This window comes from Neoarius graeffei, chromosome 19, assembly GCF_027579695.1.
Source record: "Neoarius graeffei isolate fNeoGra1 chromosome 19, fNeoGra1.pri, whole genome shotgun sequence".
Taxonomy (NCBI): Eukaryota; Metazoa; Chordata; class Actinopteri; order Siluriformes; family Ariidae; genus Neoarius; species Neoarius graeffei.
Genome location: NC_083587.1, coordinates 51,571,826 through 51,643,914, shown reverse-complemented (window position 1 = coordinate 51,643,914; position 72,089 = coordinate 51,571,826). Strand labels below are relative to the sequence as shown.

Here is a 72,089-nt window from a genome sequence, read left to right as displayed (position 1 = left end):
CTTGAACAGGTCATGCCATTTTATAATCAACCAAACTGGAAATGCATTTTCACCTTCTTTCACTTTCCCGAAGACTAACTTGGGCAGACCAACCCCAAACCACACCCTTTCATAACTCGGATGAGTCAGCCATCATATGGAGAGGATTTTGTGCCGGAGAGAAAAGAGTGACGCACAATACACAGACGGTATTGCTTTTCACGTTTGACATGAGAACTTGTCAAACTGAAAAGCACAGTCTTCTTTGTGTGACACCACTTTGTCTTCGGTGAAAGACAGTTAGCAGGGAATGTTTTCTTTTTTTTAAGAATTAAATACTGACTTTATTACATTATTATAATACATTTACTTCGAATGCAAGTCAGCATTTAATTCACTTTCATCACTGTATTGCAGTAGTGCCACACTGAAATGCAACCATTTATCCAATCATAGCCATAAGCTTTAGTCAGCAGCATGTTTGTTATCAAAGAAGGGGAGAAGGGCTTTTCATCTTTATATCTCTAAAACTATTGTTTTATTCAGTATTTTTGATGGGGAGGAACACATCAACCACTTGTGAAGCAAAAGAAGTAATCCACTGGTTTTAAATATACGTTATGTCCTTATTTCTCTTTGCTCTTGTCATATATATGTTATTTACCAGCTGGGAGGTCCGTATGGTGAAATACCGTGACTGAGGTCTTGAAAGTACTGAGTGAGGCCCTCTGGGCCGAGGTCAGTAGTCAAGGCCGAGGTCACGGTATTTCACCATACGGACCGACCTTAAGCTGGTAAATAATATATTTATTTTTTTCTTTACCAAATTCTAACAGAAAACGAGGGCGCCCGAATGGGAAAACCGAGCCGAGCCGCCATTTTGAATCTTCGTTCATGGCTGTAATGCAAATTGCTTTCTCCTCACTATACAAGTGCACTTCCATGACAGGAAAAAAACTACGTTTTGCTGCCTATGTAGTCCCCTATTTATACAAATAGGAGTCATTCAGGATTCAGCCATGTTTTTGCTCGGCGTTAGCAAGTTATAGGTTTTTAGCTTTCTCCTGAAATGTTTTCGTTTATTTCTTCTTCCTCAGGGTAGTAAAACTCGCTTTCACTGTGAACACTGTCGTTATCGCTATCCATGCTGTAAAATTAATGCTGTTTTGAATCCTCGTTCACGGCTGTAATGCAAATGGCTTCCTCCTCAGTATACAAGTGCACTTTCATGGCAGGAAAAAAACTACATTTTGCCGCCTATGTAGTCCCCTATTTATACAAATAAGAGTCATTCAGGATTCAGCCATGTTTTTGCTCGGCGTTAGCAAATTACAGGTTTTTAGCTTTCTCCTGAAATGTTCTTTTATTTCATCTTCATCAGGGTAGTAAAACTCACTTTTGCTGTGAACACTGTCGTTATCACTGTCCATGCTGTAAAATTAATGCTATTCTCCTGAGAAATGCGAAAATAAATGTTGACAAAAATTGCTACAATGTTTGCTGTTGTGAACGAGCGAGTTGCCAGAGGTCCGTAACTGGGGTCCGTGCCGTAGGATACCGACCCGCTCGCCAGCCAATCAGAGCGCAGGATGTGGACCGCAAAAAAAAAAAATTTAACTTAATCCTTCTTATAAAAAGTTGCATATTAACTTCTTCATCCTGTCAGGTTGGATCTGGAAACGTGAGTCGCAGAGGCAGATCCAAGAAGTTAAAATCCGGTTTGAGGGGCAAGTGCCTGCCATCGCCAAAGACCTGGAGCTCAAGTATAAAGATACGCTGATGGAGAACCGACGCACAACTACCCTCCTGGAGCAAGAGGTAGAGAAAGCGCATGACCAGGTGGAGCACTACAAGAAGGCCATGGCCTCTCACAGCCAACATCTCATGGAGGAGCGTAAGCAGCTGCAGAAGGAACGTGAAGAGCTAGAGGACAAGAAGAAGCGTGCCCTGCAGACTGGAACAGCTGGACTGCTGCTTTATGAAGCTCTGCAACAGGAGCAGGAGTGGCAGCAGGGAGCCCAGGTTTTGCTAAATGAACTGGAGCACCAGCTGGTGGAGAGGCAGAGTGCCTTCTGCAGCCTGCTGCTGCCCAAGGAACGCAGGATGGTGATCGAGAGAAATCTGCTGGTCAGAGTGGCCAGGGACCCAGCGGGGGTGGAATTGGGCCTGGAGAATGACATCAAGGACATTTTTAAAAATGATAGGCACTGCGCACAGATGTTGAGTATGGACAAGAGGAAAAATGGGCAGCTGATGTGGCTGTATCTTAAATACTGGAGGCTGCAGGTTACACTGCAGAAACACAAGAGAGCAGAGGGCAGGTTGAAAGGGTCACTGTCTGATGTCAAGTGACCTTAGAAGGACATTTAGAAAATTATAATGCTTGTTTTGAACCCCCGGATCTGCCGATAGTGTGGGGAAGTTCTCATGGTTTGCACTCCTGCATATAGATGTATGTAGACTGACAAAGTAAAAGAAACAATGGTGGCACCATGTTGCTGGTATCCACTTGTCCCCTTATAGTGAAGCATCTCTTCAAATCAATCCAAAGTTCTGCTAACGCATCACCTTTATCCTGTGATGAAACCTTCATCCACGATGACCCCATCTCCATCCACAGAGCACGAGGACTCGCTGAAAGGTTGATAAAAAGCAAAATGATATAAATCATATGCTATGGCCATTTCAAGCCACTCAGACACCTTAGGGAGATCTTGGACTGGCACATACCTCTGTCACACTGCGCTCTATTCCACCACCACCACACCATAAACCTTTTGGAAGAACAGTCATCATCATTCTGGTACATTTCCAGAGACTTGTAGAATCTATAATATGGTGCATTGAGGGTGTTTTGGTGGCTTATCATGACCCAACACCTTACTGAGTCTCCTTTAATTCGTCACCCATCTGTATGTTTCTTTAACTTTGTCTAGTCAAGCATATTAATGATGTTTTGGGGGATGGGACTACTAAACCTACTGACAATCATTTGAAAATAATAAAATAATGCTGCTTCTCTGAGTGCATAGTGCCTTTTCTGTTATTCAGCATGAAATTATAGTTGTTTTACGTATTTGTTTTTTATTCCTACTGATGTAAAATCATCCCTATAATGATAATCTTTAAAAATATATAAATAAATAACTTTCATTCCAAATAAGTGGTCTGGGGTGGTTTGTTTGTTTGAGTAAATTTTTTAACTTTGATTTTATTCTCTCTCTCTTTCTCTGACAGTTTATACACACTTGCTTTCTCAAACATGACACACTTCATACTGCAGCATTATATAGAAGTTATATTTATGTATGGGATTACCCTATTATGACAGTTAAATGGTATTGTTTTCTATAATAAAATACAACGTAATATCACAAACAAATAATAAGACTCAAAAATCCTTTTGGATGAAGAGAGATTTAAAATATTTTATTACCAAATAACACTGGGGGGGCGGCACGGTGGTGTAGTGGTTAGCGCTGTCGCCTCACAGCAAGAAGGTCTGGTTTCGAGCCCCGTGGCCGGCGAGGGCCTTTCTGTGCGGAGTTTGCATGTTCTCCCCGTGTCCGCGTGGGTTTCCTCCGGGTGCTCCGGTTTCCCCCACAGTCCAAAGACATGCAGGTTAGGTTAACTGGTGACTCTAAATTGACCGTGGGTGTGAATGTGAGTGTGAATGGTTGTCTGTGTCTATGTGTCAGCCCTGTGATGACCTGACGACTTGTCCAGGGTGTACCCCGCCTTTCGCCCATAGTCAGCTGGGATAGGCTCCATCTCGCCTGCGACCCTGTAGAACAGGATAAAGCGGCTACAGATAATGAGATGAGATGATGAAAGGTGACAGTTGTTTTTCTGTGTTTAATGTAACGCTCTGATGATTGTATGACTGCATAAACAGGTTTATGCTTTTACCTGCTATAATACAGAAGATACTCGAGAACTTCCTCAGCCAGCTGTATACTGTACGACACTCAGACTGATTTTGCTGTCAGACACAAAATGACACATCATCAAAGATAATCTTTGGGGATTGAAATAATGCCGGCTAAGGTTGTTCAGCTGGTTCTACTTGCCGTTTATTGTTTTCGTTTTTGAAATGATTCATGGTGTGTTCTCCAGTAAACACCAGTCTTCTCCTTGCTGCTACAGTAGTTCTGCAGCCCAAAACGCACGACTTTGCTTCAGCTGTTTGCATGTCTAACAGTTGCCATTGATGCACCCTGTTGTTCACCAATTGGGTGCATTCTTCTTAAAGTTAGTAAAAAAACTATTGCAGAAAACAGTTTTAAGTTGTCGTATTTATCATTTTCTTTGCCATGGTACAGTCTTAATTTTTCCATTTAGAGGTCTTGAAAAGGTCTTAAAAGTCTTTAAATTTGTACTTGAAAAATGTGCAGATACCCTGTTCCATTGTGTCCTATTGTCCTATTTCGCCATATCAAATACCCAAAATGCATCATATTATTCATATTTAAGTGAATAATCAATTCAGTCATCATAACTTGGCATTTTTAACCCAAGCAATCAAAAAGAGGAAATTTATTCAATATTTTCACTCCTCTGTGAAGGAGGGGCTTTAATTCTTCATGATGTAGTTATTTTATATGGAAATCAATTTTACAAAAGCATTTGAATTGTAATTAAAAAAAAATGTTCCACAGTGGAGGCCAGATAAAGCAAGATACTATCTTTATTCTTATTCAACATGACAAAAGAAACATTGAGTGTTAGGTAAATGCAAAAAAAAATAGCAAAATTAGAAAATGTATTTTTTTTACCATAATGTCCCAAATGAGAGACCGGTTTCTGAGACGGACCCAGCTCCTCATCACAGTTCATTTTAATTCGCAGATATGCAGTTAATGTGTCTGCAGCCATATTTTTTTCTGTACTCAGTATGAACTGTCCACCAATCACAGGCTCCCGTGCTGCAATGGCGGTATGTTGAGAAATATTTAGAAAATAAAAATGATATAATTACGAAATATATGAAATCATCAAAAACAATTAAAAATCGTAATATATACTGTTTAGAGGTAAGGAAAATTTTTTTGTGATATCATTTAATATTAATCGAATCGTGATATAAAAGTTCCAAGTTTGACACCTGCCTGCTTCAACCGCGCTGCTGGCACACGATGCCCTTGACCCTCATCAGCCTTAGCCAATTGGTATAATTACGTCATTACATGGAGCCCTCTGAGCCGAGCTTTTCCAGTACACTCGAACACGCGCATACTTCGATGAATTATAACCAAAAACAAGGAAATTTGAATGATTTCCTCAAAATATTTTTGTACTTTTATATATTGTCGTGCTGATCAATCAAACTTTTTAATGCATTTCCCGTGAAACGAGACGAGCTACTTTAGACTGGTTCCCTGCTCTCTTAGCGCCTGTGTTGCTTAGGTTGCCAACACTAACTTTTGTCGTCCGATCAGACGATTACCATTAAAGTTTTACTCGTCCTTGCACAGACTTTAGTCACCTGGGACGATCGGGCATGAGGTTTTTCGAGCATTGGAAAGAGAAAAAGAACACGTGGATGAGAAAGAAAAAGAAAAAGACAGTTTGAATTGGAGAAATTGAGATTGGAAAGAGAGAGAAGAAAAAGAGAGACAAGTAAAGTTTGAATGAGAGAAATGGAAAAAGAGAATGGCACTGGAAAGAGAAAGAGAGGAAAAGGAAAGAGAGAGAATGGTGATGGAAAGAGAAAAATTGGAGAACAATAGAGTTAGCGAAGCTTGGAAAAACAGACCCAGGAAAGGCTAGCAAGTTTTGTGCTAGCAGAGAAGTCAGGTTGGTTCCCCCATTTGATGAGATGGAGGTATTAGTCGATACTGAAATAAATAAAATGAGATTTTCAACAAAAAAACAAAAAATGTGCTCTGTGACCTTGAAAAATAGGTGAAGGTCACTCATCTTGGGTCTGGGAGCTTCTGTTGTCTGTCGTCACCAGTGGTCACAATTTCATCTGAAACCGACCAACTTTTGGAAGGAAATAAATAAATAAATATCACTGTAGCGCACCCTAGCTGTCCTGCTATTTTCGTGAGTGCGCTCCCCGAATCCATGGGTTGAGAGATCTCTCTCTATAGTTAAATAATGCACTAAGTGGAGTAATTTTGTTGAATGGAACTGTTAACTTACTCAAAGATACTAACCACAGTAATTTAACTAGTATAATAGCATTGTGGGAATAACTATCACTGTAAAAGTGGAACCATGTCTTTTAAGCCTATGTTATATGTGTCTGTGTATCTTTACATCTGTACTTGAATTATTACCTAGAATGAGTTTTTAAATGACCCTGCTCTACTTACCCTTTAATATTTATAAACAGTAAAACCCATGTACGTATGAATAAACTAAATAGAATACACATTCACCAAACATGAATTTAAACTATTTACTTAAAGTAGATTGTGGATATATGTATATTTATACAGGAAAGGAAATGAAATATGTTTTAAATGAAAGAGTTGTTGGATAGAGTCACGTAATTTCTGTTCAATACAGTTCAGTTCACTCTCAGGTGTAGTTACACTCAACCACATTCAGTAACAGTATCAAACATAACACATCCCCCATAAACCTTCTGCTAAAGCCGGCAGTTTACCTTAAACTAAATATATTCCAGAATAAAACAAAAAGGGTACCCAGGCCAAACCTAAATGTGAGTCAAAGTAGCGATGCAGGCCTGTAACGTGGCTTGGGAACGGGGAGACCTTTAACACAATGGCCACTTCACGCCGTGGCGCATGAAACAAAACTCACGACTGTAGATGACTTGTCGTCGTCTGCTCTCGATAGCCTCGCAGTGCTGGCGAGGGGAATTGGACGTCGGTGTCCCAGTCGAAGGATGTCCTCCCTCTGGTCAGGATTAGCTGGTCTGGTCCTTGAATTAGAGCCAAGCAGGCTACTTGCTTTCCAGTCCACCTTAAATTCCACGAGCTCCGTTCAGTCTATAAACACTCGCGGTAAACTTTTCTTCAAAGAACTCCGCTTGTAAACCTGCTATGTTCACACCACTGGCAGCTCGTTAATAGGGGCGATTTGGGCGACGCACTCCCAAACAGGGAGGGAGATTTTTTTTTTATCTACTCCTACTACCAACAGTAATGTCATTGTCCAATCAGGCTAAGGTCGCGCCTGGTGTAGCCACGCCCTTTTGGGGCGATTTCTGTCAGGTTCAGATTTGCCCCCAAATCTCCCATTGACACTAATGGTACGTACGTTTTTTTTGAAAATCCTGCTCCCAATGCATTTTCTATTAGGTTTTATGTGCTCGCACAAGCAGCGTGCTTACGTCATACGCCTGTTGCGCCGCGCAAGTGTTGCCAGATTGGTTTTAAGTGCATTTTGGCGGGTTTTGAACTGCGCTGGAAAACGCAACTTGCGCGGGAAATGTGTGAACATTCTATGAAGATGGCGGCGAGGGTTGAGTGCAACAATACGATAGCGTCTCTGAAAGAAGTTCCCTTTAGTCGTCGTACCAATGAGGAGAAAACGGCAATCAAACAGCTAGGACCTCCTAGACCGAATTTAAACATCAAGCAAGTGTCTACAAAGGGGGAGAAGACCTACTCAAGAGGTTTTAACAAGAACTGGTACCACCGGAAAACTTGGCTAGCTGGCTGTGATGTAGTCAATGCTCTTTTTTGCTACCCTTGCGTTCTCTTCCACTCTGGAAGTAGCACAGCAGACGGTACAGTGATATCTGATATTTGAATTTACTAGGCAAAAGTTGTTTTTATGTGTGTGTGTGTGTGTGTGTGTGTGTGTGTGTGTGTGTGTGTGTGTGTGTGTGTGTGTTTTAACAATGGCAGTTTAACATTGCCATGCTTGGAATATTTCAGTAGCCTCAAGTTCTCTCTGACTTGGTGTAAATTAAGCATATTTTCAGTTTTTATATATTGTACAGTATGTGTGTTCATTGGAGCCAGCAGCACCTTTTTTCCAACTTAAGCCAAGTTGCACTGACTACAAAACCTTGTGTAACCTTGTGTGTATATAGCTAAATAACTAAAGCCTTTTGTGTTCATTGACATGCTTGTAATACTTTAAATTTCCTTTTAAGGCATGGCTTTCTGGAGGAATTCTTGGGGAAAAAAAACTGCAGAATTTATTTAGAATTATTTGTTGTTAAAATGGTGCAATTCCATATAAAAAACACAATTAAGCTGCACATGTTTGTTTGATGGTTATGCTTTTCTTCATCTTTTTCAAAACTTAAATAAACACTTTTTGATTTATATCCTGCCACTTTAATTGCATTCTTTAGAAATGAAGAAATTAGAATATTTTTATAATTAAGAATTTGTGTCTACTTATTACAGAATACTGGAATAATATGAGAAAATAAATGAGCAATGTAATATTAATTGATTGTGATGCCAAATGTTTTGCTTTGAAGACTTCACAATGAATCTTCCTTAGTTTTAGCCTGGCAAGCCAGACTAAATGTGAATATTTGCCACTCGTAGGCAAAAATATTTTTGGCCGCTAGACGGGTGGGTCTAGTTTACTAGGCTACCTTAGTTTGCCACCTTTAACTTGTTTAGTGTTGCCACCTAGTGGAGAGAAGAGATATCGTCTATATTGATATCTGAATTTACCAGGCAAAAACAAGTTCGGCCAATTGATTTGCTACCTAGGTCAATTTACTTTAGTCCTGTGGACATTTACGGTCCGTGTAGACATAACGGGGGAAAATTGCCCCCCCGAAAAAAAATTCAGGAGCCGCCACTGGTTCACACACAATACATATGACTGTTCGTTAAACTAAGACTTAGCACTTTAACACTCAACTGGAGCGTTTTACCAACTTAAGTTACTCATAGCGCTGCATCACTTTTCTGCTTTTTTTTTTCCCCATCTCTCCCCTCCTCGCGGATCTCCCCACTTCCTGTTCCTCTCGACCCCCGACCCTGCTCTCCCATGGGCCAACATACCAGATAAGGATTCTTAACAAACTTAATTATTTTTACATACAAACCTTATTTTCAAAGTATCAACACATTGATATTTACATTTTAAACATGCATCAAGTAAACAAAATAAAATAAAAAAACAAATCAATCAATCAATGACCCCAAAATCCTACAGGGCTACATCCTCCCCTTTCTAAATGTCTAAATGTCCTCATTAGACACTGAACACTAAACAGCATTAAATATTTTCAATACCTGAACTTTAATTCTCTATCCATGAGTTCTGAATTAACTATTTTTATTCTAATTTGATGATAATGCCTCTATGAACAATAGTTAGTGGTTGTTCACTAGCCTTACCAGGTTCGTCATAAGAAAGTCTAAGCGCTGGTCTTACTTGTCTTTTCTCTCTTGTTCTAAGTACCATTTCTGTTTCTGGTTTAGAGCTCAGTCTGGCTTTTGGGCTGCTAACAGGGGTTCGGCAAGCATTTTGTTCCATCTCAGAGCCTGATGGGTCAGTATTGGTTTCAGCCAGGCTTTCTTCATCTGCATGCTCAGATTCGGACTCCGCACCAGGGGCTCAGGTCTTGAGTCTCCGACATAGTCATGCTCCGAGTTCACAGACTCTCTTTCAGAGATATCCGTTTCTTTGTTCCTTTCAGCCAACAGGTGTTCCAGGTATTCCTGGTAAGGTCTGTGAGGTAGCTCATACTCCATATCTAGCGAGGAATCTGTCATCTCTGAAACCTTTTCTCTTTGTGTCGGTTGTCTGTTCCTGGTTCGGGCTGAACGGGTTCTGGGTCGCACAGGGCCTTCATCGCCTCCCACCCCACCTAGCATCCTCACAGACTGCCCAATAGATAAGAGGTGATCACGATGGATGGTCCTTATGCTGCCCTGCCCCCCTTCAGGTCTTACTTGGTAGACAGGTAAGTTTGGCAACTTTCTCACCACCACATGAGGTATGGAGCTCCATTTGCTCTCAAGCTTGTGTTTCCCTTTGAGTCCTAAATTCCTCAATAGAACACGGTCTCCCTCTTGGATGTTCTGAAAATTGACCTTCTGGTCGTAGGCTCTCTTGTTGCACAGGTAAGTCTTCTCAGCTGCTTGACTCGCCATTTGGTAAGCCCTTTGCAGATCACGCTTCAAATTCCTTACATACTGGTAGTGGGTTCTCTCTTCACTCCCATCACTAGATGCTCCAAAGCACAGGTCTACTGGGAGTCGTGCCTCTCTGCCGAACATCAAGTAATATGGAGAGAACCCTGTAGCATCGCTTTGTGTGCTGTTGTACGCATGCACCAATGAAGCCACATGCTGACTCCATGTTCTCTTCTTTTCCTGGCCTAATGTAGATAGCATTGAGAGCAGCGTACGGTTGAAGCGTTCCGGCTGGGGATCCCCCTGGGGATGATACGGAGTCGTTCTAGACTTCCTGACACCCAGGGTTGTAAGAAGCTCTTTTATCAATCTTGACTCAAAGTCCCTTCCCTGGTCGGAATGAATTCTTGCAGGCAATCCATAATGAACAAAATACTTCTCCACCAGGATCCTCGCTACTGTCAAGGCTTTCTGATTCCTAGATGGGAAGGCTTGAGCGTATCGGGTGAAGTGATCAGTCACGATAAGTACGTTGCTTATGCCTCTGGAATCCGGCTCCATTGACAAGAAGTCAATGCATACTAAGTCCATAGGACCACTGCTGACAATGTGGTGTAAGGGGGCAGCCCGCTTGCAAGGTGTTTTACAGGTCACACACAATCCACAATTCTTTACATATTCCTCTACATCCCGAACCATCTTCGGCCAGTAGAACCTTGCTCTCATAGCTCAGTGACTCTTTCCACACTCAAGTGGCCCATAGCATCATGTAGAGAGTGCAAAGCCTGTCCTCTGAATTCGGCAGGCAATAATAGCCGAAGTGTCTCCTCTCCTGCTTTCTTGCTTACCCGGAACAGAAGTCCATTTTGCATCACCAGTCTGCTAGCTTCCCTCTTCATCAACCGCACATCAGGGTCCAACTCTTGATTACTAGGCCACACTCCCTGCTTCAATGCTTCCACCACCGGTCCCATTATAGCATCTCTCCTCTGGGCAGTTATCAGATCAACTTTGGACAGTCGCTCCAGCGAACCCAGCTGCAACTGCGATGGGAAGGCATATGCATCAGGGATACAGGCTGGTGGAGCGCATAATGGGTCAACATATCTGGTATCAGCTATCACTGACGTTTTGACCCGCTGACAAATGGATTTCACCACCTTCTGAGACAGGCTGTCCCACACCCCAGGCCCTGCCACATCTGCTATGTTGCAGGACAACAGGTCAGCATCTATGTTGGCTTTGCCAGGCCTGTACTGTACATCAAAGTCATAAGAGGCAAGCGCTGCAAGCCAGCGATGACCCATTGCGTTGAGCTTGGCAGTGGTGAGTACATACGTCAACGGGTTATTATCAGTGCGTACTGTGAACTTGACCCCATAGAGATAGCCATGGAACTTATCCACGATGGCCCATTTCAGGGCCAGGAACTCTAACTGATGTGCAGCATAGCACTGTCCAGACAAGCTCAACTTCCTACTGGCAAAGGCCAATGGTCTTAGTCCTTCAGGGTGTTCCTGATAGAGTACTGCACCAATGCCTTTAAAACTAGCGTCAGTGTGAAGGACGTAGGGCTTGCTTGCATCAGCAAAGGCCAGCACAGGGGCATTAATCAGGCACCGAATAATGCGTTTGAAAGCCTGATCACAGGACTGGTCCCATCTTTCATTGAAGGGCTCGGATTCTTTAAAGTAGGTCTTGCTCTTGTCTGTGGCCTTTCGCTTACCACGTTGTGTGGGCAAGTAGCCCTTTGTCAACTCTGTCAGGGGCCTAACGATTGAGGAGTAATTGGCTATGAATCTTCGATAATAACCACAGAACCCCAAGAAAGATTGTAAGGACTTGAGATCTGTGGGCTTTGGCCACTTTGCCACGGCCTCTATCTTTTCAGGGTCAGTGGCAACACCATTGGCAGACACGATGTGGCCGACGTACTTTACTTTTGGCTGGCAAAACTGACATTTGTCCAGGGACAGTTTCAGCCCTACCTCTTCCAGCCTGTCTAATACCCGCATGAGACGCTCATGTTCTTCTAAGGAACGTCCAAAGACTATCAAATTGTCTAGGTAGACTAGGACCTGCAGCAGGTTCATATCCCCTACAGCCTTCTCCATAAGTCTTTGGAATGTCGCTGGTGCTCCAGTTATGCCTTGAGGCATCCTTTCAAATTGATAAAATCCAAGGGGACAAATGAAGACAGTCTTCTCTTTGTCTTCATCCGCCATTTTAATCTGATAATATCCACTTCGCAAGTCTAACACGGAGAACCACTGGCTTCCCGACAAGCAATCTAATGCATCGTCTATGCGGGGAGTTGTGTACTGGTCTGGGACTGTACGGCGGTTAAGGGTCCTATAGTCAATGCACATCCGAATACGCCCATTTTTCTTTCTAGCAATCACAATTGGGGATGCATACGGACTACGTGTCTCCCTAATGATACCAGCCTTCAATAACTCTTGCAAATGCTTTCGAATGTCATCAATATCAGCAGGAGCCAGGCGTCTTGAGCGTTCGCTGAAGGGTCTTGGATCTGATAACCTGATATGATGCTTCACATCTTTGGCCAGGCCGACGTCCCACTCATGCAAGGAGAATACACCAGCTCTCTCACACAACTTCCTCCGCAGTCGTTCCTTCCACTGGGGTGGAATGGGCGAGTCTCCAAAATGGATTAACTGGGGGTCTAACCGTGCAGGAACAATCTCTGTGCTCGGAGATGGCACCACCGGATCTGCATGACACAGCTGACCTAATACTGCCCCAACTGGAATGACTGTCTTCCTCTGTGATGTATTCTGGATCAACACAGTTAAGTGGTTGTCCTCCACCGCTGTACTGGACACAATCATAGGTTGCAGCAGGACCCCGGATGGCAATGGGACGGTGGGAGATGCCTCAACCATCAACATGTCTGTACTCAGTGGCTTCTTCAACTCTACCTCACCGACAGCTGTACATTCACCACCGGGAGGGACATTCAGGGAGCCTGGACCCATCAATCTCACACACCCCACTTCATCCTCTTCTCCCTCAGTGGCTGAATGGTCGGTATTCAATGCAGCTTCCATCACTTTAATGCCCAGGGTTTGAGAAATGTCCACTCCACTGGTCTCTTTGCACAATCTTGCCAACCTCTGGAACAGATTTGCATTGGTGCCCAAGATAACTGGGGTCTGCTCAGGACTTTGAGGACTTGGACATATCAGTGCTAGGACGGAAAGGGTATCTTTCATGCCCGTCACCTTCTCGGGGAATTCCATATCCACTACCACATATCCTAAGTAAGGGTAACTGGTGTCACTCAGTTCCCATATGGCCAACCCAGACACTGGCTGGATCGGAACATCATGAAGGTAGCGTTTGTACCAGGAATCAAAGATAATTGTGACTTGTGAGCCACTATCTAGAAGAGCATTACACTGTTGGCCATTAATCTTCAATGGGACAACTGAAGAAGGGCCAATCAACCCTTTTGGAATGTTTTGTCATCATGTGACTACTTCACTTTTCTTACAATGGCCCTCTGTGTTGTTAGTATTTCTGATTTGAGCAGCTAGCTCGCTCTGTTTTGCTTTGTGCAGCGAGCGTATCAATTTCTGAATGACTTTAGTTTGATTCTCTGGGTTCTGACATTTAGCAGAGAAATGGCCATCTTCGCCACAGCGATAACAGAAATTACCCTCGGAGTCACTAGATGGAGCCTTTCTGTTTTCACGGCGAAATGGTTTGGTTGACTCCACCCGCAAAACTGCAGCAGGGGAATCTCTCTCTTTAGACTGCTGAGCTGCTACCTGACTTTGTAACTCTGTTACTTGTTTTCTTAATGCAACTACTTCAGCATTGACCCCAGGGTCTGCAGCGGACGTCTTTGTTGACGCTGTGAGTTCTTTGCGGTCCGTAACAACAGGGCTTGATGGAAGGGTCATGGCAGCAAACATAGACTTCAGTTCTTTGATTTCGGTTCTCAAGTTCTGAATCTCCATCTGGCCACCAGACACATCAGAGTCTGTCGTTAGTCGCCAAACAGATGCATTCAGCTTCAGTCTAGAAGATTCATATTCTTCTTCATTACGAATCTCAGTCAACAGTTCCAAGAAAGATGGAGGATTGTCCTTCCTTTCCCGGAGCTTAAGCTGAACCATCATCATATCAGAGTGAATGGCACCTCTAAGAAGCTGCTCAACGTGAGCACAGTCCCCCCGGTCAGGTGGCAGACCTCCACGATGAACTACTTTGATCAACGACATCTCTAGGCGTCGGAGGAAGTCAGACAACTTTTCCTTTGGCTGCTGCTGTAACAACCGAAAAGCAAAGTAAAAGGTCCTCGCCGGTCTCAGCAGACCCAAACGCACTCTCAATGGCATCCAGACATTCAGCAGGACTGACCTCTGTACGAGCAGCCCGAACAGCCTTCACCACAGCTAAAGCAGGACCTTTAAGACTCTCCATTATACGACGTCGTTTCTCCTTAGCAGAATACTCACTCTCTTCTACCATCAGTCGTGCATGCTCCAGCCAGTTCTTGAGCACTTCTTCACCAACAGGGGTCGGCAAAGTTCCCGAAAACACCCGTAGCCTTCGGTAGCTACTGTTTTCTCCAGACGGTCTTTCCATCTTGGTCAACAGATCACCAATGACACGGATCAGAGACTCAGCTGAACTGTAAGAAGGTGGGTTGTCAGACGGACTTGGATCTCCAGATCCTGCTCCGACACCTGAAGAGGCTGTAACAATTGTCCACGGCTCTGTTCCACCAACAGGAAGGACTTCAGTGGGAATTTCACTAGCATCTACTTTTCCTTTGTGCTCACAGCGAGCCGCTACACAGCGATGCTTGTTGCTATATGTCCGTCCTCTGACACGAACCCGGCCTAACACTTTGATTGTCTCCATCGTTTCTTCAATTTGGGCAATCTCAGTCCCTTCAGGAACCAGCACAATGAGAGACTGTGCTTCGTCAAGTCCTTCTCCACGACACCATTCTTTGAGCTCATTAACTAAGTCTGTGTGGCTATTTGTATGATCCATGTTTACTTCGGCTTTATTATCTCTAATAGGGGGTCATTAACGCAACAGGCTAATTTGGCGCTCAAGAAAATATTCTAACTTATTACTATTTACTCACTTAATTGCACTAATCAACTACCATCCCGGACGAGCCCCCATTTTATGTAGCGCACCCTAGCTGTCCTGCTATTTTAGTGAGTGCGCTCCCTGAATCCATGGGTTGAGAGATCTCTCTCTATAGTTAAATAATGCACTAAGTGGAGTAATTTTGTTGAATGGAACTGTTAACTTACTCAAAGATACTAACCACAGTAATTTAACTAGTATAATAGCATTGTGGGAATAACTATCACTGTAAAAGTGGAACCATGTCTTTTAAGCCTATGTTATATGTGTCTGTGTATCTTTACATCTGTACTTGAATTATTACCTAGAATGAGTTTTTAAATGACCCTGCTCTACTTACCCTTTAATATTTCTAAACAGTAAAACCCATGTATGAATAAACTAAATAGAATACACATTCACCAAACATGAATTTAAACTATTTACTTAAAGTAGACTGTGGATATATGTATATTTATACAGGTAAGGAAATGAAATATGTTTTAAATCAAAGAGTTGTTGGATAGAGTCACGTAAATTCTGTTCAATACAGTTCAGTTCACTCTCAGGTGTAGTTACACTCAACCACATTCAGTAACAGTATCAAACATAACACATCCCCCATAAACCTTCTGCTAAAGCCGGCAGTTTACCTTAAACTAAATATATTCCAGAATAAAACAAAAAGGGTACCCAGGCCAAACCTAAATGTGAGTCAAAGTAGCGATGCAGGCCTGTAACGTGGCTTGGGAACGGGGAGACCTTTAACACAATGGCCACTTCACGCCGTGGCGCATGAAACAAAACTCACGACTGTAGATGACTTGTCGTCGTCTGCTCTCGATAGCCTCGCAGTGCTGGCGAGGGGAATTGGACGTCGGTGTCCCAGTCGAAGGATGTCCTCCCTCTGGTCAGGATTAGCTGGTCTGGTCCTTGAATTAGAGCCAAGCAGGCTACTTGCTTTCCAGTCCACCTTAAATTCCACGAGCTCCGTTCAGTCTATAAACACTCGCGGTAAACTTTTCTTCAAAGAACTCCGCTTGTAAACCTGCTATGTTCACACACAATACATATGACTCCCTGTCTGTTCGTTAAACTAAGACTTAGCACTTTAACACTCAACTGGAGCGTTTTACCAACTTTTTAAGTTACTCATAGCGCTGCATCACTTTTCTGCTTTTTTTTTCCATCTCTCCCCTCCTCGCGGATCTCCCCAATTCTTGATTATTGTAAATAACCTTTGACTTGTATTGCACTAAAAACAAGAAAACAGCACATTTATTTCAATTTATTTTCCAAAATAAACAATTTTCAATTCCTGCCGTAACATCACTGTGACAAAAACCAGCATGGGGAGGGGACAAACCCAAAACTCCACTTCACTCCATGAATCCACACTGTTGTTCTTATAAATCAGCGAATCCTGAGATTCACTCAGATGTGTTGGTCATGATTAAAGCACCAAGACACAAATGTGAAAATATTCGAGGGCGTTTTGATTTCGAGAGCTTGGAAAAAATTGAGTGTCAATTTTGACCGTAAAAAGATTTGAGCGAGGCCTCTTGGGGCTGAGCCGCTCATATCTTAAAGCCTCGGCACATTGTGTGATGTGGTTATGAACATAAACACAGTACGGTTACGTACAGTTACTGTAAGACATTGACTGTAAAAAGGGGCGGAGCTATGATGAAGTTTTTCATGCTGGACAATTTAAACAAAAACAGAACGGAATTCAAATTCAAACTTCAAAGAACGGAATCCTGAAACGATACATATATATGACACACACACACACACACACACACACTCCATTCCACACTTCACATCTCTCACTCGACGCTTCACATCTCTCTCTGTCTTCAAACTTCACTTTTCACGTTTTACACCATCCTCTATCGAAAATGGTAAGTTGTAACCAGATGCCCTTCTGAAGATGGCGATGTGGAGTAAATTTGATGGTCAGGGTTCATATGACAGAACCACTGGGATTTTCTCGTTGTAATATTCAGAAAGACAAGTAGCCTATTGTCTGCTTGGGAGCGCTAAAGCCTTGGACACGATGATTTAACTCAGAAGCAGAAGATACAGTCCAATCAGTAATATATGCAGACCTGTTTATTCAGAGAAATGGAATTATTTCATCAGTAGGCCTCAGTATGGACCTGTTCATTTTTTTCTAATTCTTGTTGCTGAAGAAATAATGTGTTTCTCTAAAATCCAACTCTGTTTCTTTCGTCAGTTCCAGTCTCAGGCTGCTCACTTCAACCCCCTGTTCTACCCCATCCTACCACCGCAGTTCTACCCCCCGACCTACTTCATCATGCCAGACCAGTTCTACCCTCCGTCCCACCCCATTCTGAGATCTGCCTCCTACTACCCTCCACCCACAATGATGGGGATGAACGAACGCCACGTCCAGTCCGTCCAGGAGGAGATTCTGGGAGGAAACGCTGTGTCTCCTGTGACACCACCTGAAGGTGGATGTGTAGATGATGGCTGTGTGATCACTGCTCAGGCTCATGCCACTGACGTGCTCACACTCGGTAAACAAGATTAAAATCTCAATTTTCCGCTGTTGGTTCCTTTGCACAATTCTTTAATGTTGTAATGTTTTCTCTGTCTTAACGTTCCATTTTATCTCCTTCTTGTCCTGATCTACATGTGGCACCAGAACCACCAGCACCAACTGAATCAGAGCCTGAACCTCAACCCACCTCCAGTCTGCCACCTGAAACTGTGGGCATTGAGGAGCCTTTGTCCTCCAGAACCGCAAGTCCAAAGGCACTGATGTGGGGCGAGATAATGGACAGCATCGACCCAATCCCATCCAGACCCCCAACTCCAATGTTACTCCCTTGGGGAGAACTAATAGAGGAAATGGGGTTCCAAAAGGATGAGGGGCAGGTGGACGACATGCTGGAGGCAAAGTAGAAGGTTGAGGAGAAGGAGACGGGTGCAGTGGTCAGGGAGCTCAGAGTGAGTCACAGTCATATTTGTAATGTCTTACAGAATGGGTCTTGTTCACTACCTCACGAGCTCGCTACTAAGCAAAGCACATGTGGAGCGAATACTTTTGAACGCAGTAATATGATCTAGAATAGTGCAATGGGAATATTATACACCAGGATAAAAGGTTTGATGATTATTGTTCTAAAAAAAAAATCTCTCCTCTGCTTTTCTCTTTCAGGTCGTCCCTCAGTCACATCGACACGCCCTGACTGGAAATGAGAAACTTTTGCAAAAATAAACTCCTCAATCGAAAAATGCTGCACAAATGGTCTGTGTCTTTCTCATCGTGAATAAATGTTGGTGTAAACGACTCACACAGAAACAGCAGTAAAGGTGCTGCGCTGTAAATCCAGGGTGGGGTGGGGCCCCGGCTGCGCCATACCGGGTGACGTCACGGTCCTTGTTTCATTAATTTCCATAAGGGGTTTGGTGAACTAGCGGCTGAAATGAGTTTCCTTCACAGGGTGGCTGGGCACTCCCTTAGAGATAGGGTGAGAAGCACAATCACTCGGGAGGAACTCAGACAAGAGCCGCTGCTCCTCCACATCAAAAGGAATCAGCGGAGGTGGCTCGGGCATCTCTTTCGGATGGCTCCTGGACGCCTCCCTGGGGAGGTGTTCCAGGTATGTCCCCCCGGGAGGAGGCCCTGGGGAAGACCCAGGACACGCTGGAGGGACTATGTCTCTCGGCTGGCCTGGGAACGCCTCGGTGTTCTTCCCGAGGAGCTGGCCGAGGAGTCTGGGGAGAGGGAAGTTTGGGCTTCCATGCTCAGACTGCTGCCTCCGCGACCCGGCTCCAGATAAGCGGATGAAGATGAGATGAGATGAGATGAGATGAGATGAGATGAGATGAGAACAATCTGTCTGACTGTGGATTGGTGGAGTCCAAACTCTTTAGAGATGGTTTTGTAACCTTTCTCAGCCTGATGAGCATCAACAATGCTTTTTCTGAGGTCCTCAGAAATCTCCTTTGTTCGTGCCATGATCCACTTCCACAAACATGTGTTGTGAAGATCAGACTTTGATAGATCCCTGTTCTTTAAATAAAACGGTGCCCACTCACACCTGATTGTCATCCCATTGATTGAAAACACCTGACTCTAATTTCACCTTCAAATGAACTGCTAATCCTAGAGGTTCACATACTTTTGCCACTCACAGATATGTAATATTGGATCATTTTCCTCAATAAATAAATGACCAAGTATAATATTTTTTGTCTCATTTGTTTAACTGGGTTCTCTTGATCTACTTTTAGGACTTGTGTGAAAATCTGATCATGTTTTAGGTCATATTTATGCAGAAATATAGAAAATTCTAAAGGGTTCACAAACTTTCAAGCACCACTGTAAGTGCTGTCTATCTTTAGGATCCTTGGTTATCTGAATTCCTAAATATTTAACTGTGTGTTTTATAGGAATATTGCTTCTACTAGTATCATCACACTTGTGTAAGGAGCAGGGGCGATTTCTCAGAGACAACAAGGGAAGCCGAGCTTCCCCTAAAATTCTCTCCCCAAACTGCGGCGTCTACGACGTTGAATTCTCATTAAAACAATAACTTGCATAACATAATATATGCCCAAGATTGTATTTATGTTCATAACTATCCTGTAACTTATTTGAGTGATGTTTGACGAACTTGCAGTTCGCTACGAGAATCACCTTTGCTGCCAGGCTGTAACCTTTCTTATTCCAATGGGCTCTATGGACTGGCAGCAGTGTTGCCAGATTGGGCGGTTTTAAGTGCATTTTGGCGGGTTTTGAATATATTTTGGGATGGAAAACGTCAGCAGTATCTGGCAACACTGACTGGCAGCCGGGTATCCGTTGCAGTCTACGAGACGGCTCTGAACAGCCAATTTCGGCTAGTTGTTATTGTTAGGACTTGGACTGTTTTGGCCTCTAGAGGCCGCTGTTATTTCCTTTTCATGTCATATTTATTTTGGCCTCTAGAGGCCGCCACTGTTCCTGTGTTTTGTGTTTTTTTTTTGTTAATTGCCTGTTAGTCCTAATTATCTTCACCTGTGTCCTTAATTAGTTTGTGTATTTATACCCCTGAGTTCAGTCCTCTTGTCACGGAGTCTTTGTGCTGTTATGTTTATCTCCAGTTTCCTTTGTACTGTGTTTTGTGGATCTTCTGAGCTTTTGCATTTTTGCCTTTTTCTTTTTGAATTATACTCTTTGTTTTTGTTTTTTTTGTTTTGCCTTGGATTGTATATAGTGTACATAGTATAAATAAACCTTTTGTTACTTTTTCTACTTCCGCCTCACGCCTCTGCATTTGAGTCATTCCCCTGGTGGCCTAGTGGGGGTTTGCTGGATCATCACACCAACGAACCAGGTTCGAATCCCAGCAAAACCCTAACAGAAAGACTCCGTCATGACCGACTCAGCAGAGGCTGCTTCAACTGTCTACCCGGGCAACCTTCAGGGAATTATGGCAGCTTTGACACGCTTCGGAGCGACCATGGACGCTCATGGACGTACGCTCACCAGTCAACGTGAGGCCCTTGCTCGCCACGAGGAACTGCTTCAGCAAATTGGGAAAACCCTGGCACAGCTGACATCTCTGCCTGCATCTCCTGCTCCTGATCCAGTTCCTGATCCAGCTCCTGCTCCAGTGCCTCCTGCCATGCTGCCTTCTTCACCTCGCGAACCCAGCCTTCCTGCACCACAGAGGTATCACGGCAAGCACAGTGAGTGCCGAGAGTTCCTTACCCAGTGTCAACTCACCTTTGAGCCTCAGCCTACCACCTACACTACGGATCGCCGCAAGATTGCCTTTGTGATCACCTTATTAGCTGGTAAGGCGCGAGCCTGGGCTACTGCTATCTGGCAAAGACAGGGACCTGAGTGCTTTGATTTCCAGCTGTTTTCTGAAGAGATGCTTCGGGTCTTCGATCAGGCAGACATCAGTACCGACGCAGCCCGAAAGCTCATGTCCATCCGGCAAGGAGGAAGCGTCGCAGATTACGCCATCTCGTTCCGAACACTCGCAGCAGTAAGTGGATGGAACGAGACTGCCCTGGTGTCAGCCTTCAACCATGGTCTGTCTGACCCCATCAAGGACGGTCTGGCCTCTATTGGATGCCCAAGTGACCTCGAAACCCTCATCTCACATGCTATTCGTCTGGACAACAGGATGAGAGAACGCCACCAAGCCTTGAGCCCCCCCAGCCTCCCTACCTCTACCTGGAGACCGTCTACCTCCTTCAGTGACTGTCCAGAACCCATGCAAGTGGGTCGTACTCGCCTCTCCGCATCTGAGAGGGAGCGCAGAAGGAGGGACAAGTGCTGCATCTACTGTGGCAAGCCTGGTCACTTCCGAGCATCATGTCCCGAACTCTTGGGAAAAGGACCGCCCCGTCCAGCCGAGGGAGGGTTGTGACGGGGCCTACCCTCTCTCCCGGACTCCCTGGCCAAGGAATCTACATCCCAGTCTCCATCTCCTGGGGTGAGTCTGTCCACTCTTGTCAAGCTTTGATAGACTCAGGGGCGGCTGGGAACTTTATGGATATTCACTTCGCCCAAAGCATCAATATACCTACTGCACCTCTTGAAGTCCCACTGTCTGTGTCTGCCCTCGATGGCCAAGCGTTAGGTGATGGAAGAGTCACCCAAGTTACTTCTCCAGTCTTCCTCCAGTCTCAAGGTCACAAGGAAGAAATATCCCTGCACCTGATTCCTTCACCTGAGTTCCCAGTTATTCTAGGCCTTCCTTGGCTTACTCGCCACAACCCTCGCATAGACTGGGTAACAAGCCAGGTTGTGGAATGGGGCCCTGCATGCCAGGCCTCTTGTCTGCTCTCTAGCTCTCCTGTGTCTCCTGCCGAGCCCCCTGATCTCACCGAGTTATCTCAAGTTCCCACAGAGTACTGGGATCTCAAGGAGGTATTCAGCAAGAGCAGGGCCGCCGTTCTTCCTTCGCACCGGGCCTACGACTGTGCCATCGACTTGCTCCCTGGGACTACCCCTCCTCGTGGCAGACTGTTTTCCCTCTCTCAGCCAGAACGCAAGGCTATGGAAGAATACCTCAAAGACGCCCTGGTCTCTGGGTTCATTCGACCCTCCACCTCACCTGCTGGTGCCAGCTTCTTCTTTGTCGGCAAGAAGGATGGGGGGCTTCGACCATGTATTGACTACAGGGGCCTGAACAAGATCACTGTGCGCAACCGATATCCCCTTCCGCTGATGTCCACTGCTTTCGACCTGCTCCAAGGTGCCACCGTCTTCACCAAGTTGGACCTACGGAACGCATACCACCTCATCCGTATCCGACAGGGAGACGAGTGGAAGACTGCCTTTAACACCCCGTCTGGGCACTACGAATACCAGGTGATGCCCTTCGGACTCACCAACGCACCAGCTGTTTTTCAGGCCCTAATCAACGACGTCTTAAGGGACATGATTAACCTGTACGTCTTTGTCTACCTCGATGACATCCTTATCTTTTCCAAGACCGTGCAGGAGCACCGCCACCATGTCCGCCAGGTTCTCCAGAGGCTGCTACAGAACAATCTGTTCGCCAAGGCCCAGAAATGCGAATTTCATGTTCCCGAGGTCTCCTTTCTGGGATTTATTGTACGGACAGGCCAACTCCAAATGGACCCTGCCAAGACCCTGGCCGTCCGGGACTGGCCTACTCCCAAGTCTGTTAAGGAGGTTCAGCGGTTCTTAGGATTCGCTAACTTCTACCGCAAGTTCATCAGGAACTTCAGTTCTGTGGCAGCACCCATGTCAGACCTCACCAAAGGGACAGGTGGATCTTATGGCTGGTCTCCTCAGGCAGAAAAGGCGTTCAAAGACCTCAAGGCCCGCTTCTGCACGGCACCCATTCTGGTCCTCCCGGACACCTCCCAACCATTCATCGTGGAGGTGGACGCCTCGGACAGTGGTGTCGGCGCGGTACTCTCTCAACATTCGGAAGGAAAGCTGCACCCCTGCGCTTACTTCTCCCACCGCCTGAGTCCTGCGGAGTCCCGGTACGATGTGGGGGATCGAGAACTGCTAGCGGTCAAACTGGCCCTTGAGGAGTGGAGGCACTGGCTGGAGGGAGTGCAACATCCATTCCTGGTTTGGACTGACCACAAGAACCTGGAGTACCTCCAGCAAGCCAAGAGACTGAACCCTCGACAGGCTAGGTGGGCCCTGTTTTTCAGTCGGTTTGACTTCACCCTCTCGTACCGTCCCGGCTCCAAGAACACCAAACCTGACGCACTGTCCAGGCTGTTTTCTGCCACTAACAGGGAGAATGAAGTCGGGCCTATTATCCCGGTGTCCCAGATTGTGGCCCCTGTCCGCTGGGGTATTGAGGAGGCTGTTCGACGAGCCCAACGCCAGGACCCCGGTCCTGGGACGGGGCCACCGGGCCTCTTGTACGTCCCACATCAAGCCCGGGCCAAGGTTCTCCAGTGGGGTCACTCTTCCCCTCTCACCGCCCACCCGGGAGCTCGGAGGACCCTGGACTTCCTGAAAAGACGCTTCTGGTGGCCTAACATGGAGCAGGAAGTAAGGTCATTTGTCCTGTCCTGTGAGGTTTGCACCAGAACCAAGAACCCACGACAGCGTCCCCAGGGTCTCCTGCATCCTCTGACCATTCCCCGGCGTCCCTGGTCCCACGTGGCAGTCGACTTCATCACGGGTCTCCCTGAGTCACAAGGTAACATGGTCATTTTGGTCATTGTTGACAGATTCTCCAAGGCCTGCCGCTTCATACCTCTGTGCAAACTCCCCTCTGCTCTTGAAACAGCGAAACTTATATTTAATCATGTCTTCCGAGTCTTTGGTCTTCCACAGGACATCGTCTCAGACCGAGGGCCCCAGTTCTCCTCCCGAGTGTGGCACGGGTTCTGCAAGGTCATCGGAGCCACTGCCAGCCTCTCCTCTGGGTTTCACCCACAGTCCAATGGTCAGACGGAGAGGCTCAACCAGGACCTGGAAACCACCCTGCGAGGCCTGGCTATGGATAACCCGACATCATGGAGCACCTGGCTGCCATGGGCAGAGTATGCCCACAACACCCTGCAGTCATCGGCCACCAAGCTGTCGCCATTCCAGTGCCAATTCGGGTTCCAGCCACCTCTGTTCCCGGACCAGGAGGAGGACGCGGGGGTGCCCTCGGTCAACCAATATGTGAGACGGTGTCGCAAGACCTGGAGCAAGGTCAGGAAGACCCTCATACAGACCTCCAGAACCAACCAGACTCAGGCCAACCGCCATAGAAGACCTGCACACACTTTCCGCCCTGGGCAGCGGGTTTGGCTGTCCACTAAGGACCTTCCGCTGCGGGTGGAGAACCGCAAGCTTGCTCCTCGCTACATTGGCCCCTTCAAGGTGGTGCGCAGGGTGAACCCTGTCTCCTACCGGCTCCAGTTGCCCCGGACTCTGAGGATCAACCCCACTTTCCATGTTTCCCTGTTGCGGCCTGTACTGATGTCTACGTATGCCCCTGCCCCTAGGAACCCCCCACCCCCCCCGCATCTTCCAGGGGCAGACTGTGTTCACTGTGCATCGCCTGCTTGACTCCCGCCGGGTCCGCGGCGGGTTGCAATATCTGGTGGACTGGGAGGGCTATGGTCCTGAGGAGCGCTGCTGGGTTCCTGCTCGGGATGTCCTGGATAAAGAACTGTGTCGGGACTTCCATTCGGCCCATCCGGATCACCCTGGGAACATCAGGAGACGCTCCTAGAGGGGGGGGGGGTCCTGTTAGGACTTGGACTGTTTTGGCCTCTAGAGGCCGCTGTTATTTCCTTTTCGTGTCATATTTATTTTGGCCTCTAGAGGCCGCCACTGTTCCTGTGTTTTGTGGGTTTTTTTGTTAATTGCCTGTTAGTCCTAATTATCTTCACCTGTGTCCTTAATTAGTTTGTGTATTTATACCCCTGAGTTCAGTCCTCTTGTCACGGAGTCTTTGTGCTGTTATGTTTATCTCCAGTTTCCTTTGTACTGTGTTTTGTGGATCTTCTGAGCTTTTGCATTTTTGCCTTTTTCTTTTTGAATTATACTCTTTGTTTTTGTTTTTTTTGTTTTGCCTTGGATTGTATATAGTGTACATAGTATAAATAAACCTTTTGTTACTTTTTCTACTTCCGCCTCACGCCTCTGCATTTGAGTCATTCCCCTGGTGGCCTAGTGGGGGTTTGCTGGATCATCACACCAACGAACCAGGTTCGAATCCCAGCAAAACCCTAACAGTTATTGGTTAAAATCAACAAAATCGTCACTTCCAGGGAAGCCGGGCTTCTCTGGGACTAAACGAGACAGTGGGAGGGACAAGAAGCCAGGCTGATAAAGGATTATTGGAGGTAGTGTTTCAAAGACATGAGGAGGGCGGTACTTCGGTGAGGAACACAGAAGAATGATCAGTCAGTCCCTAGCAGATGTCGAGAAAGTGTAGTCGTGTACCAAAGTGCTGTCCGAATTTCTTTTCATATAAACGTTTCTTCTCATTGATGTCTCTGTACATTACTCTGTAAATAAATGTAAATATTACTCGTTGTGCTCTGTTAACTTTCATCCATTCTATCAGTTTGATCATTCGTGAATTCGCTCGTTTATTTCTTTTGTAGTTCAATCTGGTTGTAGGCTAGCTTGAGCCTTATTGGGATCTGCAGTGCTAGCTGCTAACAGAAATTGGTGAAGTCTCTGGAAAGCACAACCAGCTGGTATGACAGGGTCACAGACCATTTTCTGGAAAAGGAGCAGAGGGCAGAATTTGTGTATAAATAGTGTTCATGAATCTGAAGTGTGTATATTGTTCAGTAATGTTAAGAGAATGGTGGGCTCTGTGTTATAGGTTATACCTGGGTATAATATTCAAGGTTCTGTGTGTTGCATAGCCTACCTGGTTATGAATTTCCAGACTGTGTTGCAGAAGATGTTCAAGGATGTGTTGCACAGCTGGGTGTTGTGTTAAAGACTCTGTGTTGCATATCAGGGTATGATGTTCAAGGCTCTTCGTTGAATAGCCAGTGATTTTTGGATGTTTGATATTTCTGATTAAGGATATGAGGCACTAGCCTGGCAAGCCAGACTATAACATGAAATGTACAAGCAAAAATACTTTCTGCCACTAGGTAGGGTTGTCTAGTTCACTGTGCTAATGGGGCACACTTTTCTATGCTTTGATATCCGGCCTACAGGTTTTACGATGAATGCGTAAAATGGGCTTCCCGTTTTAAAACCAGCAGCCGCCACTGGTAAGGATAATATCTCACACTTGGAAATGTTCAGTTTAAGGCCTGAGGCATTAGAGAGATGCTCAACCAGAGTTAAGGCATGAGATAGTTGATTTTTGTCTTGCAGGAATAAAATATTGTCATCTGCCAGTTGCCTCTGTCAAAAAAAGTTATCCCCTTAAACTCTACATCAGGGGTGTCAAACCTGATCCATAAAGGGCCTTGTGGCTGCAGGTTTTCATTCCAGCCATGCAGCAGCACACCTGACTTGGCTCATTCAATCAACTGAACTGTCTTCACACAGTCAAATACTTGCAGCCACACCCACCCTTGATTAAAGGGTGGGTGTGTCAGTTGATTGAATAAGCCAAATCAGGGTGCTGCTGCATGGCTGGAATGAAAACCTGCAGCCACACGGCCCTTTATGGATCAGGTTTGACACCCCTGGCTTATTCAATCAACTGACACACCCACCCTTTAATCAAGGGTGGGTGTGGCTGCAAGTATTTGACTGTGTGAAGACAGTTCAGTTGATTGAATGAGCCAAGTCAGGTGTGCTGCTGCATGGCTGGAATGAAAACCTGCAGCCACAAGGCCCTTTATGGATCAGGTTTGACACCCCTGCTCTACATCATGAACTACGCACTTCTCTGACCGGCAAAAATAATAAGAAGGAAATTCTGCAGGTGAACTTCTATATTTATAAACACAACTGAGGCTCATCATCGGACTGTACCAATGCGCTCCGTAACACGGGGGAGTCCAAAGACAAAGTATTACCACTGCATTATCAAGAGAAATTAATTTGAGCAAGTTTAAATGAATAATAGAGTGAAATAAATTTAATTACACACGTAGAATGTTAATAAAAAAGTTGTTTAATATCAATCAAAAATACAACATTTGAAATATCAAATTCCCCCCCCCACACACACACACACACCTCCCTCCCACCCCCATGACAAGATAAACAAGTTTGTTTGACGTTGGTTGCGTAACTAACGTTCACAGCGTATCTTTGCCCGGCGCCGAGAGCACCTTAGAGAAGAAACAGTTTGTGAGTGTTTAGTGCTTTTTCTCAAGGTAAGTAAAATAGGTGTTGGTTGAAAAAAAAAAAGCTTAATTTATTACCAAGTTATAAATTATTGAAGTAAAATGTTTTGTATTTAAGTCAAATGTGCAGACAGTCACTGTTGACCTGAAGAGAAAATTTGCATTAGCTTAGCATTGTATAGAAATGACTTGGTGTAACCTGGAGTCTAGTTTTGTAAGAATGTTTTTGTTTACTGTCTGAGTAAAGCCTGTATTTACTGTGTGTTTACAATGCCATATGCGGTCGGTTTGAGCAAAAATGCACCCAAAGTATAATATTTACACTACCGTTCAAAAGTTTGGGGTCACCCAGACAATTTTGTGTTTTCCATGAAAAGTCACAGTTTTATTTCCCACCATAAGTTGTAAAATGAATAGAAAATATAGTCAAGACATTTTTCTGGCCATTTTGAGCATTTAATCGACCCCACAAATGTGATGCTCCAGAAACTCAATCTGCTCAAAGGAAGGTCAGTTTTATAGCTTCTCTAAAGAGCTCAACTGTTTTCAGCTGTGCTAACATGATTGTACAAGGGTTTTCTAATCATCCATTAGCCTTCTGAGGCAATGAGCAAACACATTGTACCATTAGAACACTGGAGTGAGAGTTGCTGGAAATGGGCCTCTATACACCTATGGAGATATTGCACCAAAAACCAGACATTTGCAGCTAGAATAGTCATTTACCATATTAGCAATGTATAGAGTGGATTTCTGATTAGTTTAAAGTGATCTTCATTGAAAAGAACAGTGCTTTTCTTTCAAAAATAAGGACATTTCAAAGTGACCCCAAACTTTTGAACGGTAGTGTAGGAACCACAGTGTTGCATACATGTCAACCTTTGGTTCCCCATGCCCTTTAACCTGTACTTTTCCCTTACATGCACCCATGAGCCCTTATACACGAGAAAAAATTCCAATATATAATCCAAAGCACTGATTGTTTTATTCCACACTATACACTCCTATTGTAATCGACATATTTATCACACTGCATCAAGTTAAAGGGATCAAATGAGCATGTGCTGAATATAAAGAAATTTTAGATCCCAGAGAAAACAACTGAATTAAAAAGGACTGTGTATGTACAGTCAAGTAAACAATTATCTACTAAAGAGAATGACTGAACTATAAACTTAATTATTTAAGATACATTGTATCAGTAATACCAGAATTATTGATGTAAATTTTGCAAATAAAATGTATTAATCTTAAATAGTTCATAAAAACTCCACAAAGTTCTATTTGACAAGGGTTGACATCACCTAGAATATTACATTCCACCAGAGAAAATTACTTGAAATATAACAGCAGTGGGGCGGCACGGTGGTGTTCAGGGCTCTACATTAACTTTTGAAACCACTTGTCCTGTCGGGCAAGTTGACAGGAAATTTACTTGTCCGAATGTGATTTTGACTTGTCTGAAGAAATGTTTGAGGAAAAAAACCACAAATAAACTATTTGTAATCCAACAATCTTTATTGCATTTGTTTCCGAATTCACAACGTATGCATAATATCTATGAATCAAAAGTAATCAATACTTGATATACTGAGGCAAAAGTTCAAAAATATAGTAAAACAGACTGATTGATACCATAATTCACCAATTATTCAGGCTTCCCGCGGTCCTTAAAAAGTCTTAAATACAACTTTCGGTTTTCAAGGCCTAAAAACGTCTTAAATTGTTTGGAATGACTGGAATTTTCGAAAGGGAGGTATTAAATTTAATATTGGACCGAATGAGTGAAATGTCTCCATCCGGTTTTTTTTTTTTAACCGTAATTTTAAAAGTGACCAGCGTACCTTTTGGGGCAGCTGTTAGGGTTTTGCTGGGATTCGAACCTGGTTCGTTGGTGTGATAATCCAGCAAACCCCCACTAGGCCACCAGGGGGATGACTCAAATGCAGAGGCGTGAGGCGGAAGTAGAAAAAGAATCAAAAGGTTTATTTAAACTATATACACTATATACAGGGCAAAACAAAAGACAAAAAAAAACCAAAGAGTATAATCCAAAAGAAAAGCAAAGTGCAAAAATACAAAAGCTAAGAAGATCAAAAAACACAGTACAAAGGAAACTGGAGATAAACATAACAGCACAAAGACTCCGTCAAGAGGACTGAACTCAGGGGTATAAATAGACAAACTAATTAAGGACACAGGTGAAGATAATTAGGCAATTAACACAAACACAAAACACAGGAACAGTGGCGGCCTCTAGAGGCCAAAATAAACACGACATGAAAAGGAAATAACAGCGGCCTCTAGAGGCCAAAACAGTCCAAGTCCTAACAGGACCCCCTCCTCTAGGAGCGTCTCCTGACGTTCCCAGGGCGATCCGGATGGGCCGAATGGAAGTCCCGACACAGTTCTTTATCTAGGACATCCCGAGCAGGAACCCAGCAGCGCTCCTCAGGACCATAGCCCTCCCAGTCCACCAGATATTGCAAGCCGCCACGGACCCGGCGGGAGTCAAGCAGGCGATTCACAGTGAACACAGTCTGCCCCTGGAAGATGCGGGGGGGTGGGGGGTTCCTAGGGGCAGGGGCATACGTAGATGTCAGTACGGGCCGTAACAGGGAAACATGGAAAGTGGGGTTGATCCTCAGAGTCCGGGGCAACTGGAGCCGGTAGGAGACAGGGTTCACCCTGCGCACCACCTTGAAGGGGCCAATGTAGCGAGGAGCAAGCTTGCGGTTCTCCACCCGCAGTGGAAGGTCCTTAGTGGACAGCCAAACACGCTGCCCAGGGCGGAAAGCGTGTGCAGGTCTTCTATGGCGGTTGGCCTGAGTCTGGTTGGTTCTGGAGGTCTGTATGAGGGTCTTCCTGACCTTGCTCCAGGTCTTGCGACACCGTCTCACATATTGGTTGACCGAGGGCACCCCCGCGTCCTCCTCCTGGTCCGGGAACAGAGGTGGCTGGAACCCGAATTGGCACTGGAATGGCGACAGCTTGGTGGCCGATGACTGCAGGGTGTTGTGGGCGTACTCCGCCCATGGCAGCCAGGTGCTCCACGATGTCGGGTTATCCATAGCCAGGCCTCGCAGGGTGGTTTCCAGGTCCTGGTTGAGCCTCTCCGTCTGACCATTGGACTGTGGATGAAACCCAGAGGAGAGGCTGGCAGTGGCTCCGATGACCTTGCAGAACCCGTGCCACACTCGGGAGGAGAACTGGGGCCCTCGGTCTGAGACGATGTCCTGTGGAAGACCAAAGACTCGGAAGACATGATTAAACAAAAGTTTCGCAGTTTCAAGAGCAGAGGGGAGTTTGCACAGTGGTATGAAGCGGCAGGCCTTGGAGAATCTGTCAACTAAGACCAAAATGACCGTGTTACCTTGTGACTCAGGGAGACCCGTGATAAAGTCGACTGCCACGTGGGACCAGGGACGCCGGGGAATGGTCAGAGGATGCAGGAGACCCTGGGGACGCTGTCGTGGGTTCTTGGTTCTGGTGCAAACCTCACAGGACAGGACAAATGACCTTACTTCCTTCTCCATGTTAGGCCACCAGAAGCGTCTTTTCAGGAAGTCCAGGGTCCTCCGAGCTCCCGGGTGGGCGGTGAGAGGGGAAGAGTGACCCCACTGGAGAACCTTGGCCCGGGCTTGATGTGGGACGTACAAGAGGCCTGGTGGCCCCGTCCCAGGACCGGGGTCCTGGCGTTGGGCTCGTCGGACAGCCTCCTCAATACCCCAGCGGACAGGGGCCACAATCCGGGACACAGGGATAATAGGCCCGACTTCATTCTCCCTGTTAGTGGCAGAGAACAGTCTGGACAGTGCGTCAGGTTTGGTGTTCTTGGAGCCGGGGCGGTATGAGAGGGTGAAGTCAAACCGACTGAAAAACAGGGCCCACCTAGCCTGTCGAGGGTTCAGTCTCTTGGCTTGCTGGAGGTACTCCAGGTTCTTGTGGTCAGTCCAAACCAGGAATGGATGTTGTGCTCCCTCCAGCCAGTGCCTCCACTCCTCAAGCGCCAGTTTGACCGCTAGCAGTTCTCGATCCCCCACATCGTACCGGGACTCAGCAGGACTCAGGCGGTGGGAGAAGTAAGCGCAGGGGTGCAGCTTTCCTTCCGAACGTTGAGAGAGCACCGCGCCGACACCACTGTCCGAGGCGTCCACCTCCACGATGAATGGTTGGGAGGTGTCCGGGAGAACCAGAATGGGTGCCGTGCAGAAGCGGTCCTTGAGGTCTTTGAACGCCTTTTCTGCCTGAGGAGACCAGCCATAAGATCCACCTGTCCCTTTGGTGAGGTCAGACATGGGTGCTGCCACAGAACTGAAGTTCCTGATGAACTTGCGGTAGAAGTTAGCGAATCCTAAGAACCGCTGAACCTCCTTAACGGACTTGGGAGTAGGCCAATCCCGGACGGCCAGGGTCTTGGCAGGGTCCATTTGGAGTTGGCCTGTCCGTACAATAAATCCCAGAAAGGAGACCTCGGGAACATGAAATTCGCATTTCTGGGCCTTGACGAACAGATTGTTCTGTAGCAGCCTCTGGAGAACCTGGCGGACATGGTGGCGGTGCTCCTGCACGGTCTTGGAAAAGATAAGGATGTCGTCGAGGTAGACAAAAACGTATAGGTTAATCATGTCCCTTAAGACGTCGTTGATTAGGGCCTGAAAAACAGCTGGTGCGTTGGTGAGTCCGAAGGGCATCACCTGGTATTCGTAGTGCCCAGACGGGGTGTTAAAGGCAGTCTTCCACTCGTCTCCCTGTCGGATACGGATGAGGTGGTATGCGTTCCGTAGGTCCAACTTGGTGAAGAAGGTGGCGCCTTGGAGCAGGTCGAAAGCTGTGGACATCAGCGGAAGGGGATATCGGTTGCGCACAGTGATCTTATTCAGGCCCCTGTAATCAATACATGGTCGGAGCCCCCCATCCTTCTTGCCGACAAAGAAGAAGCCGGCTCCAGCAGGTGAAGTGGAGGGTCGAATAAACCCAGAGACCAGGGCATCTTTGAGGTATTCCTCCATGGCCTTGCGTTCTGGCTGAGAGAGTGAAAACAGTCTGCCACGAGGAGGGGTAGTCCCAGGGAGCAAGTCGATGGCACAGTCGTAGGCCCGGTGCGGAGGAAGAACGGCGGCCCTGCTCTTGCTGAATACCTCCTTGAGATCCCAGTACTCTGTGGGAACTTGAGATAACTCGGTGAGATCAGGGGGCTCGGCAGGAGACACAGGAGAGCTAGAGAGCAGACAAGAGGCATGGCATGCAGGGCCCCATTCCACAACCTGGCTTGTTACCCAGTCTATGCGAGGGTTGTGGCGAGTAAGCCAAGGAAGGCCTAGAATAACTGGGAACTCAGGTGAAGGAATCAGGTGCAGGGATATTTCTTCCTTGTGACCTTGAGACTGGAGGAAGACTGGAGAAGTAACTTGAGTGACTCTTCCATCACCTAACGCTTGGCCATCGAGGGCAGACACAGACAGAGGGACTTCAAGAGGTGCAGTAGGTATATTGATGCTTTGGGCGAAGTGAATATCCATAAAGTTCCCAGCCGCCCCTGAGTCTATCAAAGCTTGACAAGAGTGGACAGACTCACCCCAGGAGATGGAGACCGGGATGTAGATTCCTTGGCCAGGGAGTCCGGGAGAGAGGGTAGGCCCCGTCACAACCCTCCCTCGGCTGGACGGGGCGGTCCTTTTCCCAAGAGTTCGGGACATGATGCTCGGAAGTGACCAGGCTTGCCACAGTAGATGCAGCACTTGTCCCTCCTTCTGCGCTCCCTCTCAGATGCGGAGAGGCGAGTACGACCCACTTGCATGGGTTCTGGACAGTCACTGAAGGAGGTAGACGGTTTCCAGGTAGAGGTAGGGAGGCTGGGGGGGCTCAAGGCTTGGTGGCGTTCTCTCATCCTGTTGTCCAGACGAATAGCATGTGAGATGAGGGTTTCGAGGTCACTTGGGCATCCAATAGAGGCCAGACCGTCCTTGATGGGGTCAGACAGACCATGGTGGAAGGCTGACACCAGGGCAGTCTCGTTCCATCCACTTACTGCTGCGAGTGTTCGGAACGAGATGGCGTAATCTGCGACGCTTCCTCCTTGCCGGATGGACATGAGCTTTCGGGCTGCGTCGGTACTGATGTCTGCCTGATCGAAGACCCGAAGCATCTCTTCAGAAAACAGCTGGAAATCAAAGCACTCAGGTCCCTGTCTTTGCCAGATAGCAGTAGCCCAGGCTCGCGCCTTACCAGCTAATAAGGTGATCACAAAGGCAATCTTGCGGCGATCCGTAGTGTAGGTGGTAGGCTGAAGCTCAAAGGTGAGTTGACACTGGGTAAGGAACTCTCGGCACTCACTGTGCTTGCCGTCATACCTCTGTGGTGCAGGAAGGCTGGGTTCGCGAGGTGAAGAAGGCAGCATTGCAGGAGGCACTGGAGCAGGAGTGGGAGCTGGATCAGGAGCAGGAACTGGATCAGGAGCAGGAGATGCAGGCAGAGATGTCAGCTGTGCCAGGGTTTTCCCAATTTGCTGAAGCAGTTCCTCGTGGCGAGCGAGGGCCTCACGTTGGCTGGTGAGCGTACGTCCATGAGCGTCCATGGTCGCTCCGAAGCGTGTCAAAGCTGCCATAATTCCCTGAAGGTTGGCCGGGTAGACAGTTGAAGCAGCCTCTGCTGAGTCGGTCATGACGGAGTCTTTCTGTTAGGGTTTTGCTGGGATTCGAACCTGGTTCGTTGGTGTGATAATCCAGCAAACCCCCACTAGGCCACCAGGGGGATGACTCAAATGCAGAGGCGTGAGGCGGAAGTAGAAAAAGAATCAAAAGGTTTATTTAAACTATATACACTATATACAGGGCAAAACAAAAGACAAAAAAAAACCAAAGAGTATAATCCAAAAGAAAAGCAAAGTGCAAAAATACAAAAGCTAAGAAGATCAAAAAACACAGTACAAAGGAAACTGGAGATAAACATAACAGCACAAAGACTCCGTCAAGAGGACTGAACTCAGGGGTATAAATAGACAAACTAATTAAGGACACAGGTGAAGATAATTAGGCAATTAACACAAACACAAAACACAGGAACAGTGGCGGCCTCTAGAGGCCAAAATAAACACGACATGAAAAGGAAATAACAGCGGCCTCTAGAGGCCAAAACAGTCCAAGTCCTAACAGCAGCATTGGGTCTGTGCGTTCTGTAGATCAAGTACTAACGTTAGGAGGCTACTGGAGGAAGTGTGGTGTGGTGTGGTGGTTGTGAAGACTGAGAGATACGCAGGTAGTTTGCGCGGGTGCTAGAAAACGTTGATAATTATGGGAAGATGTCTGTTTAACGACAAGTGGTTGGGGGATGATTAATACCCCCAAAATAAGGAGAAGAATCGTTTGCGATAAAAAGCGTTGGTTCGCACAAATGTGTTTAAAGACGATAACGCAGAGCTGGGAACACGGCGGACTGGGAAACTGGTTTTTCACGGACACGAGGTGCCCGCGTGTGTGTGTGTTACACTACGTTCAGACTGCAACCTGAAACGACCCATATCCGATTTGTTGTGAAATCCGATTTTTTTGTTGTTTTTGTTGTTGTTCCGGGCGGCACGGTGGTGTAGTGGTTAGCGCTATCGCCTCACATCAAGAAGGTCCTGGGTTCGAGCCCCAGGGCTGGCGAGGGCCTTTCTGTGTGGAGTTTGCATGTTCTCCCCGTGTCCGCGTGGGTTTCCTCCGGGTGCTCCGGTTTCCCCCACAGTCCAAAGACATGCAGGTTAGGTTAACTGGTGACTCTAAATTGACCGTAGGTGTGAATGTGAGTGTGAATGGTTGTCTGTGTCTATGTGTCAGCCCTGTGATGACCTGGCGACTTGTCCAGGGTGTACCCCGCCTTTCGCCCGTAGTCAGCTGGGATAGGCTCCAGCTTGCCTGCGACCCTGTAGAACAGGATAAAGCGGCTAGAGATGATGAGATGAGATGAGGTTATGAAAGGTGACAGTTGTTTTTTTGTGTTTAATGTAACGCTCTGATGATTGTATGACTGCATAAACAGGTTTATGCTGTTACCTGCTATAATGCAGAAGATACTCGAGAACTTCCTCAGCCGGCTGTATACTGTACGACACTCAGACTGATTTTGCTGTCGGACACAAAATGACACATCATCAAAGATAATCTTTGGGGATTGAAATAATGCCGGCTAAGGTTGTTCAGCTGGTTCTACTTGCCGTTTATTGTTTTCGTTTTTGAAATGATTCATGGTGTGTTCTCCAGTAAACACCACTCTTCTCCTTGCTGCTACAGTAGTTCTGCAGCCCAAAACACACGACTTTGCTTCAGCTGTTTGCATGTCTAACAGTTGCCATTGATGCACCCTGTTGTTCACCAATTGGGTGCATTCTTCTTAAAGTTAGTAAAAAAAACTATTGCAGAAAACAGTTTTAAGTTGTTGGATTTATCATTTTTTTTGCCATGGTACAGTCTTAATTTTTCCATTTAGAGGTCTTGAAAAGGTCTTAAAAGTATTTAAATTTGTACTTGAAAAATGGGCAGATACCCTGTTCCATTGTGTCCTATTTCGCCATATCAAATACCCAAAATGCATCATATTATTCATATTTAAGTGAATAATCAATTCAGTCATCATAACTTGGCATTTTTAACCCAAGCAATCAAAAAGAGGAAATTTATTCAATATTTTCACTCCTCTGTGAAGGAGGGGCTTTAATTCTTCATGATGGAGTTATTTTATATGGAAATCAAGTTAACGAAAGCATGTGAATTGTAATAAAAAAAAAAATTTCCACAGTGCAGGCCAGATAAAGCAAGATACTATCTTTATTCTTATTCTACATGACAAAAGAAACATTGAGTGTTAGGTAAATGCAAAAAAAATAGTAAAATTAGAACATTTATTTTTTGACCATAATGTCCCAAATGAGAGACCGGTTTCTGAGACGGACCCAGCTCCTCATCACAGTTAATTTTAATTCGCAGATATGCAGTTAATGTGTCTGCAGCCATATTTTTTCTGTCCTCAGTATGAATTTTCCTAACCAATGAAAAAGCCCTCTCACTATCTGCATTGCTATGTGGGAGGCACAGCAAAGCAGTAAAAAGCTGTTTCAGCATTGGAAACCTGGCAACACCCAGAGCAGGTTTTACATCGAACACCTTTCCCCAATATACATCTATTATTTTCCTGGTCAATAAAAGAAAATCAGAGCACGGCAAACATGTAAATGGTGTTAAATTGCTTCCATCCCCTACTACACATTTTAGAGACAGGTTACCAACGGTCGTTACCACCATTACTCTTCATTCAATACTTTTCCAGTTTACTGACGACTGATGGTAGTAACGAGTGTTGGTCATCTGTGTCTACATATAATGTCTATCAGCAATTAAAATGTTTAGGGAAGCGAAACCAGAAATCGCCGGTTAACTACAGTTGCCGTTGTGGTTTTACAGTTGCAACTATAAAACCACATAAAGCGAAAATAGTTCCGTTTCATTGGGCATATGGGCATATGTGTTTGAAAAAATAAATGGTGGATGCTAAGAAAATTTTCTCTGAGTAACGGAAAAAATCTCCGATACAAAACGTAATTTTCCCGTATGAAAATCAGTGTATGCCGTATTGGCCAAAAAATTGCATTTTCCCATACAAAATATGGGGAAACCGTATAACTTGGCATGTATGGTGTTGTGCTTCAGTGCATAATGCTATAACATTCAGACCTGATATGCTGTTTTGCCCCAGCAGGTGTAATTTATCAACCAGTGAATCAAAGTGAAACATTATGAACCCTGATGGGGACAACTGAGCAAACTGTGTGCATGATCTGAAATGCATTTTTTTTTTAAATGTATTAAGAATCTTCAGAGTACCAGTGTCACAGTTTGACTGACTTTTAATTGCAGATTATCTCCATGGACAACCTGAATGATCCTCCTGGATGGAATATAAGGCCAGTGCCACGTGAGGGTTCTGATGGAGGGAAATGGAACTACGCTCTGTTAGTCCCCATGCTCGGCCTTGCGGCTTTTCGTGAGTATCTTAGTAAAAGAATCCTTCTATGATCATGCAAAAGTTTGTTACTGGCATTGCAGTGGCATGGCCCATGCTTGTACAAACCTCATTTCCAGAAAAGTTTCTAAAATGCAATAAAAACAAAAATTTGTGATTTTATTAATTCACGTGAACCTTTATTTAACTGGCAAAAGTTTTGCAATAGTTTTACTGACCGACTTAATTGTATTTTGGAAATATAAAACAAAGTTAGAATTTGATGCCTGCAACACACTTTAAAAAAAAACAAACATGGAACACAGGCATTATTACTATTGTGTTACATCACTTTTTAATCGTATGGGATCTAATTGTTGTAGTTTTGCAATTGGAATTTTTGTCCATTCTTGCTTGATACAAGACTTCAGCTGCTCAACAGTCCGTGCTTGCCGTTGTCTGATTCTCCTCATCATGATGCGCCATACATTAGGAGACAGATCTGGACTGGCAGCAGGCCAGTCAAGCGCACGCACTCTGTCTACGAAGCCACGCTATTGTAGCCTATGCAGAATGAGGTCTAGGATTGTCCTGCTCAAATAAGCATGGACTTCCCAGGAAGAGACGTTGCCTTGATGGCAACATATGTCTCTCTAAAATCCCAATATACGCCTCTGCATAAATGGTACCTTCGCACATATGCAACTTACTCATGCCACAGGCATTGATCCCCCCTCCAAAAAAAAAATCATCACAGATGCTGGCTTTTGCACCTTTCTCTGATAACAAACTGGATGGTCTTGTTCACCTTTGGCGGCTGAGAACTCGATGTCTGATTTTCCCAAAAACAAACTGAAATGTGGGCGGCACGGTGGTGTAGTGGTTAGCGCTGTCGCCTCACAGCAAGAAGGTCCTGGGTTCGAGCCCCGGGGCCGGCGAGGGCCTTTCTGTGTGGAGTTTGCATGTTCTCCCCGTGTCCGCGTGGGTTTCCTCCGGGTGCTCCGGTTTCCCCCACAGTCCAAAGACATGCAGGTTAGGTTAACTGGTGACCCTAAATTGACCGTAGGTGTGAATGTGAGTGTGAATGGTTGTCTGTGTCTATGTGTCGGCCCTGTGATGACCTGGCGACTTGTCCAGGGTGTACCCCGCCTTTCGCCCGTAGTCAGCTGGGATAGGCTCCAGCTTGCCTGCGACCCTGTAGAAGGATAAAGCGGCTAGAGATAATGTGATGTGATGTGAAACTGAAATGTGGACTCATCTGACCACAGCACATGCTTTCACTGTCTTTCGGTCCATCTGATACGAGTTCAGACCCAGAGAAATCTGGGTAATTTCTGCGTAGAATTGATGACTGGCTTCCTCTTTGCGTAATACAGTTTCAGGTTACATTTCTGGGTGTAGCGGCAGACTCTGTTCAGTGACAACAGTTTTCTGAAGTACTCCCAAGCCCATGTGGCTATATTTGTCACGTTAGCATGATGGTTTCTCAGGCAGTACCATGTGAGGGCTTGAAGGTCACGCACATTCAACAGTAGTTTCTGACCTTGCCCTTTACGCACTGAGCTGTCTCCGAATTCCCTGAATCTTTGTAGATTTTGAAAGACCTAAATTCTCTGCAATCTTATGTTGAGAAATGTTCTTTTTGGACTTGACGAACAATTTTCTCATGAATTTTGGCACTAAGGAGTGAGCCATGACCCATCCTTGCTTGCAAATACTGAGCCTTTAGTGCATGCTCCTTTTACACCCAGTCATGATACCCTCAGCTGTTACCGATTAACCTGCTTATTGTGGAATCTTCCAGAATAGCGTTACTTGAATATCCTATAAACTTTTCAGTCTTATTTTGCCTCTGTCCCAACTTTTCTTTTTGAGTGTGCTACAGGCATCAAGTTATGACTTTGTTCATATTTACAAAATACAATTAAGTTCATCAGTAAAACTATTGAAAATCTTTTCTTTGTACTTTTGTCAGTTAAATAAAGGTTCACGTGACTTAACAAATCGCAGATTTTTCTTTTTATTGCATTTTGGAAAATCTCATCTTTTCTGGAAATGGGGTTTGTATAAAATCTACTGAAGACATATAAGATTTCAAAAAAAGTTTCTTTCGTCATTAGATAAGTTTCTGTACTTGAACAGGTCATGCGATTTTATAATCAACCAAACTGGAAATGCATTTTCACCTTCTTTCACTTTCCCGAAGACTAACTTGGGCAGACCAACCCCAAACCACACCCTTTCATAACTCGGATGAGTCAGCCATCATATGGAGAGGATTTTGTACCGGAGAGAAAAGAGTGACGCACAATACACAGACGGTATTGCTTTCCACGTTTGACATGAGAACTTGTCAAACTGAAAAGCACAGTCTTCTTTGTGTGACACCACTTTGTCTTCGGTGAAAGACAGTTAGCAGGGAATGTTTTCTTTTTTTTAAGAATTAAATACTGACTTTATTACATTATTATAATACATTTACTTCGAATGCAAGTCAGCATTTAATTCACTTTCATCACTGTATTGCAGTAGTGCCACACTGAAATGCAACCATTTATCCAATCATAGCCATAAGCTTTAGTCAGCAGCATGTTTGTTATCAAAGAAGGGGAGAAGGGCTTTTCATCTTTATATCTCTAAAACTATTAAATTGTTTTATTCAGTATTTTTGATGGGGAGGAACACATCAACCACTTGTGAAGCAAAAGAAGTAATCCACTGGTTTTAAATATACGTTATGTCCTTATTTCTCTTTGCTCTTGTCATATATATGTTATTTACCAGCTGGGAGGTCCGTATGGTGAAATACCGTGACTGAGGTCTTGAAAGTACTAAGCGAGGCCCTCTGGGCCGAGGTCAGTATTCAAGGCCGAGGTCACAGTATTTCAGCATACAGACCGACCTTAAGCTGGTAAATAATATATTTATTTTTTTCTTTACCAAATTCTAACAGAAAACGAGGGCGCCTGAAAGGGAAAACCAAGCCGAGCCGCCATTTTGAATCTTCATTCACGGCTGTAATGCAAATTGCTTCCTAGGGTATTAGGCAGAAAAAGAAATTTACCAGTCAAAAATAATATTTTATATATTCTTGATAAGCGCCGCAGGTGCGAAGACGAGCGCCGCAGGCGCGAAGTCCCTCTAGGGGGGTCTGGGGGCATGCCCCCCCAGAAAATTTTTGAAATTTAGACTTCATTTCCTGCATTCTAGGACATTTTCAGGGTGAAATGGCGTGTAATTTTTGATCAGAAATATTGCATATTTTTACTTTGTATTTTTTTCAGTTTCACTCCTGAATGTATCAGATGTATGTATGGTGTTTGATTTGGTAACAAAAGTGAAAAGAAAATAAACAACAATGAATTGTATATAATCTTTTGATCTAGTTACAGTATTTAATAAAAAAAAAAAAACCAACAGTATTCTATTTTACCATACCCCAATGAAACCCCCTTGTTAATCAATGTATCACACATACCTTTTCTGTCTTTTTGTGGAAAAACGAATCAGTTTTTGTCACATTCAATTTGGGGCGTTTGTTGGGATTCATCTTGATCCAGAAGAGTGAGTCAGCAAAAAAAAATGCGGTTCTCCCGCCAAGAAAGAGGAAACTACAACGCAGGGTGTTTGGCAATTTTCGACCAATCAGAATTCGCGATTTATTCAGTCCGCATGTTACAAGATTCAGTGCGGGCCAAAATGGCGGAAACGATGAAATATTCTGATTTTTCATTTCAAGTTTTCAGTATTTTTCGTATTAAACTGTGTTTCTTACGATTTGTAAATGATGGCGGAACCACACACGGACTGGCCATCGGGAGTAGCGGGAGTTTTCCCAGTGGGCCGGTGGTTCAGTGTGGGCCAGCGGAGAGAAAAAAAAAACAGTTGCGCGCTGGCCTTTAATATGATAAGCAATGTTAACAGTTTCTTTAACAAACTGTTAACATTGCTTATCATATTAAAGGCCAGCGCGCAACTGTAATAAGCAATGTTAACAGTTTGTTAAAGAAACTGTTAACATTGCTTATCATATTAAAGGCCAGTGCGCAACTGTTTTTTTTTTTTTTTTCTCCGCCGGCCCACGCTGAACCACCAGCCCACCGGGAAAACTCCCGCTACTCCCGATGGCCAGTCCGTGTGTGGGCGGAACATAACTGGATTTATCGGATGACATGTGGGAGTATTCATGTGCGAAAATTTTCGGCATTATCGTCCGTTTCAGTATCCGTCTGTGTGTATACTTGCCCGTTGAAATCGGCAATCGCCCGTCAAATTTACGGGTGGACGGGTCTCTGCCTAATACCTTATTGCTTCCTCCTCGGTATACAAGTGCACTTCCATGACAGGAAAAAAACTACATTTTGCCGCCTGTGTAGTCCCCTATTGATACAAATAGTCATTCAGGATTCAGCCATGTTTTTGCCCGGTGTTAGCATGTTACAGGTTTTTAGCTTTCTCCTGAAATGTTTTCTTTTATTTCTTCTTCCTCAGGGTAGTAAAACTAGCTTTCACTGTGAAGACTGTCGTTATCGCTATCCATGCTGTAAAATTAATGCTATTTTGAATCCTCATTCACGGCTGTAATGCAAATTGCTTCCTCCTCAGTATACAAGTGCACTTCCATGGCAGGAAAAAACTACATTTTGCCGCCTATGTAGTCCTCTATTTATACAAATAGGAGTCATTCAGGATTCAGCCATGTTTTTGCTCGGCGTTAGCAAATTACAGGTTTTTAGCTTTCTCCTGAAATGTTTTCTTTTATTTCATCTTCCTCAGGGTAGTAAAACTCGCTTTTGCTGTGAACACTGTCGTTATCACTATCCATGCTGTAAAATTAATGCTATTCTCCTGAGAAATGCGAAAATAAACGTTGACAAAAATTGCTACGATGTTTGTTGTTGTGAACGAGCGAGTTGCCAGAGGTCCGTAACTGGGGTCCGTACCATAGGATACGGACCCGCTCGCCAGCCAATCAGAGTGCAGGATGTGGACCGCGAAAAAAATAAAATATTTGAACTTAATCCTTGTTATAAAAAGTTGCATATATTAACTTCTTCATCCTGTCAGGTTGGATCTGGACACGTGAGTCGCAGAGGCAGACCCAAGAAGTTGAAAACCAGTTTGAGGGGCAAGTGGCTGCCATCGCCAAAGACCTGGAGCTCAAGTATAAAGATACGCTGACGGAGAACCGACGCACAACTGCCCTCCTGGAGCTAGAGAAAGCGCGTCAGCGGGTGGAGGGCTACAAGAAGGCCATGGCCTCTCACAGCCAACATCTCATGGAGGAGCGTAAGCAGCTGCAGAAGGAACGTGAAGAGCTAGAGGACAAGAAGAAGCGTGCCCTGCAGACTGGAGCAGCTAGACAGGCGCTTCATGAAGCTCTGCAACAGGAGCAGGAATGGCAGCAGGGAGCCCAGGTTTTGCTAAATGAACTGGAGCACCAGCTGGTGGAGAGGCAGAGTGCCTTCTGCAGCCCGCTGCTGCCCAAGGAACACAGGATGGAGATCGAGAAAAATCTGCTGGTCAGAGTGGCCAGGGACCCAGCGGGGGTGGAATTGGGCCTGGAGAATGACATCAGGGACATTTTTAAAAATGATAGGCACTGCGCAGAGAAGTTGAATGAGGACAACAGGAAAAATGGGCAGCTGATGTGGCTGTATCTTAAATACTGGAGGCTGCAGGTTACACTGCAGAAACACAAGAGAGCAGAGGGCAGGTTGAAAGGGTCACTGTCTGATGTCAAGTGACCTTAGAAGGACATTTAGAAAATTATAATGCTTGTTTTGAACCCTCGGATCTGCCGATAGTGTGGGGAAGTTCTCATGGTTTGCACTCCTGCATAAAGATATATGTAGACTGACAAAGTAAAAGAAACAATGGTGGCACCATGTTTCTGGTATCCACTTGTCCCCTTATAGTGAAGCATCTCTTCAAATCAATCCAAAGTTCTGCTAACTCATCACCTTTATCCTGTGATGAAACCTTCATCCACGATGACCCCATCTCCATCTACAGAGCACGAGGACTCGCTGAAAGGTTGATAAAAAGCAAAATGATATAAATCATATGCTATGGCCATTTCAAGCCACTCAGACACCTTAGGGAGCTCTTGGACTGGCACATACCTCTGTCACACTGCGCTCTATTCCACCACCACCACACCATCATCAAAACACTATCTGAGGGAAAACCTTTTGGAAGAACAGTCATCATCATTCTGGTACATTTCCAGAGACTTGTAGAATCTATAATATGGTGCATCGAGGGTGTTTTGGTGGCTTATCATGACCCAACACCTTACTGAGTCTCCTTTAATTCGTCACCCATCTGTATGTTTCTTTAACTTTGTCTAGTCAAGCATATTAATGATGTTTTGGGGGATGGGACTACTAAACCTACTGACAATCATTTGAAAATAATAAAATAATGCTGCTTCTCTGAGTGCATAGTGCCTTTTCTGTTATTCAGCATGAAATTATAGTTGTTTTACGTATGTTTTTTATTCCTACTGATGTAAAATCATCCCTATAATGATAATCTTTAAAAATATATAAATAAATGAAAACTTTCATTCCAAATAAGTGGTCTGGGGTGGTTTGTTTGTTTGTTTAAATTTTTTAACTTTGATTTTATTCTCTCTCTCTTTCTCTGACAGTTTATACACACTTGCTTTCTCAAACGCAACACACTTCATACTGCAGCATTATATAGAAGTTATATTTATGTATGGGATTACCCTATTATGACAGTTAAATGGTATTGTTTTCTATAATAAAATATAACGTAATATCACAAACAAATAATAAGACTCAAAAATCCTTTTGGATGAAGAGAGATTTAAAATATTTTATTAGCAAATAACATTGGGGGGGGCAGCACGGTGGTGTAGTGGTTAGCGCTGTCGCCTCACAGCAAGAAGGTCCGGGTTCGAGCCCCGTGGCCGGCGAGGGCCTTTCTGTGCGGAGTTTGCATGTTCTCCCCGTGTCCGCGTGGGTTTCCTCCGGGTGCTCCGGTTTCCCCCACAGTCCAAAGACATGCAGGTTAGGTTAACTGGTGACTCTAAATTGACCGTAGGTGTGAATGTGAGTGTGAATGGTTGTCTGTGTCTATGTGTCAGCCCTGTGATGACCTGGCGACTTGTCCAGGGTGTACCCCGCCTTTCTCCCGTAGTCAGCTGGGATAGGCTCCAGCTTGCCTGCGACCCTGTAGAACAGGATAAAGCGGCTAGAGATAATGAGATGAGATTAGATTAATAAATGTTGAAGTTAAACTGAAAATCTTCCCAGTAATTTATAACAAGAATTTAAATCTTGTTCCTTTTTGGAGTGTTGTACTCTTTGTTGTACAAAGATGTTGCAGATTTGGCACTAGCTATAATATCACTGCTTGGGTAGCAGTTGTAGCTGGGTCTGTCTCAGAAACTGGGTACTGTGGGGATACCCCACTAAATATACTCACAGTCAATAAACTATACAGTTTTGAATGGTGATGTTGGTTTTAATTTGAAATAAAATGATGAAAGAAATAATACAGATAAAACTAAATCTTTGATGTGAATACTCTGTTCAGAATTTGGCAAAAATTCTGCAAACTTGTGGAAAAATGGCGGCTTGATCTGGGACATGATAAATGGTTGACTACATCGCATTCCCTTAAAAAGGTTGTAGTTCACTAAAAAGTCTACAGTTATCACTAATTGTATTTTAAGTTGTAACTTTATACACCTAAGGATTGGTGCGCTCACAGAATAATCATAACCGTAATAAAACATCATGCAAAATATTTGATCACCGTCGTAACTCCATTTTCCGCATTCCCAAAACCAATACGATTGTGTGTTTTGATCTAAACGGAAAGCCTCAGGGTCAAGGTCACGACCTCACCAAAAGTAGTAACTTACAATCACTATGCCATATAGAAATTTAGTTATAAATCTGTGATTTTGTTTTTTAAAACGAAAGCTGAAAGTTAGGTATAGAATATGTTTCTTACAGAATATGTTACGATGGTAGCTGGTCTTGTATGAATTTCTGAGCTATAAAATGAGTTGTGGTCTATTTTTTACCGTAGCGCAAGTGCGGGTGGTGCATAAGGGCGATTGGGCGACGCACTGCCAAAACGAAAAAAAAAGTTTTTGTTTTTAAACAAACTTTCACCAGTGCTGCTCTAGGCCATTTTAATCTATCTCTGGGTATCATTGTCCAATCAGGGTGGTCTTGCTTCTAGAGTACCGCCCCTTTTGGGGCGATTTCAGTCACGTTGAAAATCGCCCAAGAGTTCACTGATAGAGTCCCATGTTAATATTTTTTTCTCCTAACTGACACTTCAGTGCAATCTCTATGGGTTCCTGGGGGGCTTGCCCTAACATGCTTACGTCACTGCGAAGTGCGGCAAAGTTGCATTCGATCCTCTCAGTTTCTGAGGTGAGATGGATGCGGAAAGCAATTCAGTGCGGTGCTTAAAAGAAGTTCCATTTAGTCAGCGATCAAATCGAGCTAAATTGGCAACAAAACAGCGTGGTCCGAACAGAGGGTGAAAGGGCGCCCCAGCAGGTAGTAACGGAGGGCGAGGACCGCCCACTTGATCGCCAGACACTCTTTCTCGATCGTGCTGTAGCGCCCCTCACGCACTGACAGCTTCCTGCTAATGTACAGGATGGGGCGGTCCTCCCCCTCCTGGGACAAAACCGCCCCCAGCCCTCTGTCCGACGCATCGGTCTGCAACACAAAGGGGAGAGAAAAGTCAGGGGAGTGTAAAAGTGGCCCCCCACACAGTGCAGCCTTCACTTCAGAAAAAGCCCGCTGGCATTGCTCCGTCCACTGGACCGGATCTGGTGCCCCCTTTTTAGTGAGATCAGCCAGCGGGCTGGTGACGTCCGAATAATTAGGTATAAACCTACGGTAATAGCCAGCCAGCCCCAGGAACTGTCTCACCCCCTTTTTGGTCTTGGGCCTCGGGGAGGCCGCAATCGCTGCCGTCTTATTAATTTGGGGACGCACCTGTCCGTTGCCCAAGTGGAAGCCCAGATACCGTACTTCCACCCACCCAATCGCACACTTCTTTGGGTTGGCTGTGAGCCCCGCTCGTCTCAGCGACCTAAGGACGGCCCTCAGATGTTCGAGGCGCCTCTGCCAGTCATTACTATAGATGATGATGATGTCATCTAGATAGGCGGCCGCATAAGTGGTGTGAGGGTGGAGGACTCTGTCCATCAGCCGCTGAAACGTAGCGGGCACCCCAAACAGCCCAAACGGAAGGGTGACGAATTGGTGTAAACCAAACGGTGTGGAAAAGGCCGTTTTTTCTCGGGATAGTGGAGTCAAGGGGATCTGCCAATATCCCTTCGTCAAATCCAGCGTCGAATAAAAGCGAGCAGTGCCGAGTCGATCGAGCAACTCATCAATACGAGGCATCGGGTACGCATCGAATTTAGACACCGCGTTGACTTTTCTATAGTCCACACAGAACCGGACCGACCCGTCGGCCTTGGGTACCAAGACCACCGGGCTGCTCCAGTCACTGTGGGACTCCTCGACGATGCCCATTTCGAGCATGGTCTCAAGTTCTTCCTGAACCACCTTTTTTTTGTGTTCGGGTAGCCTGTAAGGGCGGCTACGCACTACTACCCCCGGGGGCGTCTCTATGTGGTGCTCTATGAGGTTAGTGCGACCGGGCAGGGGCGAGAACACATCCGAAAACTCGGTCTGCAACTGGGCGACCTCTGTGAGTTGGGTCGGGGAGAGGTGGTCTCCACAGGGGACCGGAGAGGTGCGTGATGCCAATGCCCCCTTTTGAACCTCCAGCCCTAGCTCCGCCTTCTCCGGAACCACCGACACCAACGCCACGGGGACCTCCTCATTCCAGAGTTTAAGTAGGTTGAGGTGGTAAATTTGTAGTGCCCCACCCCTGCCCGTTCGCCTCACCTCATAGTCGACGTCCCCGACTCGCCGTGTGACCTCAAAGGGCCCTTGCCACTTGGCGATCAATTTGGAGCTCGACGTAGGCAACAGTACGAGTACTTTATCTCCCGGTGTGAACTCCCTAAGGCGCGTACCCTTGTTGTACAGGCGGACTTGCCGTTCTTGGGCCCGCAGCAAATTCTCCTGGGTTAGGTGGGTGAGCGTGTCGAGTTTTGCGCGCAGATCCATAACGTATTGAATTTCATTCTTACTTTGTGAAGGTCCCTCCTCCCAATTTTCCCGCAGCACGTCAAGGATGCCGCGCGGCTTACGCCCATATAATAATTAGAATGGGGAGAACCCCGTGGAAGCTTGGGGGACCTCTCGCACTGAGAACAACTCGAGCCACTGATCCCAATTACGTGCGTCCTCACTTACGAATTTTTTAATGATATTTTTGAGGGTGCGATTGAACCGTTCCACTAAACCGTCCGTTTATGGGTGATACACGCTGGTGCGGATCGGCTTAATCCCCAATAACCCATACAGTTCGCGCAGTGTCCGTGACATAAATGTGGTGCCTTGATCAGTCAGAATCTCTTTCGGGATTCCAACTCGGGAGATAACGCGGAAGAGTGCCTCCGCAATACTGCGTGCTGAGATATTTCGCAGAGGCACTGCTTCCGGGTATCGCATTGCATAGTCCACCAGAACTAATATAAAGTGGTACCCTCGTGCTGACCGATCTAATGGCCCGAAGAGATCCATCCCAATTCTCTCAAACGGGGCCTCGATTAATGGGAGGGGGCGCAAAGGCGCTTTTGGAATGGCCACCGGATTTACTAACTGGCATTCGCAGCATGCCGTGCACCACCTACGAACATCGCCGCGAATCCCCGGCCAATAGAATTGGGCCATTATTCGGGCTAGTGTCTTATCCTGCCCTAAGTGTCCAGCCATGGGATTAAAATGAGCCGCCTGGAATACCAATTTCCCGGCGGCTCTTTGGAATTAAAAGTTGCGTGACTCGCTCTTTAGTCTGAGTGTCCTGCGTCACTCGGTATAACCTATCCTTCATAATCGCGAAGTAGGGGAAGGACGGGGTGGCGTTCGGCTGGAGCGTTTGACCATCGATTACTCTCACTTGGTCAAACGCATGTCGCAGAGTCTCGTCTCACGACTGCTCTAATGGGAAATCGGCGAGGGATTCCCCGAGAGAGAGGAGGGGCTGGCGGCTCCTCACTCTGACGCGGAGATGACGTAGACGGCTCTGCGACAGCTGCTCCCGCCAAAGCGACACCGGGACCTCCCCCCGTTAAATGGCAGGACCCACTCTTGACTAAGTGTCATCAAATCCCGAAATCCTGGCCAATCAGTCCCCAAAATTAAAGAGTGGGTAAGGCGAGGATTAACCGCCGCCTTCACTATAACTTTTTCCCCTCTGAAAAAAATGTGGACTGACACCAAAGGGTAGCGGTGAACATCCCCGTGCACACACAACACCTTCACCCCCTGTGCTCCCCCCAATGCCTCGTTTTGCACCAGGCTTTGGCGAATTGAGGTCTGATTACAACCAGAATCCACCAACGCCTGATATGTAGCCCCTTGGATACTCACCGGTATGCAATACGCTCCGGCCTGATCGAGGGCGGCCTCTGGCGCATCGGGGATCCGAACCACCGCGCCCACTTCCATTGCCGTGCACTGCTGTTGAAGGTGGCCCGGCTCCCCGCAGCGCCAGCAAACCGGCCCAGGCTTTCCCTCTGCACCGGTGTTCTGGGGCTCACTCACCTGAGGGGGGGAGAGACAGACGCAGAAGGGAGAAACGGGAGGGCATCGCAGGTGTGGCGGGCCAGCTGGGGTGGTGCCGGCCCCCGTCTCCACGGTGGGGGAATGGGGCGAGGACGGGACACAGAAGGAGGGGGAGAGAGAGAAGAGAAGACGCCTTCTGCTGTCCTGCCACCGGAACAGCTGCCAAATGATCCACTGCCAGCTCAACTGCCTGATCCAGCGACGCTGGGCGGTGGAACTGGACCCACTCCGCGGTTCCTGCTGGTAAGCGAGCGATGAATTGTTCCAGCACCACCTGGTCGATGATCCCCTCGGCGTCGCGGTTGTCGGCCCTCAACCACCGCCAGCAGGCGTCCCGGAGCTGCTGGCCAAACGGGAACGGCCGGCCGACTCCCTCCAAGCTCAAAGTGCGGAAGCGCTGGCACTGTTGCTCTGGAGTGCGCCCCACGCGCTGGAGGACGGCCCGGCGGAGGTCCGCGTAGGCCAGACGGCGGTCGGCGGGGAGCTGTAGCGCCGCCAGCTGTGCCTCTCCCGTTAGAAGGGGGAGGAGGCGCGCCGCGCGCTGCTCCATCGGCCACCCCGAGGCTTCTGCGACTTGTTCGAATAGCGTGATGAAAGCCTCGGGGTCGTCCTGCGGACCCATCTTGGTGACGGTGAGGGGAGACGGGCCCGCGGCCAGAGCGCTGGTGGACCCCGCCGACGCGAGGAGGTGCCGGAACGCCTCGCGGTCTTCCTGCTGGGCCAGCACCAGGGCTTCGAAGCGTCGCTCTTGTTCCTTCCGGAGGGTGACGAGCGCCTGGTGCTGGCTTTGCTGGGCCGTGGCGAGGGCGTGGACCAGGTCAGCGAACGGGGAGGACTCCATGGGGCTGATCGGCTGGTTCTCCACTCTGAATTCCCGGGTTTCGGCACCACTGTAGCGGTTCGCTAGGCGTGGGTGGAGCACAGAGGACAGCAGGACAGAGATCAGGTTTGTATATGGTTTTTTATTGTCAAACTTTTCAGTCTTAACAACGTTTTATTCGGAGACTAGAGACACAGACTAGCGTCTCGTCCGGCGCTGAGCTCTCCTGCTCTCCGCTCTCCTTCCCTAAATAGGGCGCGGTCACTGGGAAGACACACACAAACACAGGTTAATTGCCGTCAGGTGTAGTGATTCTGCCACTTACCTTCCCTGACTCCGCCCTCCTGTCACAGACCGGCGCTTGACCATGCCCCCGCTGCCACACCCCCTTGACCAAATCTAAACATAAAACAAATTTCGACAAAGGGGGGAAATCATATACTCGAGGTTTTACTTCAACATGGTACTAGCGCAAATCCTGGCGAGCTGGCTGCAAGGACGCTTCAGCGGTTTTCTGCTCCCCCTGCTTACTTTTCCACCCTGGAGGTGGCTCCACGGACAACACTGCTTGGACGGTCACTGGAGTTTCGGACATGCATCATTTGTTGGAGAAAATAAAAAAACATGAGTCATCAAAGATTCACATAGGCAGCTGCCTGAAATTTTCCGCTTTTGGGAGAGTGAACATCGCTACACAACTGGATGAGGGCTACAGGCTAGCAGTTCGCCACCACAACGATGAGGTGAGCAAGAACAGGCACATATTAAACCGGCTCATCCAATGCGTGAGATTTTGTGGAGTGTTCGAGTTAGCTCTACGAGGCAAAGACGAAACTGAGGGCTCCAGTCACCGTGGTGTTTTTCTGGGTTTGGTTGACTTCGTGACTCACTCACACACACACACACACACACACACACACACACACACACGTCACAGAATCTGTTCACTTTTGATGTTTTCAATGTGCATTTTTATATTTGCCACACTTTGCTCTGAGCACTTTGCTAATATCCTTGGTAAATACCAGTAATTGCAAGATCTAAAGATCCACTCATCTATTTATTCAACTGCTATTGTTATGTTAGCCAACTATTTCCAATGTTTTGTTACAGTAAGTGCACTTTCCTGTTGTCCTTAAGTTGCACAGTCTGTAAAATTCTTGCTGGTCATGGAGTTTGAAGTACAAAATCTATTTACAGAACATTCTGTAGAACAGTACTTTCAAGATTGGCAAATAAATATGTATTATTTTTTAAAAATATGGTTTCCTTTCTTATTTAGTTGTTGAACATGTCTTTTATAAAGATATCATTCTTGGCTATTTCACATCATACAATATTGAAATAATGTGAATAGGGCGTAATTGGAATTGTTCATTGTGGAGCCAAACTGTTCTTCAATTGTGAATGTTGTTTGCAACTTTACACCACAGCCTATAGCTTAGGTAGCTACAGGGAAAAGATTTCTGTAATGTGCTGCCATCTAGTGGACAGAAGTGGCATGGAACTGTGATATGCAGAGAGAAAACAGAGTCAATAATGTCTGGCTACCTATAATGTACCCGTTGAATGAGTCACCTTGTGACATTATTGGATAAATTGCCCCTCCTAAGAAAATTTTCAGGACCCGCCACTGCCGTAGCGGGTAATTTGTGTGCGGGGAAGGACACATTAACAATTTGCATGTGTAGAATGGAATTTTCCACTCCAACAGTTAGAAGTTGATCGCGCTTCCATTTGCGGTCTTTCTGTCACGCAAGTGATCTGTTCGGACGTCATCACTGAAAAGGGGAGTTTTGACAGTTTTATTTTGTTTTAGTCTTGCAGTATAAGGCAATAGAATGTTTCTTTTTCATCTTACTTTCATATATCATAGTGTTTGCGTATTTTTGGCCAATATTTTGCAACCATGGTCAATTTAGATCGAACTTTTGATCGAATCTACGGCCAGTCATTTTGCCCTGCCTTGCACTCCATCCGGTGCGGTAGTGATGTCCCGTTGCTCGCGCACCACAGCAGAGACCCGCGCGACCTTCAGCCGGTACAGTCGCTGTTCTTTTACCACCGCCGTTGTTCTCATCTTTTCGGTGTGTTCTTGATTTTTCCATCAAGGTTCCTGCGGGTCCTTAAAAAGTCTTAAATACAACTTTCGGTTTTCAAGGCCTAAAAACGTCTTAAATTGTTTGGAATGACTGGAATTTTCGAAAGGGAGGTATTAAATTTAATATTGGACTGAACAAGTGAAATGTCTCCATCCGGTTTGGGGTATTTTTTTAAACCGTAATTTTAAAAGTGACCAGCGTACCTTTTGGGGCAGCATTGGTTCTGTGCGTTCTGTGCATTCCGTAGATCAAGAACTAACGTTAGGAGGCTACTGGAGGAAGTGTGGTGTGGTGGTTGTGAAGACTGAGAGATACGCAGGTAGTTTGCGCAGGCGCGAGAAAGCATTGATAATTATGGGAAGATGTCTGTTTAATGACAAGTGGTTGAGGGATGACAAATACCCCCAAAATAAGGAGAAGAATCATTTGCGATAAAAAGCGCTGGATCGCACAAATATGTTTAAAGATGATAACGCAGCGCTGGGGACACGGCGGACTGGGAAACTGGTCTTTCACGGACACGAGGCGCCCGCGTGTGTGTGTGTTAGAGGTCAAGCGCTCCGGAGTGAAACGCAGGGGGGTTCGCGCATGCGCACAAGAGTCAGGTGGAAAATGGGGCTTATAGGAAATACTACTACTAATAATGATTAGCATCATTTTTTTACATAATTAACATTGTTTATTGTACTAAGTTTAATATAAATATATAAACAACCTTTATTTCAAAACTCAATTTAAAAGAACTCCAGAAAATACAATAATTCTAAATATAGTACAATATAAATAATTTGTACAAAGTTTTTTTAGTCTTATTACTTATCGTCTACAACAGTGGTTTTAATATAATAAGAATAATATTAACAACCACGAATAATAATTCGTAGTAATAGTAATTATTATTGATTATTAATCATTACTATTTATGAATTAGTGATTAATAAGTACTAGGGATTATTAAATGTTATAAAATTAAGTTATTAAAAATTATTACAAATAATTATTAAAAAGTAGTATTTGGTAGAATACAAACAAATACTCATGGATTATAGAAATTTTTTTTAAATAGTGAACATTGATATAAAATAACTGTACTACTAATAATAGCCTTTCGCCCGTAGTCAGCTGGGATAGGCTCCAGCTTGCCTGCGACCCTGTAGAAGGATAAAGCGGCTACAGATAATGAGATGAGATGATGAAAGGTGACAGTTGTTTTTCTGTGTTTAATGTAACGCTCTGATGATTGTATGACTGCATAAACAGGTTTATGCTTTTACCTGCTATAATGCAGAAGATACTCGAGAACTTCCTCAGCCGGCTGTATACTGTACGACACTCAGACTGATTTTGCTGTCGGACACAAAATGACACATCATCAAAGATAATCTTTGGGGATTGAAATAATGCCGGCTAAGGTTGTTCAGCTGGTTCTACTTGCCGTTTATTGTTTTCGTTTTTGAAATGATTCATGGTGTGTTCTCCAGTAAACACCAGTCTTCTCCTTGCTGCTACAGTAGTTCTGCAGCCCAAAACGCACGACTTTGCTTCAGCTGTTTGCATGTCTAACAGTTGCCATTGATGCACCCTGTTGTTCACCAATTGGGTGCATTCTTCTTAAAGTTAGTAAAAAAAACTATTGCAGAAAACAGTTTTAAGTTGTTGGATTTATCATTTTTTTTGCCATGGTACAGTCTTAATTTTTCCATTTAGAGGTCTTGAAAAGGTCTTAAAAGTCTTTAAATTTGTACTTGAAAAATGTGCAGATACCCTGTTCCATTGTGTCCTATTGTCCTATTTCGCCATATCAAATACCCAAAATGCATCATATTATTCATATTTAAGTGAATAATCAATTCAGTCATTATAACTTGGCATTTTTAACCCAAGCAATCAAAAAGAGGAAATTTATTCAATATTTTCACTCCTCTGTGAAGGAGGGGCTTTAATTCTTCATGATGTAGTTATTTTATATGGAAATCAATTTTACAAAAGCATTTGAATTGTAATAAAAAAAATGTTCCACAGTGGAGGCCAGATAAAGCAAGATACGATATTTATTCTTATTCAACATGACAAAAGAAACATTGAGTGTTAGGTAAATGCAAAAAAAAAAAGTAAAATTAGAAAATTTATTTTTTTACCATAATGTCCCAAATGAGAGACCGGTTTCTGAGACGGACCCAGCTCCTCATCACAGTTCATTTTAATTCGCAGATATGCAGTTAATGTGTCTGCAGCCATATTTTTTCTGTACTCAGTATGAATTTTCCTAACCAATGAAAAAGCCCTCTCACTATCTGCATTGCTTTATGAGTTAAACCCATAATAATAATTAATCTCGAGGCTGATTAACTTTATTTCATTTTATTAATTTAATTTCTACTATTGTTTAATTCTTATTATTTTTCTTCCCCAATTATTTTATGTAATTTTATTTTCTATTGTTTACTGTTCTGCTTTTACTTCTGTAAAGCACATTGAACTGCCACTGTGTATGAAATGTGCTATATAAATAAACTTGCCTTGCTATGTGGGAGGCACAGCAATGCAGTAAAAAGTTGTTTCAGCATTGGAAACCTGGCAACACCCAGAGCGGGTTTTACATCGAACACCTTTCCCCAATATACATCTATTATTTTCCTGGTCAATAAAAGAAAATCAGAGCACGGCAAACATGTAGATGTTGTTAAATTGCTTCCATCCCCTACTACACATTTTAGAGACAGGTTACCAACGGTCGTTACCACCATTACTCTTCATTCAATACTTTTCCAGTTTACTGACGACTGATGGTAGTAACGAGTGTTGGTCATCTGTGTCTACATATAATGTCTATCAGCAATTAAAATGTTTAGGGAAGCGAAACCAGAAATCGCCGGTTAACTACAGTTGCTGTTGTGGTTTTACAGTTGCAACTATAAAACCACATAAATTGAAAATAGTTCTGTTTCACTGGGCATATGGGCATATGTGTTTGAAAAAAAATAAATGGTGGATGCTAAGAAAATTCTCTCTGAGTAACGGAAAAAATCTCCGATACAAAACGTAATTTTCCCGTATGAAAATCAGTGTATGCCGCATTGGCCAAAAAATTGCATTTTCCCATACAAAATATGGGGAAACCGTATAACTTGACATGTATGGTGTTGTGCTTCAGTGCATAATGCTATAACATTCAGACCTGATATGCTGTTTTGCCCCAGCAGGTGTAATTTATCAACCAATCAAAGTGAAACATTATGAACCCTGATGGGGACAACTGAGCAAACTGTGTGCATGATCTGAAATGCATTTTTTTTTAATGTATTAAGAAACTTCAGAGTACCAGTGTCACAGTCTGACTGACTTTTAGTTGCAGATTATCTCCATGGACAACCTGAATGATCCTCCTGGATGGAATATAAGGCCAGTGCCACGTGAGGGTTCTGATGGAGGGAAATGGAACTACGCTCTGTTAGTCCCCATGCTCGGCCTTGCGGCTTTTCGTGAGTATCTTAGTAAAAGAATCCTTCTATGATCATGCAAAAGTTTGTTACTGGCATTACAGTGGCATGGCCCATGCTTGTACAAACCTCATTTCCAGAAAAGTTTCTAAAATGCAATAAAAACAAAAATTTGTGATTTATTAATTCACGTGAACCTTTATTTAATTGACAAAAGATCTGCAATAGTTTTACTGACCGACTTAATTGTATTTTGGAAATATAAAACAGTTAGAATTTGATGCCTGCAACACACTTTTAAAAAAAACAAAAACTTGGAACAGGCATTATTACTATTGTGTTACATCACTTTTTAATCGTATGGGATCTAATTGTTGTAGTTTTGCAATTGGAATTTTTGTCCATTCTTGCTTGATACAAGACTTCAGCTGCTCAACAGTCCGTGCTTGCCGTTGTCTGATTCTCCTCATCATGATGCGCCATACATTAGGAGACAGATCTGGACTGGCAGCAGGCCAGTCAAGCGCACGCACTCTGTCTACGAAGCCACGCTATTGTAGCCTATGCAGAATGAGGTCTAGGATTGTCCTGCTCAAATAAGCATGGACTTCCCAGGAAGAGACGTTGCCTTGAAGGCAACATATGTCTCTCTAAAATCCCAATATACGCCTCTGCATAAATGGTACCTTCGCACATATGCAACTTACTCATGCCACAGGCATTGATCCCCCCTCCAATAAAAAAAATCATCATCACAGATGCTGGCTTTTGCACCTTTCCCTGATAACAAACTGGATGGTCTTGTTCACCTTTGGCGGTTGAGAACTCGATGTCTGGTTTTCCCAAAAACAAACTGAAATGTAGACTCATCTGACCACAGCACATGCTTTCACTGTCTTTCGGTCCATCTGATACGAGTTCAGACCCAGAGAAATCTGGGTCATTTCTGCATAGAATTGACGACTGGCTTCCTCTTTGCGTAATACAGTTTCAGGTTACATTTCTGGGTGTAGCGGCAGACTCTGTTCAGTGACAACAGTTTTCTGAAGTACTCCCAAGCCCATGTGGCTATATTTGTCACGTTAGCATGATGGTTTCTCAGGCAGTACCATGTGAGGGCTTGAAGGTCACGCACATTCAACAGTAGTTTCTGACCTTGCCCTTTACGCACTGAGCTGTCTCTGAATTCCCTGAATCTTTGTAGATTTTGAAAGACCTAAATTCTCTGCAATCTTATGTTGAGAAATGTTCTTTTTGGACTTGACGAACAAATTTCTCATGAATTTTGGCACTAAGGAGTGAGCCATGACCCATCCTTGCTTGCAAATACTGAGCCTTTAGTGCACGCTCCTTTTACACCCAGTCATGATACCCTCAGCTGTTACCAATTAACCTGCTTATTGTGGAATCTTCCAGAATAGCGTTACTTGAATATCCTATAAACTTTTCAGTCTTATTTTGCCTCTGTCCCAACTTTTCTTTTTGAGTGTGCTACAGGCATCAAATTCTAACTTTGTTCATATTTACAAAACACAATTAAGTTCATCAGTAAAACTATTGAAAATCTTTTCTTTGTACTTTTGTCAGTTAAATAAAGGTTCACGTGAATTAACAAATCGCAGATTTTTCTTTTTATTGCATTTTGGAAAATATCTCATCTTTTCTGGAAATGGGGTTTGTATAAAATCTACTGAAGACATAAGATTTCAAAAAAGTTTCTTTCGTCATTAGATAAGTTTCTGTACTTGAACAGGTCATGCCATTTTATAATCAGCCAAACTGGAAATGCATTTTCACCTTCTTCTTTCACTTTCCCGAAGACTAACTTGGGCAGACCAACCCCAAACCACACCCTTTCATAACTCGGATGAGTCAGCCATCATATGGAGAGGATTTTGTGCCGGAGAGAAAAGAGTGACGCACAATACACAGACGGTATTGCTTTTCACTTTTGACATGAGAACTTGTCAAACTGAAAAGCACAGTCTTCTTTGTGTGACACCACTTTGTCTTCGGTGAAAGACAGTTAGCAGGGAATGTTTTCTTTTTTTTAAGAATTAAATACTGACTTTATTACATTATTATAATACATTTACTTCGAATGCAAGTCAGCATTTAATTCACTTTCATCACTGTATTGCAGTAGTGCCACACTGAAATGCAACCATTTATCCAATCATAGCCATAAGCTTTAGTCAGCAGCATGTTTGTTATCAAAGAAGGGGAGAAGAGCTTTTCATCTTTATATCTCTAAAACTATTAATTTGTTTTATTCAGTATTTTTGATGGGGAGGAACACATCAACCACTTGTGAAGCAAAAGAAGTAATCCACTGGTTTTAAATATACGTTATGTCCTTATTTCTCTTTGCTCTTCTCATATATATGTTATTTACCAGCTGGGAGGTCCGTATGGTGAAATACCGTGACTGAGGTCTTGAAAGTACTGAGTGAGGCCCTCTGGGCCGAGGTCAGTATTCAAGGCCGAGGTCACAGTATTTCACCATACAGACCGACCTTACGGCACGGTGGTGTAGTGGTTAGCGCTGTCGCCTCACAGCAAGAAGGTCCTGGGTTCGAGCCCTGGGGCCGGCGAGGGCCTTTCTGTGCGGAGTTTGCATGTTCTCCGCGTGGGTTTCCTCCAGGTGCTCCTGTTTCCCCCACAGTCCAAAGACATGCAGGTTAGGTTAACTGGTGACTCTAAATTGACCATAGGTGTGAAGGTGAGTGTGAATGGTTGTCTGTGTCTATGTGTCAGCCCTGTGATGACCTGGCGACTTGTCCAGGGTGTACCCCGCCTTTCGCCCGTAGTCAGCTGGGATAGGCTCCAGCTTGCCTGCGACCCTGTAGAACGATAAAGCAGCTAGAGATAATGAGATGAGATGAGACCGACCTTAAGCTGGTAAATAATATATTTATTTTTTTCTTTACCAAATTCTAACAGAAAACGAGAGCGCCCGAAAGGGAAAACCGAGCCGAGCTGCCATTTTGAATCTTCATTCACGGCTGTAATGCAAATTGCTTTCTCCTCACTATACAAGTGCACTTCCATGACAGGAAAAAAACTACATTTTGCTGCCCATGTTGTCCCCTATTTATACAAATAGGAGTCATTCAGGATTCAGCCATGTTTTTGCTCGACGTTAGCAAGTTACAGGTTTTTAGCTTTCTCCTGAAATGTTTTCTTTTATTTTGTCTTCCTCAGGGTAGTAAAACTCCCTTTCACTGTGAACACTGTCGTTATCACTATCCATGACGTAAAATTAATGCTGTTTTGAATCCTCGTTCACAGCTGGAATGCAAATGGCTTCCTCCTCAGTATACAAGTGCACTCCCATGGCAGGAAAAAAAAACTACATTTTGCCGCCTATGTAGTCCCCTATTTATACAAATAGGAGTCATTCAGGATTCAGCCATGTTTTTGCTTGGCGTTAGCAAATTACAGGTTTTTAGCTTTCTCCTGAAATGTTTTCTTTTATTTCATCTTCATCAGGGTAGTAAAACTCGCTTTTGCTGTGAACACTGTCGTTATCACTATCCATGCTGTAAAATTAATGCTATTCTCCTGAGAAATGCGAAAATAAATGTTGACAAAAATTGCTACTATGTTTGCTGTTGTGAACGAGCGAGTTGCCAGAGGTCCGTAACTGGGGTCCGTGAAGTAGGATACCGACCCGCTCGCCAGGCAATCAGAGCGCAGGATGTGGACCACAAAAAAAAAAAAATTTAACTTAATCCTTCTTATAAAAAGTTGCATATTAACTTCTTCATCCTGTCAGGTTGGATCTGGACACGTGAGTCGCAGAGGCAGATCCAAGAAGTTAAAAACCAGCTTGAGGGGCAAGTTGCTGCCATCGCCAAAGACCTGGAGCTCAAGTATAAAGATACGCTGATAGAGAACCGACGCACAACTGCCCTCCTGGAGCTAGACAAAGCGCATCAGCAGGTGGAGCACTACAAGAAGGCCATGGCCTCTCACAGCCAACATCTCATGGAGGAGCGTAAGCAGCTGCAGAAGGAACGTGAAGAGCTAGAGGACAAGAAGAAGCGTGCCCTGCAGACTGGAACAGCTGGACTGCTGCTTTATGAAGCTCTGCAACAGGAGCAAAAATGGCAGCAGAGAGCCCAGGTTTTGCTAAATGAACTGGAGTACCGGCTGATGGAGAGGCAGAGTGCCTTCTGTGCTCAAGGAACACAGGATGGTGATCGAGACAAATCTGCTGGTCAGAGTGGCCAGGGACCCAGTGGGGGTGGAATTGGGCCTGGAGAATGACATCAGGGACATTTTTAAAAATGATAGGCACTGCGCACAGATGTTGAATATGGACAAGAGGAAAAATGGGCAGCTGATGTGGCTGTATCTTAAATACTGGAGGCTGCAGGTTACACTGCAGAAACACAAGAGAGCAGAGGGCAGGTTGAAAGGGTCACTGTCTGATGTCAAGTCATCTTAGAAGGACATTTAGAAAATTATAATGCTTGTTTTGAACCCCCGGATCTGCCGATAGTGTGGGGAAGTTCTCATGGTTTGCACTCCTGCATATAGATATATGTAGACTGACAAAGTAAAAGAAACAATGGTGGCACCATGTTGCTGGTATCCACTTGTCCCCTTATAGTGAAGCATCTCTTCAAATCAATCCAAAGTTCTGCTAACTCATCACCTTTATCCTGTGATGAAACCTTCATCCACGATGACCCCATCTCCATCCACAGAGCGAAAGGTTGATAAAAAGCAAAATGATATAAATCATATGCTATGGCAATTTCAAGCCACTCAGACACCTTAGGGAGCTCTTGGACTGGCACATACCTCTGTCACACTGCGCTCTATTCCACCATCACCACACCATCATCAAAACACTATCTGAGGGAAAACCTTTTGGAAGAACAGTCATCATCATTCTGGTACATTTCCAGAGACTTGTAGAATCTATAATATGGTGCATCGAGGGTGTTTTGGTGGCTTATCATGACCCAACACCTTACTGAATCTCCTTTAATTCGTCACCCATCTGTATGTTTCTTTAACTTTGTCTAGTCAAGCATATTAATGATGTTTTGGGGGATGGGACTACTAAACCTACTGACAATCATTTGAAAATAATAAAATAATGCTGCTTCTCTGAGTGCATAGTGCCTTTTCTGTTATTCAGCATGAAATTATAGTTGTTTTACATATTTGTTTTTTATTCCTACTGATGTAAAATCATCCCTATAATGATAATCTTTGAAAATATATAAATAAATAACTTTCATTCCAAATAAGTGGTCTGGGGTGGTTTGTTTGTTTATTTGTTTGTTTGTTTGAGTAAATTTTTTAACTTTGATTTTATTTTCTCTCTCTTTCTCTGACAGTTTATACACACTTGCTTTCTCAAACGCGACACACTTCATACTGCAGCATTATATAGAAGTTATATTTATGTATGGGATTACCCTATTATGACAGTTAAATGGTATTGTTTTCTATAATAAAATACAACGTAATATCACAAACATAAATAATAAGACTCAAAAATCCTTTTGGATGAAGAGAGATTTAAAATATTTTATTTTATTACCAAATAACACTGGGGGGGGCGGCACGGTGGTGTAGTGGTTAGCACTGTCGCCTCACAGCAAGAAGGTCCGGGTTCGAGCCCCGTGGCCGGCGAGGGCCTTTCTGTGTGGAGTTTGCATGTTCTCCCCGTGTCCGCGTGGGTTTCCTCCGGGTGCTCCGGTTTCCCCCACAGTCCAAAGACATGCAGGTTAGGTTAACTGGTGACTCTAAATTGACCGTAGGTGTGAAGGTGAGTGTAAATGGTTGTCTGTGTCTATGTATCAGCCCTGTGATGACCTGGCGACTTGTCCAGGGTGTACCCCGCCTTTCGCCCGTAGTCAGCTGGGATAGGCTCCAGCTCGCCTGCGACCCTGTAGAACAGGATAAAGCGGCTAGAGATAATGAGATGAGATGATGAAAGGTGACAGTTGTTTTTCTGTGTTTAATGTAACGCTCTGATGATTGTATGACTGCATAAACAGGTTTATGCTGTTACCTGCTATGATACAGAAGATACTCGAGAACTTCCTCAGCCGGCTGTATACTGTACGACACTCAGACTGATTTTGCTGTCGGAGACAAAATGACACATCATCAAAGATAATCTTTGGGGATTGAAATAATGCCGGCTAAGGATGTTCAGCTGGTTCTACTTGCCGTTTATTCTTTTCATTTTTGAAATGATTCATGGTGTTTTCTCCAGTAAACACCAGTCTTCTCCTTGCTGCTACAGTAGTTCTGCAGCCCAAAACACACGACTTTGCTTCAGCTGTTTGCATGTCTAACAGTTGCCATTGATGCACCCAGTTGTTCACCAATTGGGTGCATTCTTCTTAAAGTTAGTAAAAAAAAAAAAAACTATTGCAGAAAACAGTTTCAAGTTGTTGGATTTATCTTTTTTTTGCCATGGTACAGTCTTAATTTTTCCATTTAGAGGTCTTGAAAAGGTCTTAAAAGTCTTTAAATTTGTACTTGAAAAATGTGCAGATACCCTGTTCCATTGCGTCCTATTGTCCTATTTCGCCATATCAAATACCCAAAATGCATCATCTCATCTCATTATCTCTAGCCGCTTTATCCTTCTACAGGGTCACAGGCAAGCTGGAGCCTATCCCAGCTGACTACGGGCGAAAGGCGGGGTACACCCTGGACAAGTCGCCAGGTCATCACAGGGCTGACACATAGACACAGACAACCATTCACACTCACATTCACACCTACGCTCAATTTAGAGTCACCAGTTAACCTAACCTGCATGTCTTTGGACTGTGGGGGAAACCGGAGCACCCGGAGGAAACCCACGCGGACACGGGGAGAACATGCAAACTCCACACAGAAAGGCCCTCGCCGGCCCCGGGGCTCGAACCCAGGACCTTCTTGCTGTGAGGCGACAGCGCTAACCACTACACCACCGTGCCGCCAAAATGCATCATATTATTCATATTTAAGTGAATAATCAATTCAGTCATCATAACTTGGCATTTTTAACCCAAGCAATCAAAAAGAGGAAATTTATTCAATATTTTCACTCCTCTGTGAAGGAGGGGCTTTAATTCTTCATGATGGAGTTATTTTATATGGAAATCAATTTTACAAAAGCATTTGAATTGTAATTTAAAAAAAAAAAATGTTCCACAGTGGAGGCCAGATAAAGCAAGATACTATCTTTATTCTTATTCAACATGACAAAAGAAACATTGAGTGTTAGGTAAATGCAAAAAAAATAGTAAAATTAGAACATTTATTTTTTTGACCATAATGTCCCAAATGAGAGACCGGTTTCTGAGACGGACCCAGCTCCTCATCACAGTTCATTTTAATTCGCAGATATGCAGTTAATGTGTCTGCAGCCATATTTTTTTCCTGTACTCAGTATGAACTGTCCACCAATCACAGGCTCCCGTGCTGCAATGGCGGTATGTTGAGAAATATTTAGAAAATAAAAATGATATAATTACGAAATATATGAAATCATCAAAAACAATTAAAAATCGTAATATATACTGTTTAGAGGTAAGGAAAATTTTTTGGTGATATCATTTAATATTAATCGAATCGTGATATAAAAGTTCCAAGTTTGACACCTGCCTGCTTCAACCGCGCTGCTGGCACACGATGCCCTTGACCCTCATCAGCCTTAGCCAATTGGTATAATTACGTCATTACATGGACCCCTCTGAGCCGAGCTTTTCCAGTACACTCGAACACGCGCATACTTCGATGAATTATAACCAAAAACAAGGAAATTTGAATGATTTCCTCAAAATATTTTTGTACTTTTATATATTGTCGTGCTGATCAATCAAACTTTTTAATGCATTTCCCGTGAAACGAGAGGAGCTACTTTAGACTGGTTCCCTGCTCTCTTAGCGCCTGTGTTGCTTAGGTTGCCAACACTAACTTTTGTTGTCCGATCAGACGATTACCATTAAAGTTTTACTCGTCCTTGCACAGACTTTAGTCACCTGGGACGATCGGGCATGAGGTTTTTCGAGCATTGGAAAGAGAAAAAGAACACGTGGATGAGAAAGAAAAAGAAAAAGACAGTTTGAATTGGAGAAATTGAGATTGGAAAGAGAGAGAAGAAAAAGAGAGACAAGTAAAGTTTGAATGAGAGAAATGGAAAAAGAGAATGGCACTGGAAAGAGAAAGAGAGGAAAAGGAAAGAGAGAGAATGGTGATGGAAAGAGAAAAATTGGAGAACAATAGAGTTAGCGAAGCTTGGAAAAACAGACCCAGGAAAGGCTAGCAAGTTTTGTGCTAGCAGAGAAGTCAGGTTGGTTCCCCTGTTTGATGAGATGGAGGTATTAGTCGATACTGAAATAAATAAAATGAGATTTTCAACAAAAAAACAAAAAATGTGCTCTGTGACCTTGAAAAATAGGTGAAGGTCACTCATCTTGGGTCTGGGAGCTTCTGTTGTCTGTCGTCACCAGTGGTCACAATTTCATCTGAAACCGACCAACTTTTGGAAGGAAATAAATAAATAAATAAATAAATAAATATCACTGTAGCGCACCCTAGCTGTCCTGCTATTTTCGTGAGTGCGCTCCCCGAATCCATGGGTTGAGAGATCTCTCTCTATAGTTAAATAATGCACTAAGTGGAGTAATTTTGTTGAATGGAACTGTTAACTTACTCAAAGATACTAACCACAGTAATTTAACTAGTATAATAGCATTGTGGGAATAACTATCACTGTAAAAGTGGAACCATGTCTTTTAAGCCTATGTTATATGTGTCTGTGTATCTTTACATCTGTACTTGAATTATTACCTAGAATGAGTTTTTAAATGGCCCTGCTCTACTTACCCTTTAATATTTCTAAACAGTAAAACCCATGTACGTATGAATAAACTACATAGAATACACATTCACCAAACATGAATTTAAACTATTTACTTAAAGTAGATTGTGGATATATGTATATTTATACAGGTAAGGAAATGAAATATGTTTTAAATCAAAGAGTTGTTGGATAGAGTCACGTAAATTCTGTTCAATACAGTTCAGTTCACTCTCAGGTGTAGTTACACTCAACCACATTCAGTAACAGTATCAAACATAACACATCCCCCATAAACCTTCTGCTAAAGCCGGCAGTTTACCTTAAACTAAATATATTCCAGAATAAAACAAAAAGGGTACCCAGGCCAAACCTAAATGTGAGTCAAAGTAGCGATGCAGGCCTGTAACGTGGCTTGGGAACGGGGAGACCTTTAACACAATGGCCACTTCACGCCGTGGCGCATGAAACAAAACTCACGACTGTAGATGACTTGTCGTCGTCTGCTCTCGATAGCCTCGCAGTGCTGGCAAGGGGAATTGGACGTCGGTGTCCCAGTCTAAGAATGTCCTCTCTCTGGTCAGGATTAGCTGGTCTGGTCCTTGAATTAGAGCCAAGCAGGCTACTTGCTTTCCAGTCCACCTTAAATTCCACGAGCTCCGTTCAGTCTATAAACACTCGCGGTACTCGTGGTAAACTTTTCTTCAAAGAACTCCGCTTGTACACCTGCTATGTTCACACACAATACATATGACTCCCTGTCTGTTCGTTAAACTAAGACTTAGCACTTTAACACTCAACTGGAGCGTTTTACCAACTTTTTAAGTTACTCATAGCGCTGCATCACTTTTCTGCTTTTTTTTCCATCTCTCCCCTCCTCGCGGATCTCCCCACTTCCTGTTCCTCTCGACCCCCGACCCTGCTCTCCCATTGGCCAACATACCAGATAAGGATTCTTAACAAACTTAATTATTTTTACATACAAACCTTATTTTCAAAGCATCAACACATTGATATTTACATTTTAAACATACATCAAGTAAACAAAATAAAATAAACAAATCAATGACCCCAAAAATCCCACAGGGCTACATCCTCCCCTTTCTAAATGTCTAAATGTCCTCATTAGACACTGAACACTAAACAGCATTAAATATTTTCAGTACCTGAACTTTAATTCTCTATCCATGAGTTCTGAATGAACTATTTTTATTCTAATTTGATGATAATGCCTCTATGAACAATAGTTCGTGGTTGTTCACTAGCCTTACCAGGTTCGTCATAAGTAAGTGTTAGGACTTGGACTGTTTTGGCCTCTAGAGGCCGCTGTTATTTCCTTTTCGTGTCTTGTTTATTTTGGCCTCTAGAGGCCGCCACTGTTCCTGTGTTTTGTGTTTTTGTTAATTGCCTGTTAGTCCTAATTATCTTCACCTGTGTCCTTAATTAGTTTGTGTATTTATACCCCTGAGTTCAGTCCTCTTGTCACGGAGTCTTTGTGCTGTTATGTTTATCTCCAGTTTCCTTTGTACTGTGTTTTGTGGATCTTCTGAGCTTTTGCATTTTTGCCTTTTTCTTTTTGAATTATACTCTTTGTTTTTGTTTTTTTTGTTTTGCCCTGGATTGTATATAGTGTACATAGTATAAATAAACCTTTTGTTACTTTTTCTACTTCCGCCTCACGCCTCTGCATTTGAGTCATTCCCCTGGTGGCCTAGTGGGGGGTTGCTGGATCATCACACCAACGAACCAGGTTCGAATCCCAGCAAAACCCTAACAGAAAGACTCCGTCATGACCGACTCAGCAGAGGCTGCTTCAACTGTCTACCCGGGCAACCTTCAGGGAATTATGGCAGCTTTGACACGCTTCGGAGCGACCATGGACGCTCATGGACGTACGCTCACCAGCCAACGTGAGGCCCTTGCTCGCCACGAGGAACTGCTTCAGCAAATTGGGAAAACCCTGGCACAGCTGACATCTCTGCCTGCATCTCCTGCTCCTGATCCAGTTCCTGATCCAGCTCCTGCTCCAGTGCCTCCTGCCATGCTGCCTTCTTCACCTCGCGAACCCAGCCTTCCTGCACCACAGAGGTATGACGGCAAGCACAGTGAGTGCCGAGAGTTCCTTACCCAGTGTCAACTCACCTTTGAGCTTCAGCCTACCACCTACACTACGGATCGCCGCAAGATTGCCTTTGTGATCACCTTATTAGCTGGTAAGGCACGAGCCTGGGCTACTGCTATCTGGCAAAGACAGGGACCTGAGTGCTTTGATTTCCAGCTGTTTTCTGAAGAGATGCTTCGGGTCTTCGATCAGGCAGACATCAGTACCGACGCAGCCCGAAAGCTCATGTCCATCCGGCAAGGAGGAAGCGTCGCAGATTACGCCATCTCGTTCCGAACACTCGCAGCAGTAAGTGGATGGAACGAGACTGCCCTGGTGTCAGCCTTCAACCATGGTCTGTCTGACCCCATCAAGGACGGTCTGGCCTCTATTGGATGCCCAAGTGACCTCGAAACCCTCATCTCACATGCTATTCGTCTGGACAACAGGATGAGAGAACGCCACCAAGCCTTGAGCCCCCCCAGCCTCCCTACCTCTACCTGGAGACCGTCTACCTCCTTCAGTGACTGTCCAGAACCCATGCAAGTGGGTCGTACTCGCCTCTCCGCATCTGAGAGGGAGCGCAGAAGGAGGGACAAGTGCTGCATCTACTGTGGCAAGCCTGGTCACTTCCGAGCATCATGTCCCGAACTCTTGGGAAAAGGACCGCCCCGTCCAGCCGAGGGAGGGTTGTGACGGGGCCTACCCTCTCTCCCGGACTCCCTGGCCAAGGAATCTACATCCCGGTCTCCATCTCCTGGGGTGAGTCTGTCCACTCTTGTCAAGCTTTGATAGACTCAGGGGCGGCTGGGAACTTTATGGATATTCACTTCGCCCAAAGCATCAATATACCTACTGCACCTCTTGAAGTCCCACTGTCTGTGTCTGCCCTCGATGGCCAAGCGTTAGGTGATGGAAGAGTCACCCAAGTTACTTCTCCAGTCTTCCTCCAGTCTCAAGGTCACAAGGAAGAAATATCCCTGCACCTGATTCCTTCACCTGAGTTCCCAGTTATTCTAGGCCTTCCTTGGCTTACTCGCCACAACCCTCGCATAGACTGGGTAACAAGCCAGGTTGTGGAATGGGGCCCTGCATGCCAGGCCTCTTGTCTGCTCTCTAGCTCTCCTGTGTCTCCTGCCGAGCCCCCTGATCTCACCGAGTTATCTCAAGTTCCCACAGAGTACTGGGATCTCAAGGAGGTATTCAGCAAGAGCAGGGCCGCCGTTCTTCCTCCGCACCGGGCCTACGACTGTGCCATCGACTTGCTCCCTGGGACTACCCCTCCTCGTGGCAGACTGTTTTCCCTCTCTCAGCCAGAACGCAAGGCTATGGAGGAATACCTCAAAGACGCCCTGGTCTCTGGGTTCATTCGACCCTCCACCTCACCTGCTGGTGCCGGCTTCTTCTTTGTCGGCAAGAAGGATGGGGGGCTTCGACCATGTATTGACTACAGGGGCCTGAACAAGATCACTGTGCGCAACCGATATCCCCTTCCGCTGATGTCCACTGCTTTCGACCTGCTCCAAGGCGCCACCGTCTTCACCAAGTTGGACCTACGGAACGCATACCACCTCATCCGTATCCGACAGGGAGACGAGTGGAAGACTGCCTTTAACACCCCGTCTGGGCACTACGAATACCAGGTGATGCCCTTCGGACTCACCAACGCACCAGCTGTTTTTCAGGCCCTAATCAACGACGTCTTAAGGGACATGATTAACCTGTACGTCTTTGTCTACCTCGATGACATCCTTATCTTTTCCAAGACCATGCAGGAGCACCACCACCATGTCCGCCAGGTTCTCCAGAGGCTGCTACAGAACAATCTGTTCGCCAAGGCCCAGAAATGCGAATTTCATGTTCCCGAGGTCTCCTTTCTGGGATTTATTGTACGGACAGGCCAACTCCAAATGGACCCTGCCAAGACCCTGGCCGTCCGGGACTGGCCTACTCCCAAGTCCGTTAAGGAGGTTCAGCGGTTCTTAGGATTCGCTAACTTCTACCGCAAGTTCATCAGGAACTTCAGTTCTGTGGCAGCACCCATGTCAGACCTCACCAAAGGGACAGGTGGATCTTATGGCTGGTCTCCTCAGGCAGAAAAGGCGTTCAAAGACCTCAAGGCCCGCTTCTGCACGGCACCCATTCTGGTCCTCCCGGACACCTCCCAACCATTCATCGTGGAGGTGGACGCCTCGGACAGTGGTGTCGGCGTGGTACTCTCTCAACATTCGGAAGGAAAGCTGCACCCCTGCGCTTACTTCTCCCACCGCCTGAGTCCTGCGGAGTCCCGGTACGATGTGGGGGATCGAGAACTGCTAGCGGTCAAACTGGCCCTTGATGAGTGGAGGCACTGGCTGGAGGGAGTGCAACATCCATTCCTGGTTTGGACTGACCACAAGAACCTGGAGTACCTCCAGCAAGCCAAGAGACTGAACCCTCGACAGGCTAGGTGGGCCCTGTTTTTCAGTCGGTTTGACTTCACCCTCTCGTACCGTCCCGGCTCCAAGAACACCAAACCTGACGCACTGTCCAGGCTGTTTTCTGCCACTAACAGGGAGAATGAAGTCGGGCCTATTATCCCGGTGTCCCGGATTGTGGCCCCTGTCCGCTGGGGTATTGAGGAGGCTGTTCGACGAGCCCAATGCCAGGACCCCGGTCCTGGGACGGGGCCACCGGGCCTCTTGTACGTCCCACATCAAGCCCGGGCCAAGGTTCTCCAGTGGGGTCACTCTTCCCCTCTCACCGCCCACCCGGGAGCTCGGAGGACCCTGGACTTCCTGAAAAGACGCTTCTGGTGGCCTAACATGGAGCAGGAAGTAAGGTCATTTGTCCTGTCCTGTGAGGTTTGCACCAGAACCAAGAACCCACAACAGCGTCCCCAGGGTCTCCTGCATCCTCTGACCATTCCCCGGCGTCCCTGGTCCCACGTGGCAGTCGACTTCATCACGGGTCTCCCTGAGTCACAAGGTAACATGGTCATTTTGGTCATTGTTGACAGATTCTCCAAGGCCTGCCGCTTCATACCTCTGTGCAAACTCCCCTCTGCTCTTGAAACAGCGAAACTTATATTTAATCATGTCTTCCGAGTCTTTGGTCTTCCACAGGACATCGTCTCAGACTGAGGGCCCCAGTTCTCCTCCCGAGTGTGGCACGGGTTCTGCAAGGTCATCGGAGCCACTGCCAGCCTCTCCTCTGGGTTTCACCCACAGTCCAATGGTCAGACGGAGAGGCTCAACCAGGACCTGGAAACCACCCTGCGAGGCCTGGCTATGGATAACCCAACATCATGGAGCACCTGGCTGCCATGGGCAGAGTACGCCCACAACACCCTGCAGTCATCGGCCACCAAGCTGTCGCCATTCCAGTGCCAATTCGGGTTCCAGCCACCTCTGTTCCCGGACCAGGAGGAGGACGCGGGGGTGCCCTCGGTCAACCAATATGTGAGACGGTGTCGCAAGACCTGGAGCAAGGTCAGGAAGACCCTCATACAGACCTCCAGAACCAACCAGACTCAGGCCAACCGCCATAGAAGACCTGCACACACTTTCCGCCCTGGGCAGCGGGTTTGGCTGTCCACTAAGGACCTTCCGCTGCGGGTGGAGAACCGCAAGCTTGCTCCTCGCTACATTGGCCCCTTCAAGGTGGTGCGCAGGGTGAACCCTGTCTCCTACCGGCTCCAGTTGCCCCGGACTCTGAGGATCAACCCCACTTTCCATGTTTCCCTGTTGCGGCCTGTACTGACGTCTACGTATGCCCCTGCCCCTAGGAACCCCCCACCCCCCCGCATCTTCCAGGGGCAGACTGTGTTCACTGTGCATCGCCTGCTTGACTCCCGCCGGGTCCGCGGCGGGTTGCAATATCTGGTGGACTGGGAGGGCTATGGTCCTGAGGAGCGCTGCTGGGTTCCTGCTCGGGATGTCCTGGATAAAGAACTGTGTCGGGACTTCCATTCGGCCCATCCGGATCGCCCTGGGAACGTCAGGAGACGCTCCTAGAGGGGGGGGTCCTGTTAGGACTTGGACTGTTTTGGCATCTAGAGGCCGCTGTTATTTCCTTTTCGTGTCATATTTATTTTGGCCTCTAGAGGCCGCCACTGTTCCTGTGTTTTGTGGGTTTTTTTGTTAATTGCCTGTTAGTCCTAATTATCTTCACCTGTGTCCTTAATTAGTTTGTGTATTTATACCCCTGAGTTCAGTCCTCTTGTCACGGAGTCTTTGTGCTGTTATGTTTATCTCCAGTTTCCTTTGTACTGTGTTTTGTGGATCTTCTGAGCTTTTGCATTTTTGCCTTTTTCTTTTTGAATTATACTCTTTGTTTTTGTTTTTTTTGTTTTGCCTTGGATTGTATATAGTGTACATAGTATAAATAAACCTTTTGTTACTTTTTCTACTTCCGCCTCACGCCTCTGCATTTGAGTCATTCCCCTGGTGGCCTAGTGGGGGTTTGCTGGATCATCACACCAACGAACCAGGTTCGAATCCCAGCAAAACCCTAACAGTTATTGGTTAAAATCAACAAAATCGTCACTTCCAGGGAAGCCGGGCTTCTCTGGGACTAAACGAGACAGTGGGAGGGACAAGAAGCCAGGCTGATAAAGGATTATTGGAGGTAGTGTTTCAAAGACATGAGGAGGGCGGTACTTCGGCGAGGAACACAGAAGAATGATCAGTCAGTCCCTATCAGATGTCGAGAAAGTGTAGTCGTGTACCAAAGTGCTGTCCGAATTTCCTTTCATATAAACGTTTCTTCTCATTGATGTCTCTGTACATTACTCTGTAAATAAATGTAAATATTACTCGTTGTGCTCTGTTAACTTTCATCCATTCTATCAGTTTGATCATTCGTGAATTCACTCGTTTATTTCATTTGCAGTTCAATCTGGTTGTAGGCTAGCTTGAGCCTTATTGGGATCTGCAGTGCTAGCTGCTAACAGAAATTGGTGAAGTCTCTGGAAAGCACAACCAGCTGGTATGACAGGGTCACAGACCATTTTCTGTAAAAGGAGCAGAGGGCAGAATTTGTGTATAAATAGTGTTCATGAATCTGAAGTGTGTATATTGTTCAGTAATGTTAAGAGAATGGTGGGCTCTGTGTTATAGGTTATACCTGGGTATAATATTCAAGGTTCTGTGTGTTGCATAGCCTACCTGGTTATGAATTTCCAGACTGTGTTGCAGAAGATGTTCAAGGATGTGTTGCACAGCTGGGTGTTGTGTTAAAGACTCTGTGTTGCATATCAGGGTATGATGTTCAAGGCTCTTCGTTGAATAGCCAGTGATTTTTGGATGTTTGATATTTTTGATTAAGGATATGAGGCACTAGCCTGGCAAGCCAGACTATAACATGAAATGTACAAGCAAAAATACTTTCTGCCACTAGGTAGGGTTGTCTAGTTCACTGTGCTAATGGGGCACACTTTTCTATGCTTTGATATCCGGCCTACAGGTTTTACGATGAATGCGTAAAATGGGCTTCCCATTTTAAAACCAGCAGCCGCCACTGGTAAGGATAATATCTCACACTTGGAAATGTTCAGTTTAAGGCCTGAGGCATTAGAGAGATGCTCAACCAGAGTTAAGGCATGAGATAGTTGATTTTTGTCTTGCAGGAATAAAATATTGTCATCTGCCAGTTGCCTCTGTCAAAAAAAGTTATCCCCTTAAACTCTACATCAGGGGTGTCAAACCTGATCCATAAAGGGCCTTGTGGCTGCAGGTTTTCATTCCAGCCATGCAGCAGCACACCTGA

General features: G+C 45.2%; 2 protein-coding genes and 1 pseudogene across 2 annotated transcripts in view; all 3 read left to right on the top strand.

Moving 5' to 3' along the window:
• Positions 1-3,003, top strand: part of LOC132867366 (coiled-coil domain-containing protein 127-like) — a 14,776-nt gene extending 11,773 nt beyond the window's left edge. The window contains exon 3 of the mRNA XM_060900237.1: positions 1,646-3,003. Within this exon, the coding sequence (XP_060756220.1) occupies positions 1,646-2,331 (686 nt within the window). The 3' untranslated portion in view covers positions 2,332-3,003. The remainder of the gene's footprint in view (positions 1-1,645) is intronic.
• A 24,283-nt stretch (positions 3,004-27,286) lies between these two features.
• LOC132867365 (coiled-coil domain-containing protein 127-like) lies at positions 27,287-43,781 on the top strand. The gene is made up of 3 exons (XM_060900236.1): positions 27,287-27,395; positions 37,256-37,382; positions 42,408-43,781. The coding sequence occupies exons 2-3, from the start codon at positions 37,265-37,267 to the stop codon at positions 43,085-43,087; spliced, it is 798 nt and encodes a 265-aa protein (XP_060756219.1). The 5' UTR covers positions 27,287-27,395; positions 37,256-37,264; the 3' UTR covers positions 43,088-43,781.
• Positions 43,782-55,328: 11,547 nt separating this feature from the next.
• LOC132867966 (coiled-coil domain-containing protein 127-like) lies at positions 55,329-60,541 on the top strand (annotated as a pseudogene).
• Positions 60,542-72,089: the final 11,548 nt, after the last annotated feature.

Bases quoted from the DNA above. Each gene is read 5' to 3' on its own strand.
- LOC132867365 (XM_060900236.1), top strand. From the start codon at position 37,265: ATGGACAACCTGAATGATCCTCCTGGATGGAATATAAGGCCAGTGCCA. The intron at 37,383-42,407 runs GTGAGTATCTTA...TCATCCTGTCAG, and splicing joins GCTCGGCCTTGCGGCTTTTC to GTTGGATCTGGACACGTGAG.